This window comes from Phoca vitulina, unplaced genomic scaffold (assembly GCF_004348235.1).
Source record: "Phoca vitulina isolate PV1807 unplaced genomic scaffold, GSC_HSeal_1.0 scaffold71, whole genome shotgun sequence".
In the NCBI taxonomy this organism is placed as follows: domain Eukaryota; kingdom Metazoa; phylum Chordata; class Mammalia; order Carnivora; family Phocidae; genus Phoca; species Phoca vitulina.
The window spans coordinates 9,023,748-9,095,836 of record NW_022589774.1 but is presented as its reverse complement, the minus strand read 5'-3'; the positions used below and the strand labels follow the sequence as shown (position 1 = coordinate 9,095,836).

At 43.9% G+C, this 72,089-nt stretch overlaps 1 long non-coding RNA gene and 2 pseudogenes across 1 annotated transcript; all 3 read left to right on the top strand.

Moving 5' to 3' along the window:
* The first annotated feature begins 20,360 nt into the window (after positions 1-20,360).
* Positions 20,361-57,096, top strand: LOC116624835. Its single transcript, XR_004297959.1, has 3 exons — positions 20,361-20,424; positions 55,944-56,230; positions 56,907-57,096. It is a non-coding gene; the product is annotated as an uncharacterized LOC116624835 (long non-coding RNA).
* A 7,171-nt stretch (positions 57,097-64,267) lies between these two features.
* LOC116624949 lies at positions 64,268-65,672 on the top strand (annotated as a pseudogene).
* A 181-nt stretch (positions 65,673-65,853) lies between these two features.
* Positions 65,854-67,247, top strand: LOC116624857 (annotated as a pseudogene).
* The last annotated feature ends 4,842 nt before the right edge of the window (positions 67,248-72,089 follow it).

The following is a 72,089-nucleotide window of genomic DNA, read 5'->3' as shown; positions in this document are numbered from 1 at the left end:
GAGCTCCTGCATCACAGAGAGGCCACTCTATCCCCCATGCCCAGACCCCGAGCCACTCTAAAAAGCATGGCTTTGTCCTGTGGTTTTAATTTTGTTTGTTTTCAAAAGATTTTCTTCCTTCCTTCCTTTCTTCCTCCCTCCTTCCTTCCTTTTCTTTTTTTTTCAATGAAAAGGGAAAGGACAACAAAGTATCACTCCTTTGAGAGAGGTAACAATAGAAAGCCGTCAGAATCTGCACCTGGGAGTAAGGGGAGCACTCCCTTTCCCATGACACAGTGCACATCACAGAATGTCGAACAAGGAGCGACCTTAGGGATTGTTCCGACCCAACCCCTCAGAGAAGATGGAGACCCAAAGGGGAGGCTCCTGCTCAGGACTCTTAACCACAGCGCTGCCTCTTTCTACCCTTTCATGCTGCAAGTGAGCGGTATTTATTATGGGATTTCCTGAGTTCTGCTGGAGCTGTCTCTGAAGCATAGCATGATATGGCACTTTTTGGAACCTTTAGCAGGATCCATCCATCAGCATCCTGGTGAGGACTTGGCCACCTTGGTTGTATTCGTGGGTTGAGGTAGAGATGAGAAAGGCTGCTTATCCTAAAACTAAAGATACTGAAAACATGTTTGATGCTTTTCTGAACACTGAATCACAATTAGTTTGCCAAAATTAGACTGTATGAGACTTTTATGATGGAGAGAGAGGGAAACTGAGCAGGGTGTGGAATACCGCCGGCTGGGGAGACATATCAGGACTTGGACATCACTTGAAGCCCTGGGTAACTCCATCTCTCATGAGGTGATGGCCGGGTGTAAATTCTGGGCCCCTCAGCCATGCTGCAAAAAGTAGATTCCTACAAAGGATGGCCACCGTGTAATTCAGGGCCTGCCGCTGAAACAAATCCCATCTCGTTCCTCCTATAAGGGCGATCTCCCTGCTCATAGTTTTATGTCATTTGATGTTCTGGAGCCACTGATGGAGAGCATGATGATGTCTCTTCTAGATACTTTGTTCCTTATTCTTGTGACAGAGGGAAATTCTATTATACGGACATTTTTATGATTGGCAATATTATCAAGTATCAATTATTTATAAACCATGTTTTTAAAGGTAATATGTAATGACAGAAACTGTTAATTATACCTGTGCTATGCTAATAAAAATAATCTTTAATGTGGCATATAGGGATAGACACAGAAAGAGAGAAAGTATGGAGTATAGAGACAGTGAGGACAATAGCAAGGAAAGGGAAAGAGACATGGAGGGACACAGGGAGTTCTGCGGGTGATGGTGTATTGCTGTTGGGGTCTCTGAAATCTCTAAATCTTGGCCATGTCTTCATGGAATCACATATGTTGTGTTCTCTGGATCCAGAGTAATGACTTGAGCTATGAATAGGAATGAGAAAGCAAGGGAAATTGCATTTCCCAGAGTACGTGTGTGAATATATGGTTCACAGCCTCAGAGTATGTCCCCATGACTGGACCAACTCATGCTGGATAGAATCCGACTTGACCCATCCCTCACTTACAGTTATAAAGAAGGGTGGCCGTCAGGGACATGGGATTGCTAAGGACATAAAGACCACCAAATGCTAGTGTTGGGAGGACTTTGAAGGTCATCTGGTCTCTTCTCTTGCCTTTTAGCTCTCAGACAAGGAGTGAATTTTGGGGAGGAAGGGCAGGGGGATGGAGTGTTTACCTCTGATTTTGTCCTAAATATCCCAGAAATGAAGATGATGTCCTGGCCACCAAGATGCTATCCATCTATTCTAGTGTTTAGTTTTATTTTTTTTATTTATTTTTAGTTTTTTAACGATTTTATTTATTTATTTGACAGAGAAAGACACAACGAGAGAGGGAACACAAGCAGGGGGAGTGGGAGAGGGAGAAGTAGGCTTTCCCGCTGAGCAGGGAGCCTGATGCAGGACTCGATCCCAGGACCCTGGGATCATGACCTGAACCGAAGGCAGATGCTTAACAACTGAGCCACCCAGGCGCCCCTCCAGTGTTTAGTTTTAAAGGAACCCCAGTGAATGGATAAGAGCGATTCATATTATCGAGGGCACATCATGGTGTGAGCTGAGCACCTGCCATGCATCTTACCTCATGTAATACTCATAGAAGCCCGAATGAGGAATAACACATGGAAATGAGGGATAACTTACTCTAGACCACAGTTAGCAAGGGGCAGAGCTAGGGCTCAAGACCAGGTTTGCCTGATTTCATACTTCAAGCTCTTAACAGTACTATTTTATGCCCATTATGAAACTCCTACTATTATGAAATGGTTCTCTTTATATGTTGAATAATTGGCTCTGATTTATGGGTCAAAAGACATTGCCCTTACAAATAATAAGAGGTTCATTATTAGGGTTGCCAGATTTAGCCAATAAAAATAAAGAGTACCAAGTATTTTTGAATTTCAGATAGATAATTTTTTAGTTTAAATAATTTTAGTATAAGTGTGTCCCAAATGTTGCATGGAAACTACTTAACACCAAAAAAACTATTCTTTGTTTGATCTGAAATTCAAATTTCCTGGACATCCTGTATCTTATCTGGCCTCCATCGTCATAATGAATGAGACCAAGTTGGTGAGTTCAGTCCCTTTGGAGGCCACTTGTTACTCTGTTCCATGGTTGGCCCCTCCCTACTGGGAACCTCTTCCTCTAAGGCTGCTGTGAACCCCTTTAGGCCCATGGTCCCTCAACGTCTATGTCTATCATAGACTATATTCTAATTTGTTTATATTAAGATATTTTTACTATTAAATGGTTGATACATACAGACGAATATATGCAACAACTGCTGGGTCAAAGGTTATAGGAATGTTCAGAATTACAAGATAAAGCCCACTGTTTCCCAAAATGATGGTGCAAATATTATTCTCCTGTCGGTGTACACGAGTTCCCTGTGTTCAATATCCTCACTGCCATAGGGTATTGTCAGACTTTTTAATTTTTGCTTTTATAGTGGGTGTCAACTGCGCTCTCACTGTGATTTCAATTTGCAATTCCCTGATTTCTAAGCAGGTTGAGCATCTCTTCACAAACTCATTGTCTCTTTGTTTTTTCAGATGTCTGTTTGAATTCCAACTATGTACTGGGGTTTAAAAGTCCCTTGTTTTAAGGAAGGTACTCAGAGATAGTAACTTGGGAAAAGATTAAGCAGAGAAGGCCCCAGACACAGAGTGTACATTGCCCCTCGGCGAGCAGAGTAAGTAAACTATGCTTTGTCTAGAGCACTCCTGGAAGCCTGGAAACCCTTTGGTGCCCAACCAACACTTAGCTCCTCCCTCCTGGCAGCCAGGTGTTGTGGAAAGAATTTCCAAGCCAGATAGACCTGGACTTAAGTTCTATTTCTTAGCTGTGTGACTGCAAGTTAGTTTCTTTCTCTGAGTGTCTGTTTTCTTATCTGTAGAATTGGTAGGGGAAAAAAATGTGCCTTGCAGCGATGCTGTGGGATTCAACAAGACAGCAAGTGAAAAGACTGCCAGGTAGGGGCTCAATCAACGTTGCTTTCATTCAAGCTTGCTTTCTTTCTTTCTTTTTTTTTTTGTAGGCTCCACACCCAGCGTGGAGCCCAATGTGGGGCTCAAACTCATGACTGTGAGATCAAGACCTGAGCTGAGATCAAGAATCAGACACTTGAATGAGCCACCCAGGTGCCCCTCTTTCACGCTTTTTTTGTACTAAAGAACTGACTAGAAGAAAAACACCTCAAGGCAACCAGTATTCTGTTCCATTAGAATAAAATTGCCAGGAATTTTGCATTTAAGATCTTATTTGTGACAAAGAGAAGCCCAGGGTTTTTCCTAGAATCAAAAGAGTGGCTGGATTTTGGAGGCAATCTGACTGGAGGACTCCTTTCCCGGCCATACTGTGAAGAGATCATCGGAGAGCTGTCCACTGCAATCCCCACACACCTTCAGAAGGAGAGTCCACAACCACCCAGATAGCGACTCAGTGTCCTGACAATCCTTAGAGAGTTCAGAGTTCTTCCTGATACCTTGCTTGGAATCTCTCTTGCTTCAGCATAAACTGTGTGTTTTTTTTTTTTTAAGATGTACTTATTTTAGAGAGAGAGAGAGTGCATGAGCACAAGGGGGGGAGGGGTAGAGGGAGAGAATTTTCAAGCAGACTCCCTGATAAGCATGGAACCCAACTGTGGGGCTCAGTCCCACCACCCATGAGATCATGACCTGAGCGGAGACCAAGAGTTGGACCCTCAACCAGCTGAGCCACCCAGGCGCCCCTGTTCTTTTCTTTTTATAGTGAGGGAGTACGGCTGTGAGACAGACATTTGAACTACACAGCGGCATCCTGTTGCATTAAAGTCCTGCCATCATTGGCCTGGTTCACAAGTCATTATATTATAGGAGGTTGGGCCTAGGCCTGACCTCTGAATTCACAGGAGAGAAAACTAAGGCCCGAGAGGTCCAGCACCAGGCTAGGATATGACCACAGCTAGGAAGGGCAAGAGCTGGGTTTCAATTCAAGTCTTCCGAGCCGCAAATTTAGGATTTTTTTTTTTTTCCTGTTCCCTTTCACTCAGGATCTCCTTTTACTGGACATGTGTCCAAAGGTGACCCAGAATCCTTCAGGCATCTCCAAGGGCCAATTTCAGATGTCTTAGCCCGGAAGTTAGAAGACCCTAGCCTCAATCTTGGTCCTTTTCAGAAGAGCTCTTCGGGAGAATGTGTGACATTAGAGCTTTTGTTTATGTGCTTTTGAGGGATACTAAGTGTCACAGGTGAAGCAGGAATATCCTTTGGAAATTGGAGTCTTTGCATGGGAAGATTCAATTTATCTGTATCTGTATCTATACACACACACATATATATATGCACATTATATATGTATAAGGGAGAGAAGAGTTACATGTATATATAAATATATAAAATGTAAAATATAAATATTTTATAAATATTATAAATAAAATACAAATTTATAAATATTTATAAATAGCAACACAAAATAAAAATATATATGAATATATGTTTTATGGAGAGAGGAGTTATAACTTTTACCCAGTTCTTTTTTTTTTTTTTTTTAAGATTTTTATTTATTTATTTGACAGAGAAAGAGAGAAAGAGTTCACAAGCGGGGGAGAGGCAGAGGAAGAGGGAGAAGCAGATTTCCCGCTGAACAGGGAGCCCGATGTGGGGCTCGATCTTAGGACCCTGGGACCATGACCCGAGTGGAAGGCAGCCACTTAACCGACTGAGCCACCCAGGTGCCCCTTACCCAATTCTTTTTAAAGATTTAATTTATTTGAGAGAGAGGGAGAGCACGAGTGGGGGAGGGGCAGAAGGAGAGGGAGAAGTAGACTCCCTGCTGAGTGGGCAGTCTGACCGACCTGACCTAGGGCTCGATCCCAGAACCCTGGGATCATGACCTGAGCCGAAGGCAGATGCTTAACCGACTGAGCCACCCAGGTGTCCGAACTTTTACACAATTTTCAAAAAGAAGTCCAGGACCTAAAAAAAAAAAAAAAAAAGGCTAAGTAATTCATGATTCATTCAGTCAGCAAATATTTTCCAAGCGCTTACTCTATGTGAGGTACTCAACTGAGTCCAGAGAATATAATAGAAATAAAATAAATGTGATCCCTACCTTCATGGCATTTACATTATGGTGAGAGAGGCAAATAATAATCAATAAGCAAATAATAACAAATGAAATAACACCTTATGATAGACTGAAAGAAAAAAAAAAAAACAAGTTAAGAACTACTGATCTAACTAGACTGCATTTCTCTCCGGACTTTATTTTTGACCTTTCTTCTCCTAAGAAAGTCAAACCCCTCCAGAAACAGACTCAGTTTCAGAAATAGACGTTTAACTTCTCAGTTGTAATTTGAAGGCGTGTAGTTAAGTCCCTAAATCCTCTGACCCTCCTTCCCTTGAATATGGCTGCTTTGTGCAGTCAGGCTGATTAGATTAACCCTTCATTCCTCCCTGCCTCCCAGGCAGGCAGGATAATTCCAGGTCTCTAGACATGAAAGACAAGTCTGTTTGGCCAGGATCAGCAAAGTACTTCCCCTTGCAGAATCTCCCTCCTGATTACCACTGCTGCTTGAGCAAGAATAAATGATCTGAAAGCCCCAGAAAGACAAACGACCAAGAAGTGCTGGCAAATTTTAGAAGTCTGTGGATTCTCATAATGAGGATATTGTTCAGCATTTTCTCTCAGATCAGGTTTTTATTCATTGCTGAGTGGATTTTTATATGTGCACCTCTATTGTTTAAAAATGCAAGTGATTTATACCACCCCACCCCCACCCCATTTTCAATCCTTAATAAACTCCCAGAACAATGTAACATTGTGCAACTAGAATTGTTGCTATTTTTGAATTGGTGTTGTCCTAAATTCACCTAAGGAGGTGGGCAGTAGAAAGAAGGGGACCTGTTGAAAGACTTACAACTCAATGGCAAAGTTGAAATTTGAATCTAGGAAATCTGATTTCTGGGTCTCTGCTCTCCAGGCACTGATTAGATCCAACGGCCTTGCTCAAATTACACATGCATGCGCACACAATATTATCAGAATGCTGGGGGTCAATTGATTAGAATTTTCAGTCCTTACTAATTCTAGGGAAAGTGTCATACCACCGACTGAAGGGCCAGTTCTGATTTGGAGAAAAGACTCTGTCAATTAAACATGAGTGCGTGGTTGTAGTATCTTGAAGTGAAAACAAAACACAAGTAAATGGGAGGGGGAAAAAGCTATTGGGTAAGGTTGTGGATATCACTCGGAGTGTGAATAATGAAAGGTTAATCATGGCGTACAATTAAGGTTACCAGGTCAGGATCTAAAGTCCTGTTGGTTGTCCAAACGGGCCTGACTGATCTGGACTCAGTTAATGGCTTCTCTCTTCCATTACTTTTCTTCCTACCTTCATCTTCTACTCCATTTCTCCCTCCTATCCATTCATATCTTGGGTCTGGTGGGGAGGTGACATCCCTTTCCCCTGAGAGTCTCTTGGGGAAGGGCTTCAGGTCATGGTATTCTATCTTAGCAATGAATTAGCTTTTGGGGTCTCCTTTGCACAACATTGCCTTCTTCAGACCCCCAGTAAAGGCATGGACAAGTGTCAGAAAAGGAAACAGGTGGAGAGAAAGTCAGGCATCCTTCCCCGAGAACTACTGACTATTCCCGGAAAGCCAGCCCCAAGGTTTATGCCCATTGCCGAGAAGGTATCAAGGCACAGAGTGAAACACATTAGGGACAGTGTCCTCCCATCTCTTAAGTCTGTGCAGCATCGGTGCCTGGGCTGGGGAGCAGAGAGGGGGTGCTGTCTTGTGCTGGGAGAAGCTTACATGAACAGGAGATTCTTCCTTCACAGTTACTATGACTCAGTCAATTCCAGGATTTAAGCTCAGGCCCCCTTAGGCATAGTATTCAGTTCTCTTGGGAAATGCCATCCACTGGGGATACTTACTTCGAGGCAGCAAAGATGCTATTAGTTCTATTTTGTGTAATTGCTGTGCAGATGCCTCCTATTCCCCTTGGCCCAGGCAGCAGGGAGAAAGGGTAGGAGTCAGGCATTTGCCAACGTGGGTTCACCCTTGTATGTTCTGCCTGTTACCCCAGCTCACTGACACCCCGCCCCCACTCCCCTGACCCCACACATGCACACTCAAACCCTCTCTTAGTTTTCAAGCCATGACAAGGTTTAAATGCTTATGTGAATTTCATATACAGTCCGGTCTTTGTATCAAGTGTACTAAGCCTCAACATTTGCCTAGAGTAAATAAGGAAGTGCTGTTAGGAAATTCATGCCTTATGATCTTATTGGCATCTTAAACTAAACCAGTACCTTTTGTTATTATAGTTGTTTTTTACCGCAGTGCACAGAAAGCTTGCTTTTCTGACTCCTTCTTTTGAGTGTATTATTGGTTGACACTCACTCCTAGAATAAATTTCTACCCTTTTTGCAATCGGTGGGACAAATTCACATGCCAGTTTAGGCTGATTCACCTGCCCAATGCTGTGAGTGATTTAAATAGGACTGCCTTAACAGCACTTCTTGGGCCCAAGTACACAGGCACACTCTGAATGTGGCCCTGGCACAGGAGCTCGAAATCCACAGGAGCTCGAAATCCACACCATGAATGTGGTCCTGGCACAGGAGCTCGAAATTTCTTTACTGACTTGAGGAGGACATAAGCATAAGCGGACATAGAGGAGGGGTGCATCTGCTGGCTAGAAATCCTGGAGACAAATTCCTGTCCAATGCCTGGTAAAGCTGGTTTTCTGGCTGAAGTCTCAGGGAGACCAGACATTCTTGGGATGTGGGTTATAGAAGCTGGGGCTAAGGGTGAGGAAGGGGGGAGCAAGCCATGTGCTCAAGACAAAACTGTAGGTGACGTTCTTGATGTTTTCTCTCCTTCTCACCCCTCAAAGCCAGTCTGTGAGCAAGTCCATCAGTCCCACCTTCAACGTGTGTCCTGAAGTCCCTTACACCTGTTTACCTTTACTATCCTACCCCAGCCAAGCCTCTACCTTCTCTCACCTGGTCAACCAGATAACCTACTCCTCCTCCTCTGAGTTTTTGTGCATCTTCTCTTGCTGCTTTCTTATTCATTCTTCAGGCAGAAGAGGGAGAACTCTTTCACAGTTGCACACTGGATCACAGCACGTCCCTGCTTGAATCCCTTCATCAGCTCTCCATTGTTCCTGGCATTACATCAAGTTCTGTGCCAAGGCCTGCAAGCCCCACGCGCTTTGGTTCTGGCTCACCCCTTAAGCCTTCCCACAGCACCCTCTTCCGCGATCATTGTTCCCAGGCAACACTGGAGAACACTCCCAGCCAAGCATTCGGATGCCTTGGGGCCTCTGTTCTTACCGTTCTCTCTGCCTGGATCGCTCTCGCACACTTCTTCACCTGGCTGGTCCATTTTTAGGTTGCAGGTACACACTCGAAGGCTTCTTCTGTGAGAGGCCCCAGAAGACTTCCTTATCTAAGTAGCAACACTTCCCATCCCTACTCCTCAGTTGCTAGCTCAGCACCATTATTTTGCTGCTAGCATTTACCATAATCTAAAGTCACCGTCTTTATTAATCTCTTTCTTTATCTTCTAACCTTCCCACTCATAAAAGGACAAGAGACATTTCTATCTAGATCTGCGCTGTGCAGTATGGCAGCCAGGAGACCCACGTGTGGCTGTTGACAACTTGATATGCAGCTAGTCTGAATGGAGATGTGCTTCAAGTATAAAATACACACCAGATTTCGAAGATTTAGTATGAAAATATCATATTGATACATTCATACCGATTGCATGTTTGCTAGGATAATATTTTGGGTATATTAAGTTAAATAAAATATATTCTAAAATTAATCACATTTTTTTGTGTTTTTAGTTTTTAGTGTGGTTACTAAAATTTCTAAATTACATGCATGGCTCACATTATATTTCTATTGGCCAGTACTAATCTGGATCACCATTACTCTCCTCAGTGTGCATCAAATATTTCTTTGCCGGGTGGTTGGTTATTTGCTTCCACTTTCTCTTTGAAATTTATCAAAGATGAGTGGCTTATAGGATTGTCAACTGTTCTTCATTTCCTTGTTCTATTTGTTGTTCTACATTAGGAGAAAGACAAATAACACCGAATACCAGTAACATCAACAGAAGAAGCCCCCCGAGCCATCCAGCCCCTAGCAGCAAGCTGCGGAAGGCAAACCGCGGATAGAGAGGGAGTGGGTAAACCCGGATGGTGGCAAAATGGAGTGAGCAAGTTTCAGCAGCTAGAGATCTTCCCTTAGGCTGGGGCAGTGGTTCTCCCAGAACCGCCTTGACACAGGTAATAAATCAAGTAAACAAGGCAAAAGGTTGCTGGAACCCATCTCCATCAATCCGGGTGTGACTTTCCCATAACCTGTGAGCTGGTGCTGGTGAGGAAGTCTTCTCATTCACCAGTTCACATCTTTCTGCTTGTGTGGTGGGAGGAATTGCAGAATTTGGAGAGTCAAAGTGGGTAGGGGAGAGGATAGAACTCAGGGGTTTGGAAAAACCCTATTGATTTTTTTTTTTTTTTCCAGCTCTCCTTTTAGGGACTTCTGGAGACAGAAGGGGATTAAAATGTCAAATTAGGGAAGAGGTAAAAACTCATAGCTAACTCATTGGCTGGGTTTATCTGATTAATCCTGGGGAGCTTGGGTCACAATTCAATCCAACAAAATTTACTGGAGTATGGAGAGTTAAATAAAGATTTGAAGCCAGAGACTCTATCCCCATTCCATGGATAGTGGGAAGGAATGAAATAGGGCTAGAAGCTGCTTTGTTCTGGGAATATAAGAGCCCCCAGGGCAGGTGGAGTTGGCCCAAGACTTGCTCCCTTCACAGATCTGAGTCTTCTATTTTAGCTTCACTTTCTTCCGGCTCCACTCACTCATTCTTTTATTCCACAAATATTGGGGACCTACTACATGTTAGCCCTTTGCTAGCACTATGCATTGAGTACAACACTGAACAAGATATAGAAGATCTCCAACTTCTTGAAACTTACATTCTAGTTGAAGAGCAGACAGTTGAAAAGTAAACAATGCAGTACTGGAATTACTGGATTATATGGCATTTATCCAAAGAAAATGAAAGCACTGATTCGAAAAGATACATGCACCCCCATGTTTATTGCAGCATTTTTACAGGTGCCAAGATATGGGAAGTAGCCCAAGTGTCCATGGATAGATGAATGGATTAAAAAGATGTGATATATACACAATGGAATATCACTCAGCCATAGCAAAGGAGGCCTTGCCATTTGCAACAACACGGATGGATCTAGAGGGTATAATGCTAAGTGAAATAACTCAGTCAGAGAAAGACAAATACCATACGATTTCACTCATGCAGAATTTAAGAAACAAAGAAAAAAAAAGAGAAACAACTGAAAAAAACAGACTCTTAAGTATAGAGAAGAAACTGGTGGTTTCTAGAGGGGAGGTGGGTGGGGGGATGGGTGAAAGCGGTGAAGGGGATTAAGAGTACACTTATCATGATAAGCACTGAGAAATGCACAGAATTATAGAATCACTATATTGTGGACCTGAAACTAATATAACACTGTATGTTAATTATACTTGAATAATAATAAAAAAAGAGTAAACAAAGCAAATGTAAACTGAGAAGTTCTGTGAAGCAATCAATGAGTGCCAGTGAGCAAGAAAGTCCTCTTTGAGGAAGTGACATTTAATTCCAGATCTGGAGAGAAGGATTACTCACTGTCTCTTTCACATCTTGTGTGAGATTTTATGTGTGCATTTATTCATTTATCAAACATTTACTGAATGCCTTTAATGGTCAGGCTTAGTGTTGGGTAGTACACCTCCCCCCCCAAAAAAATGAATAAGTCAAGGACTCTGCCCCAGAGAAGTTCATACTCAAGTGGAGGAGACCGACAAGTCAACAAGAAAGTGATTGCAGGGTAATTTGATACAGTGGAGCTAGATGATCTCTAAGGGACATTCCTATGTCTAAACATTCTATTGTCTAGTAAGTTCTTACTGTATGTTTAGTACTTTGGGGATGCTCATTCTCTCCAAGGATCTTATAATCTAACCAATGGCATGCATATTGGAAAATTTCATATCTCAGAAACCAAGCTATAGCAAATTATTCATATGTTTTCAGTTCAGCCCCTATCTACTTGGCTTGTAAAAATCCATCAGGTCTAGCACCTCTCCCTTATCCATTTTTGGATCCCATCTAGTCAATGGAAGATGGGTGTGCACTCTTTCCGCCCGCCCCCCCCCCCCCCCGGGTCCTGTGAGGGGGTCTGGAATTAAGATTTGGGGACCATCCATCTATTAAGGCTTTGAGCAAGATGCCTCCTGAGAGGCTCAGCTACCGTGTCTGCATCTATATAAACTGAGGTCTACTCTGAGTTGTAGGGAAGCCGAGAGATATCACACTGGAAAATTAGTTGATCTTCCAGAAGCAAAGCCATAGTGAGGTTGCTCTTTCTATGGACTTCTAGAGCTGCTGACTGTCTTCTGAGAAATTACAGATATTGCCTTAATATCTTTAAGCAGGGAAGAAAGTGCTTCATTTGAATAATGGTGGGTGGTTCCCCCATTTCCTCCTTCTATCCCTTCTCTGTAACAATCTGCAATCCCAACCACTCCATCCCTCTGATTTTTTGCAGAAATCGCTTCCACTAAATTCCCCAGTGACCTCCATTTTGCCAAATCCATATCCACTTGCATCTGTGGAGGATCGACATCTCTTGAATTTCTGTCTTCCCTTGGCTTTTGGGGATACCTTTCTCCCTTGGTTCCCCTCCTGTGTTTCCAGCTGCTCATCTTTTAATCTTCACATCTTTTGGCTGGACTTTGAAATGGATATTCCTCAGCTTTCTCCTTTTCTCACTCTATTTACAAGTCTTGGGCATCAATAACCAAGATCATAGCTTCAGCTACCATATAGACGTGGACTGGGCTCTCAAAATCATATCAGGCTCTTATCTCTCATTTGACCTTTAGCTATATGTCTTAAACTGCCTGCTAGAACTCCATTGGACAAACTCAACCCCTAAACTAGTTCTATTATCCCTGTCTTGGGAACCAGCATTACCAAGAACCTATGGGCTATTTAAATTTTTTTTTTTTTAAGATTTTATTTATTTCTTTGACAGAGAGAGACACAGCGAGAGGGAACACAAGCAGGGGGAGTGGGAGAGGGAGAAGCAGGCTTCCCGCCAAGCAGGGAGCCCGATGCAGGGCTCGATCCCAGAACCCTGGGATCATGACCTGAGCCGAAGGCAGACGCTTAACGACTGAGCCACCCAGGTGCCCCTGGGCTATTTAGATTTATGTTCTCTGTCATAGTATTCATTCAATGGTGATATATTGATCCCTTACCAGATCTTAGGCCTTGGGCCATGTGCTGGGAGTACACAAGGGACTGGGCACTTAGAGACAGGTAAACAATCAGAAAAATACACTGTAGGACATCATCAGAGGAGTAAATGCAAGAGTAGAAGAGCATACAAGATGCACGACGTAGAGAAAGCACAGTAGAGGGACTGACTGGGAGACAGAATCTGAGGAAAGTCTTCCTTAATGCAGTGATATGACATGGCCTTCCAAGTGGCTTCAAAACTTATCCTTCTATTTAAATTTTCAGGTCAGTTATGTGCATGGACTAGCAAATTCACAAATAAACTTGTTTAAATTTACAAGTAAATTTGTTTATCCACCTGTGTGTCAAAAACCAAAAGTAAGTGTACAAAGCTTTAATACATGCATCATCTATGCTTTTTGTGTCCAGAAGTTTGAGTTTAGCTTATTTCCAGCTTTGCTTGGTAGACAAAGGAACAGATACCTTACAAATATGCTATGATGATTAAAGATATAAAAATATATTATAACATATGTTGAATATGTTATATATTAGAATATATTATTATATATTATATATTATTATATATCAAAACATATATATGTACAAAGATAATTAGAGGGAGCATATACAGCCTTTTGCTCTATAAAAATGCCATGATGGCCGTATTTGCCAGGTTTAGGTACCATCCCTTTTGAAAGACAAACGGGAATGGGATCTCCATGACAGGCAAGAAAGATATGGTATTTCGACATTGAGAATAGCATGAGTAGGTGAAACCAAATAGCCTATCTGAGAAAACAAAAGCAGAGTGATATTGATGGGGTGGGTGTAGAGTGCAATAAGGGGTCTGTATGATAATAAGAGCAGTAACAGCTACGATGAACGAAGTACACTTTACCTACAAGACCACTAGTGCTTCATGCGCCCTGTGTTACTATTCACATGCTACAGCAAGAAACCCAAGAGACTACGTATGTGGTACGGTTTAGCTAAAATTCACCCCCAGGATTCTTCGACTCCACAGCCTACATCCTACACAGGTCCTTTGCCATGCGCCCTGCTGCATGTGGGCGGTGCTAAAATATTCTTACCTCATGGAGCTCTTACTGTAGCGCAGGGTGGCGAAGCCTGGATGTGGTGGGTTGGGTGGGGGAGGGGAGATGGCCTCGGCACCTGTTTGCTGGGGCAGGAAGTAAGAGGAAGCCACCTTAGCCACAGCTGGTGGTGGGCTGGGTCTTGCCGAGTAGAGGAAGCTGCTACCTCTGGGTGGTGTACGGTTCTGAGGTTAAGTCAAAGGAGTTTTATTTCCCTAATAATTCTTTCCCTTGGCTTCTCACACCCTCCTAACCAGTTTCCTTGCCACCCTCCTTCTCTCTGCAAATCATCTTTAACACCATCTAAATTTGACCTCCCTCACTTCCCTACTTAATGAAATTCTCCTGCAGATCCTCATTGCCTTCAAGATAAAGCCCAATTCTTCACGGTCCTTTGCTGGCACACAAAATGCTTCCTGGAGAGGGTCCTGCCTACCCACTTTGGCTCTTGGCTCTGTCTCCCGCCTGTAACTAGGCTCCCACACTCCATGGTCTACTGTCCCACACCTCATGTCTTTCCAGGTCCTGAAATTCCTGCCTGAAATCCCTGCCCTAATCTACCTGGAACTGTCTCAGAAAACTGGCTTTTCCCCTAAGCTACATGCAAACTCCTCTACCCCCCATACCACCACAACTACAACCACATTCTTTGAAAATCTACCTACTCTTCAGACTGGTGCACATACCACCTCCTCCAGGAAGCCTTGCCTGACTTCCTCAGGCTAGACTAAAGGCCTCTCTTTTGTTCTCTCAGCATCCTTTATATACACTTTGCTATCTATGCACTTGTTATTACTCCCTTCTAATTGGGAGTTAGGGTCAACTCCTAGCCTGGCTCTGCCTACTTGACCTACTTGACTTTGGGATAAAGCCCTTACTACTTGACCTTAGGCAAGTTACTTAACCTCTGATACCTCAATTTATTCATCTATAAAAGGGGGTGAAAATAATCTCTACCTTTTAAATATACTATGAAGATTAAAGGTATTAAAATGTTAAGAATATATTATAACATATATTAAAATATATTACATATTAGAATATATTATTTCATATTATAATTATATATCAAAACACAGTTAAAATATAGGTTAAAGTGCTGTCTACAATGACTTGCATAGTGTAAACACTAAATAAATGTCACTGTTATTATTCTGCCTATTATTATTGCTCATCCATACTAGACTCTTAATGCCTTGAGGGCAGTGATTTATTCAATATTTAGCCTACTACCTGGCATTTGGTGGGCATTTAGTAAATATTTGGTTCTATATCTCTCTTCTTTTTTCATTGTTGGCTTTGCCACTTCTGGTCCTGAAGTCTGAATTTTTTTTTTCTTTTTAAAAATTAAGATGAGAAGAAAGGGAAACAAAGATATTTGCATTTACATCTAGAGATTTCTCAGCCTTGGGCCATCATCCAGGCCCCAAGTGACTGCAGGAAGATGTTATTTCTAAAGATAAGAGAGCATTGGCACCTACCCCAGTCTTTCCCACCGGTCCACCTCCCTTGCCCCTCGCAGAGATCCCTTCCTGCCTTTACTGCCTCTTCGGCCACTTCTGGGATCTTTGAAGATTTTCAAAGAATATGGTCATAGTGGTGGTGGTATGGGGAGAAGAGGAGTGTGTATGTAGCTTGGGGGGGTGGGGGAAACTGACTTTCTGAGACAGTCCCAGGAGAGATTAAGAAAGATGAGGTTGTATATTTTCCCTAAGGGCCTGGAGGCTTAGAAAACTTTATCTGAACAGGAGTATCCACCTGATCCTGTAAGGCAGAGGGAGTGATCACTCCTGTTTTTGTTGAGCATTTGAAGTCCTGAGAATAGGGAGTTCATTCATCAGATAAGGGCTCAGGGTGCGTGAGGAGCTGGACTAGATAAAGTATTTACTGTGACTCTATCTTCCAAATCAATCTAGTATTAACTACGGCACAAAAGAATTGTTTAAATCCTGATTTGTGATTTTATTTATGTAAAAGATCATGCAAAGATATAAAACAATGAAATCATTTTGAATGAACTGTCTTTATTAAAGACTCTAAGTACACAAAAGGAAAAAGTGCAGTTAAAAACATATTATTGTTTGTAATATTTCACAATAAAAAAGGTTTAGTTCAGGACTTTTGCTCACTTTTGCATTGAGTTATCTTTTTTTTTCTTGCTGATTTCCAAAGTTTCTTTAATAATTCTGGCTATGATTGTAATTATATTTTCTCACCTAGATTTTATCCTTTTTTATGGTGTCCTTTGATGAACAGAATATTTAAATTTTCAGGAAGCCTATGTTATCACTCTTTTCCTTAAAGGATCGTCTTTTTTTGTGTTCTCTTTAAAAAGTCTTTGCCTATTCCGAGGACATGGCAATATTTTATGGTCTTCTTCTATAAGCTGCATTATAAAAGAGAACGTCCAGATGGCTAATACACCATGAAAAAATGTTCAGTATCATTACTGAGGAAAAACAAATGAAAACTATAAGGAGGTACCTCTCTACTGGAAGAGCTACAGATAAATAAATCCAACAAAAATGTACAACACTGAATGTTAGAGAGGATGTGGGGCGTGTGGAATTCTCATACCCTGCTTGTGGGTGGGTACATTAACACAGTAATTTTGCACAATCACATGGGAAAACTTTTGGGCAATATCTACTAATGCCAACATATGCTTACCTTGTGACTTAACAATTTCATAAATTAACACACAACAGAGAGGTGTAGACATGAGCACCAAAACACAAAAGCGATCACTGCATTTTTTAGTTATCATAGCTCAAAATTGGAAAGAGTCCACGTGTCTTTCAATAGTAGAATGGATAAGTGCATGTAGCAGATATATTCTTTTTTTTTAAGATTTTACTTATTTATTTGAGAGAGAGAGAGCGCGAGAATGAGCAGGGGGGAGGGGCAGAGGGAGAAGCAGACTCCCCACTGAGAAAGAAGCCTGATGTGGGACTCAATCCCAGGACCCTGAGATCATGACCTGAACCGAAGGCAGACACTTAACCAACTGAGCCACCCAGGCATCCCTGTAGCATATATATTCAATGGAATACTATACAGTAATGAGAAAAGACCGAACTATTATTGCATGCAAAAGCATATCTGAATCTCACCCAATTAATATTGAGCAAAAATAGCCAGACAGAAAAGAGAACATATTGTATGATTGTATTTATATGAAGTTTAAGAACAGAAAAACCTGGCCCAGTGAAAGAAGTTGGGATACCAGTTATCTTTGGTGGGGTGGGGTTGACTAGAAAGGGGCAGAAGGAAACTTCTGGGGTGCAGATAACATTGGTATAGCTTGATCTGGGTAGTAGCTTTATGGTTGTGTATGCTTGTGAAGATTGATCCAGTGTCACTCAAAGTTTTGGACGTTACTTCAATAAAGAGTTAAGGGGAAAAAATGTTAGTTAATAAAATATTTGAGTTGTAATTTTTACTATTCATTGACAATAGAAGTTGAGCGAGTATTATTTTGCTTACATTTGTGTGTTTGAAGAATGCAGCTTATTCAGTCATTCCAATTTTCACCCATCTGATGCATTTTGATATTGTCTGCAAGAATATCAGAGGACCTCCAGATCCCTTCTGGTCCTAAGATATAATGAATTGTCTGAGATCATGTATAGTAATAATAATATTACCCTTTGATTATGAAGGCAATACGATATAAAGACTTGTTTGAGGTGTGTATAATAACGGTATTGTCCTTGATTATAAAGGCTATCCTATGTATATATTTTGAGATTTTGTTCAGGAGTGTTGATTTGATTTACATTGACTTTGCATTTTTCTGCAGAAAATATTCCAAATATTTGGATCTTGTGTTATACCTTTCAAAGAGCTTTTCCATGTATTATGGATCTGCTTTCTGAGGGCTTAATATTCTAGTAGGAGAGACTGACCTTAAGCAAGTATGGATACAGGAGTGCTAAGAAGGGGACATAGAGTCTGATCTAAGGGTTCTAACCTAGCTTAGGGGATGTCAAAGAGTTCCCTGGAGCATCTGACATCTAACTTAGGATGAGTTTAATGTTGCCAGATAAAGTGGGACAATGGAAGCCATTTGGACAGGGAGTTAACACATTCCAAAGCTACAAGAATAGAGAGCTACATGTTGCATTGGAAGGAAAAAACAATCCAGTGGGTCAGACAAGAGAATTTGAGGTGAGATCTAGGAGCTGTTAGATGTGCAAGGCTCTGTTTGCCCTATTAAGGATACTGGACTTTATCCTAGGGTAAGATGAAGCCATTGGATGTTTTATTCAGCAAATACATTGATCGTATTTATATTTTAAGCAAATCAAATCAGAACAGGAACAACTGTCTCCTTTCAGTAGGACCCGTGGATAAGAAGTGGAGCTGGAACTAGAATGCAGCTCTCCAGGGGGCTGGTCCCTTACTGTATCAGCGTTTTTTCTCCCCATTGCCCACGGTTCTTGGTCACGCCACTTCAAAGAATGAAGAGGCAGACCAGACAGATGGTGGGCAGCAAAGCAAGCTTTATTGAGCAATAGCAAGTGATAGTACAAAGCTCCTGAGGAGGGAGGGGACCCGCGAGGGTTGCCATTGGAGTTTCCAAGTCTAGGGGTTTTTAATGGGCTTATTTAGTGGGCCGTTTTAATCTGATTAACCCTCCCTACGTCTGTCATCCAATCAGGTTTTTGCCACCTATCTATCCATGGGAAAGGGTGGAGGTCTCCTTTCAGGGTGGTGTAAGATCCTTTTAAGGTTGGTTTCCTCTTAGGGTGGGAGCTCCTTGTCCCTGACTGCCTGCCTTCCAGCTATCCTTCATCATTACTACCCTAAGTTCTCTATTCTTTCTCGGTCTCAGCCTAGAGTGAAAAGGGAACTTGGTGTGAGACGTGAAGTTTTAGAGCATAGCTGGTCGCCTTTCCCTTCTTTCCTGGTTCCTGGTTTCTGTATCCTAGACAGAGAGGAGGGCTGACTTCTTATATGGATTCATGGCAGACACCTTAACAGAGGAATCCATCCTGCAGGGCTTACCTCCACAGCAAGACTTTTTGATCCTTTTGGTTGATTTTATCTAGAAATACTTTTTTTTAAAAAAGCAAGAATTCCTCAATAATGGGTTCCCAAAAGACCCACTTGAAATTCTGTGAAAGGGTAAATGTCACCTTGGCGAGTTATAAAAGCCCATTTGTCTATTTCCAGCACATAGTGCTCAGGTTAATGAATTGGAAAGCAGAGGTATTTTCCAGGACAGACAATTGGTTTTTGAGAGGGAGAAGAAGGACAAGGGGAAGGAGGAGGAGGAAGAGAGCAAGAGGGAGGTGGGGGGGAGAAGGAGAAGGAAGAGGAGGGGGAGGAAGAGTTATGGAAATGTCACTTCTTGAAAGTGCACTCTATGCTCCTTGCTCTTACTTCTTCAGATCCATTAACTCCTGAAACCAGGGGAATATGCTTGTGTTCCCACTATTCTCCCGAAACCGCTCATCTCATCAAGGACTCCCTTTTTGCAAACCCAGCAGCTTCTTTCTGGTGCTCATGAAAAACCAACCGAGCTCCCTAACCTAAGAGCTCAAGGTCATGAAGTCCTATTAACTCTATAGCCAAGATCTTTCTTCCTGCTACATCACCCTTGACTTGTTTTCAACCTAGGATTTCTCTATGCCAGTGTATCCTTCTTCGTAGTTAACAATGATCACTTTTAAAGCACACATCTGATGAGCTCCCTCCTTCCTTTGAAGTCTATGAAGTCCCTGAAGGCTCCTCGTCACCTCCAGAATAAAGTGTCACCCCCTGACTGTCATTCAAAGGGCCATCCACAGTCAAGTCCCAGCTTACTTGTCAAGGGTCTGCCCCTCATTCCCCCTCCACACGGATATGCCGGTGGTGACTACCTCTGCTTTGGCCGTTGCTGTTCTGTTCCTCATGGCTTCACCCTCTCTTCACACCTAACAAACTCTTCACTCTTCAAAGCTGCCCCCTCCCTGTGACTTTTCCTGATGCCTGTCTTCAGTACGCAAGTGGAATAAACCATTTTCTTTGCTCCCACCGTGCTTTATACCTGCCTCTATGTTAGCAGTTACTGCAGGGTTTTATAACTCTTTACCTCACTCTTTGTGTCTTCCTCTCCTTTCCCGATTCCTCATTGTAATCTGCAGAGTGCCTGGTGTATAGTAAGCACTCAATAATGTGTATGTTTTAATGCTTCCTCCCTCTTTTGTTTCTGACCCCTTTTCAGTAAACTGATTAAAGGGGTAGACAAAGCCCAACTCATATTTTTCCCAGCTGAGCAAGTGCAAATGGACACAGCAGGCCCTGAGAAATAGTAATGAGAGTGAAAGATCAAGGGCTGAGAGAACAAAGAACACATTGAGCCTTTTTCAGTAGGGGTGACTGGAATTGCACCACCCCCAAGTGCTAGCTCAGAAAATAACAGTAATGCTTTACAGCCAGTCCCTTCTTACACTTTCCAAAGTGTAGGCCAGCTGGTGTTAACAACATCATGGTGAGTGAGCCAAATGGTGTATGTGTGTGCTGGTGGGCATGTTTTTGGTGAAGAGGGGGAGGTGTTATCTCTGTTTGGGAGGTGGGAAGCATGGCTGGAATTGGACAACTGATCCTCTAATGCAGGGTTGACCAACTTTTTCTGCAGATGGTTAAGTATTTTAGGCCTTCTTGTTCATATGCCTAAGCAGCCATAGAAGATATATGAATGCATCTGAGCTCATGCAGCTCCATGCCTTCTTGTTCATAGGCATAACAGTGCATATGAACTGCACTGTGTTGCAGAAAAACATTTGGAGGCTGAAATGTGAATTTCATATACTTTTCACGTGCTGTAAAATATTCTTCTTCTTTTGATATTTTTGCCCAACCATTTAAAAATGTAAAAAACATGCTTAGCTCTCTGGCCATACAGAAGTAGTTGTCAGGCAGGGTTTGGTCCAGCCATCATAATTTGCTACCCCTGTTCTAGTGCTGAGTCCATCACTTTACTACCCAGAGTAGCTTTGCTGGGAGTGAAGCCATGTGGAGAGTGCTGACCTTATGATACCATCATGGCAGCCTAACTTCCTTAGGGCTTGCTGAGTGCCAGGCTCAGTACATGTACTCTCTCATTTATTTTTTACCACAACGCTGAGCGGAAGGAACTAGGAGCATCTCTATTTTATGGGTGATCAAACTGGTCACCAGCTTGTAATTGTGAGAGCCAGGCTTTTGAAGGCTATTTGGGTCTGAGGTGCATGCACTTACCACTACCCCATATGGCTTCCTATGGCAAAGTATCATTGCTATAGAAATCATATGTGTTGGGTTATGAATACAGACATTTTTATCTGAAAGCAGTCAATTTTTCAAAAGAAAAACTGGAGACAAAGAAGACTGAAGGACAGATGTTCTCATATCCTGCTGTGGGAAAATTGGCTTGGAATCCCCCAAGACTTAATAACTTTTCTGAACTTGTTATCCAATCTTTCCCCCAGGAGTTTGGAGGAATGCAGAGTTAATCTTCTCACTCTCTAGAAGGACCCTCCCCTCACTGCCTTCCACTACCTCACACTGCTTCCTACCACCAAAACACACACACACACACACCCCCCTTAGGTGTGCATGTGAAACTACTGTCAAGCAATCTATTTGGTATTAGTATCTAAAGAACAAATGTCAACCTATTTTCACTTCCAGAAAGGGCCCTCCCGGGTAAATGCAAATGTGAGCAATACCTTACCTCCTGTAGGAATGTCCCACCACACTTCTGTGCATATTTTTTCTTCCCCTCTGCTTCCATAGTTTCTCCTTCTTGGGCAGTCACCCACTCTGGACCCAACACTGAGGGCTGCTCAAGGATCAGACCACTGTAACAGTGTAATGGGGGTGGAGGGGTGGCATGGAGCTGCATGAGCTCAGATGCCTTCTCTACACTTCTGAGAGGTCCGCTTCAAGCTTTTCTTCTCTACCCCTACCAGCCCCACCCTCCACTTCCTCCCTGACCTCGCAAGCTAGTTCCTCTATAAGAACTGGTGTGTGACTGTCACCCCCTCCAGTAGGAGCTGTAGGCTCTGGAGAAAAAGCCCAGATTGTTAGTTCAGGATAGAATTAAGTTGGGGGTGGGGGTGGGAGCTAGAGTTTGGGTGAAGGAGATAAGAGAAACACAAAAGGGAATGTAGAAGACCTGACAATGAGTAGACTAGGTTGGGGCTGGAGGGGGTGGGCTCCTCCTCCCTGAGCTGACTTGAATCTTGCCTCCTCTTCCTGGTTTTCTCCCAGCTTTTCTCTTTCCAACCTTAGAGGTCCTTGGAAATGTGCCAGGCCTTGAACAGAGCAGTTTCTATTAGAAATCCCCTTCTTGGCTCCTTGGCCTCACTCCCCTCCTCTTCCTGACTTCCTCCCTTTCCCATTTTGCTAATGAATCTTTTTGGAGCAAGGTCAGGGCGTGCTAGGGTTTGGGGCTCAGCTGTGGAGCCACTGGTGGGCTCTAGGCTTATCACTGATCTTGGTTCCTGCAGAATCTACGTGCCTGAACTACCTCTCCTGGTGGCTTTCAACTCTGTCTCTGCCCTCAGATAAGGGTAATGTCGTCCAGTGGACACTGTGCTGAGCCACAGGAAGGAGGGTGGAGCCATGGGGTCAGAAGACCTGAAGGCCTTTGTACTCAGCTTTTGCCTGGGCTTCTTGATGAGAATGAATTGGGGCAAGGTGATCTACATTTGAAAATCAAATTTAAAAAATTATTCCTCTCATCCAACATTACTAGAGTCACATTTTCTCATGGTAAAAAACATAACAACCACAACAACAACAACAAAAAACAACAAAATTTGGGCAGCACAGAGACATACAGGGGAAGAAAAAAAAAGCTAAGATCACCCATAACTCTACAACCTGGAAAAAACTTCTGGCATTTTGATGTATTTCTGATGGAGGATAGTTGTAAGGCAGGCAGGCAGGGAGAAGGGGCCCCCACCCTAAGAGGAAACCACCCTTAAAAGGATCTTACCCCACCCTGGAAGGAGCCCTGCACCCTTTCCCACGGGATAGATAGATGACAACAAACTGATTGGATGACAGGTGCAGGGAGGGTTAATCAGATTAAAACAGCCAGCCAATAAAAACCCATGAAAAACCCCAGACTTAGAAATTCTGGTGGCAACCGTCTCGGGTCCCTTCCCTCTTTGGGGGTTTTGTACCATCACTTCGCTATTGCTCAATAAAACTTGCTTTGCTGCCCACCATCTGTCTGGTCTACCTCTTCATTCTTCGAAGCACGTGACCAAGAATTGCAGGTGCCGAAGGAAAAGAAATCTTGTAACATTTCCTTCTACTCTTTTTCAATGCCTATTTTTGTCTCTATCTCTGCTAAAATACATGGTATCTGCCATTTGATGGCCTGCTTTCTTTCCCCCATTGCCATTCTTTTTTTTTTTTTAAGATTTCATTTATTTATTTGTCAGAGAGAGAGAGAGAGAGCACAAGCAGGGGAAGCGGCAGGCAGAGGGAGAAGCAGGCTCCCCACGGAGCAAGGAGCCCAAAGCGGGGCTCGATCCCAGTACCCTGGGATCATGACCTGAGCTGAAGGCAGATGCTTAACTGATTGAACCACCCAGACGTCCTTCCCCATTGCCATTCTTTTTTGAGTATTTCCCTGATAAAAATTCACCCAAAGCAATGATTTAATGAATAGACATTTGCCTTCCAAGACTAAGACAGTGTTCTTATCCAGGAATTAGTTTTAAATTTGTATTGATGACATTAACATCCCCACTCAGCACTACACCCACATTCACACACATGCACACACTTCTCCCCTCTGAAAGTTTATCAGGAAGGCAGGTGGATTAAACACCCCTCACTATGAGGGGCAGGCTCTCCAGATGGGACTTGTGGGCTTGGGGTGGGGGGGGGAAGGCTGGGGGTACAGGGAATTGTGGGCACAGAGAGATTGTTTATAGCTGCTCATTTCCCTTTTTGAAGCCTCCACTCCTTGACCAGAGAACTTCCTTTGGGATAGACTGTGAACCACTTACCTGACAGCTCAGACCAGGGCTCAGAACTATGTGGGTGTATGTTTTGATGCTCGAGCAAAACAATTCAACATGAACTCTGCCAAAATAAAACTGGATTAGACAAGAAAGTTTATCTGTTTTCCTGGGACTGCTGACATTATCCTCCCACATCGTGGTTTATTTTCCTGGTTCCCTTTAATCAGGCACACACTCCAGAAGAAATGCACCCTTTCTGTGGAGACGGTGGCCAGTACAGCCCAAAAGGCCACTGGCACAGCCTGTGTGGCCCCCAACATGGGCACAGTTGCTGGCAATATTTTGGGTTCTTGGGGGTTAGCACAGGACAGGAGAATGGGGTGTAGGTGAGAAGGACAGCCACCAGCTGCTGTGAACCCACCTCAAAGAAACCTGACATAAGCTTCAATGGAGAGTTCCAACGGCTTGGCTCTGAGGGCCAAGTTTCTCAGCTTTGAGGGTCAGCAGCTGGACTCTGCAGGGACTGACACCACTGGAAGTAGGAGAAGAGTGAAAATGAGGGTAAACAAAGGAATAGAAGCAGGGCCTGATTGCCCAAGAGGCCCAAGAGGCTGACTATCAATGCTTGGCCATCCAGAAGACAAGGGAACCACCAATTCAAAAGAAGATAGAATTTAATATTTAGTATTTCATAAAGAACATTCATGTATTGCCTGGGGGATGAGGTGAGGTAGAAAGGGAAAGGCAATTAGGGCCTCAATGAGTTTTAGTTAATAGGGCCTCAGTAGGTTCTGAATGGGCAGGAAGGAGACTTGAGAAAGGAGAAAGTGGAGGATAAAATGAGAGAGAAGAGCAAGGATGGCATCCATGTACAAATAAGTATTAAGTATCTACTATGTCATAGGCTCTGTGCTACTGGAGACATAGAATATTGACACTTTTGGGGTGCCTGGGTGGCTCAGTCGGTTAGGTGTCTGACTCTTGATTTTGGCTCAGGTCATGATCTCAGAGTCATGAGGTCGAGCCCCATGTGGGGCTCTGCGCTCAGTGGGGAGTCTGCTTGGGATTCTCTCTCTCCCTCTTCCCCTCCCCCTGCTCTCTCTTTCTCTCTAGTAAATAAATAAATCTTTAAAAAAATAAAAGAATTGACACTTTCAAGCCCTGCCACAGATTTGTTCCCTAAACCCCTGCTGTAGTAATTGCTTTTAAGGACCTTTGTTGTTTGGATTACCCAGATGGTTGTGTGGAGTTGGAGGTTGTATACAGATTTCTGGGCTCCAGATACCATGCTGGCCATATCCACCAGCTGGCTTCCTAGCTACCATCTCTTTATGGCTGCTGGCTCTCCAGGAGGACACCCAGTCTCCATCTTTAGATGGAATGTGTTCAAGAACTTTGACGGGGGGGCTGCAACTCTATAAGGCAAATCAAACAAATGTCCTATATTCATTCAAATAGGGTCTAGAATGTTCATCCTTCATGTATTCATTTATTTGTTCATTCATGTTTTAAACCTAGCAGTTAGACCTTATTCCTAAAGGCATGGTTAAAAAGGATATATCTAGCCATTTCTTTTCCTTAGTACTTGAAACCAGAGGGAAAACTGTTATGACAGCCTGTCCCTGTGACATAATTATCTTGGAAACCATCTTAGACCAGATTAAGAAGGGAGGTCAAACCATTCTTGAATCACTTGAAACTGGGGACTTGCATCAACTCAAGGGTGAAATGTCTGGGTTGAGAGCTGGGGACAAACATGGGAAATTATGCTTGGAGTTTCTTTTTCTTGGCTTCAGTTGGTCTCCAATGGCTCATTCCCCCAGCAGAATCACTGAAGGTATTGGTGCCACTACTGAATCAATGGTCTTTGCTGGTCAAAGACTCTTGGGAGACCATGCAAGACCTGAATTATTGCCATGAAGAGGATGCATCCTCTGCCTCAGGTTGCTTATAGCCTAGGAGAGGAGGAAGAAGGAAAATGACTGGAATTTGAAGTAGAATAAAGTGAGTCCTAAATTGTGGAAGAGGCAGTGGGCTGTGGGGACTCAGAAGTGAGGGCAATTTTCTTCTAGGGTAGGATTCCAAAAACATCATGGAAGGGGTATTTAGTTCAGGGGGGGCCTTCAAGGGTAAGTAAGATTTCTCAGGTAGAAAAGACGGAAGGATGTTTTCCAGGATACAGGAATTATAAGGGAATCACAGGGAAATCTGAAAGCACCAATGCATTGCGGGAAAAGCAACTATTCGGGGGTGGCTTAAAGGGAGGGGGCATGCACGGAGTGATGAAGTGAAAGTCATGGTAAGGGCACCTGAGAGACCCACAGGAAGAAACTCAGCAACCTTCCCATGGATGTTGAGGTGGGAGGCAGTGTGGCACCATCAAAAGAGCGTGCTCTTCTGAGTCAGGCGTCCCAGAGTCTGCCTCTCAGCACTATCTCATTATTGCTGATGACCTTGAACAAATTATTTAACATCTTTGATCCTTATTTTCATCATATGCAAATTGAAGATAATATTCTTAGCTTTCAGACTGTGTGAAGTTTAAATGATGTGATATTCAGAAAGTGCACAACGAGTACACATGACAGACCCTCATGAAATGTAGCCTCTTCTCTTACCCCCAAAGTGGAATAAATCAGGAAAGGTAGTTGTACATCAAAAAGTTTTCTATTCTGTCATTCATTTTACAAATACTTATTGACCACCTACTATGTGTTAGATCCTGTGCTAGGTAATGCGGGATGTCCAAGATACAAGCTCTAAAAGACAGAATAATATACTTGGGCTAATGATATGCAAAGAGGTCAAAGGTTAGGCATAGTCAGAGATAACAAGCCTAGAGCCATCTTGAGGCTGTCTGCGACTGAAGAATGAATGAGCATCCAGACAATGAGTGCCGCACATGACTTGCTGGGGGGCATAGAGCAGGGTGAGGTCACTGAGGGCTGGTGGGGGATGGGAGGCTGCTGGAAAGGTGTCAAGGAACAGGAGAAATGTGAGCCAAACATCAAGCATGGCTAGCATTTGGCATGGCAGAGAGGGAAGGAAAAGTTGTTCTAAGTAGTAAAAAAAAACAGCCACGGAGCAAGGTGAGCTTAGGATACTGTCTAGTTTGATTATAGACGAGGGGTCCTGGGAGGTAAGGTTGAGTCCAGATTCTGGAAAGCACTGGAAGGCAAGCTAGGGACTTCAATTTCCATTACAGGCAATGTCTTTTTCATTGGGTGCTCTAGGCCACACTGCTCTGCCCCCTAACCCCCACACTGATTTATGCCACTTATTCTCTAGTAAATATATATATATATATTTAATATATTTATTATATATATTTTAAATATACTTTAAGATTATTTATTTATTTGAGAGAGACAGAGAGAGCACAAGCTGGGGGGAGGGACAGAGGGAGAAGCAGGCTCCCCACTGAACAGGGAGCCGGAAGCAGGGCTCGATCCCAGGACCTCGGGACCATGATCTGAGCTGAAGGCAGATGTTTAACTGACTGAGTCACCCAGGTGGCCCTCTAGCATTTATATATTGCCTTGTATTATTTTCTCTGTTGGATATATGTGTCACCTTATACTCTGAGCAAGATTGTAAATTCCATAGGATAGGTCACATAAAGATTTCCTTAACTTGATATGACTCAATGTGGTAGTATATTGTCAAAGCTGAGAGGTAAAGAAGGCTTGGGGATACCCATGGAGAAGCTGGGATCACACTGTTGTGACAGCTTGCAATGAGTCCCAGCCACTGCATAGGCACCATAATCAGCACCAATTTGGTCTCTCCAATGTTGATTTTAATGCTTTTGGTATTACCTTGATGGTTTGAACCTCTAGTTTGAACAGTATCTCTATAGACCATATTTGAAGCCCTTCCCATCCATTAATATAGACTCCTCAAATATAAGTGGAGGGGACATTTTTCTGTTGAAGGGTCTTAGACCTTCCAGATTCTTTTAGGTTTTGCCTTGCCCAGCTCCTTGACTTCCCTGAAAAAAGCAACAAAAGTCTCACCATTTAATAAGAGAACAGCTGTGTACTCCTAATTCCCTTACCCTTTAGAGACCCCGTCCTTTGATATTACCGCTGCTCTTTCTCAGCTTAATCCCGAGAAGGAAATCAACCAGGAACCATAGGAATCAGGTGACTGAGGGCAGAAAGCAAGTACTATGCAGAGCAAACACGGCCTGCCTGGATGTTTGCTTTGGTTTAAAGAGTTACTGGGGATAGTATACTAACCTTTTGTTTTGCAGGCAGCTTTACTTACCTGGTAAATAGCTGTTTTTGAGTAGCAATTTCTCCATGTGACCAGTCAAAAAGATTCTTAAAATAGATCTTTCTTCTCTGTGGATCAACTAGGATGGCAACAGTGACAACTGGACCATTGGTTCCACTCATATGTCAGGACAATGGCCAATCAGGAGCGCGTGGGTTTCTTGTCTATCCAGGGTCCAGCTGTTTGTTCATCTAGTGTCTCTTGAAGCCACAGCCTTTGGTGGCCCAAGTGGTAGAGTCCTCACATGAGTGTTTGCTGCCCCAGACACTGCTAGAGACCCGAACAATGGGGCAAGTGCATGGATGGTCTCACTCATCGGGGTAGATTACTTTCGTTCTACAGACGCTTTTAAACCTGGTTTCCCATGAAGTAAGAACAGATAAATGGGTGGGAGTGAATATGGGACTGGAAAGAAGCATTCTCTAGTGGTTTCTCTAAGGAACAAGGGCAAAATCTCCCCTCCTCTATAGGAGCCTGCTCACGCTATTAGGGGGTAGCGAGAGTCTGTAGCTGGTTGGTTGCTTGCGTCATAGCCTAGCTCTCAAGGCCCAGCAGATGGTGACTATCCTCAGATTATTTTTTCTTTTCTCTTCCCCTCATACATATTTTCACTGGAGTAAGACTAACTCTTCACATACAGCCCTCATAGCATATACATGTATGCCCCTTATGCCAGATCTCTTCTCTGGTCTATGTTCCCTGTCAGGGTTCATGCTGTTCTTTTTCTCCTGGTAAGTCCTTTCCTTTTCTCTGTATCTTTTCAAATCCTTATCATTCTTCAAGGTCCAACGGAACCTCCCTCTTCCATACAGCCTCCCCAGAATGTTCCCTTGTGTTTCCTCACAGTTTTGTCCTGGTTCTTGTCTCTTTATGTTATGTGAGTCAGTTTATGTTATGCTCCTGCAGTCTGTGAACTCCAGGAGGGCAGACACCATGCTGGATTCTTTTCATGCTTTGCCCACATTACCTAAGATAGCTCTCATTCCCATGATCACTTATCTCCCCTTTGTCATTCGCTTCTGAAATGCCCATGGCTACTTGCACAAAGTTGGTGATCCATACATGCTTGCTGATTGGTTGATTTATCTATAGTCTATATTAAAGAGAAGACAATAATCATTAAAATGATAAAAGGTTTAGTATGATCCAAGAGCCTTATTTTGGATCCTTGAAAAGTGAGCGTGTCTAAACACATAATGGCCTTTGTGTGCATTTCTCTTTCATTTAGTTGCTGACAAGGCAGTCTGACTTTAGCCTCTCTTATGCTTAGTTAGAAAACAATTCAAATTAGTAAACATTAAATGAGTATCTGCGGGGCGCCTGGGTGCCTCAGTTGGTTAAGCGACTGCCTTCGGCTCAGGTCATGATCTTGGAGTCCGGGGATCGAGTCCCTCATCGGGCTTCCTGCTCAGCGGGGAGTCTGCTTCTCCCTCTGACCCTCCTCCCTCTTATGTTCTCTCTCCCGTTCTCTCTCTCCCTCTCAAATAAATAAATAAAATCTTTAAAAAAATAAATAAATAAATGAGTATCTGCTAAGTTCACCTCACTCTCCTGGATCCTGGTAATGGGATCTATGGCCCTGTTCCTGGAAAAGAGGGTTGAGAAGCCTTAATTAATTGCCAGTCACTTATTTCCTTCTTAGCCCTGATGGGAAATGACCATGAGAGCTCAGAGCAGTAGCCACAGGTTGTTCAGGGCAAGGAAAAGACAGAGAAGGAGTTCTAAGGGGTCAGAGGCTGGAATGAAGAATTTCAGCTTCCAAGAGCACAAACTGGTTGATGCTCAAAGTAAATACTATGGTCTGAGGTGACTCAAATGACCAATTAAGCAAGTGTCACAGCAGTCACTAGAGCCAGATGAGACCTCCAATGAGGGGAATTAGTCTGAAACTCTTTCTGGGGGGCAACCAAACCTTCATCAGTCATGGAACAAAGTCAGCAAAGGTCCCTGAGCAAAGCTAAATATATCCAGGTTGCCTGAAGTGCTTGAGGGCATGAACTTCATGGAAAAAAAAAGTGCAAATGAGGAAACACTTATATGCCAGGGAGAGAGACCAGAAAGGACAGTACCCATGGCTGGTGAATCACAGTAGCAAAAGAGGGAAATCTCACCAGTGCTGACCAGCAGCAGCTGCTTAGCTATATCACAGTGTATTGGGGTGGGAGGGGGTGGGGGTGCGGGTGGGGGGTTTGTCTTTAACTGAGACACTTGAGCTATCCTGGGGATTTCGAGATGACAGAAGACCATGAACCACATCAAACTTCCACTACCTCCAATGACTTATAGAAATCATAATGTTTTTTTCAAAGAACCAAATAAATAGCTGAGAGTTACAAAAGCATGTCAGCTCATACCCAATGATCAGAGCATGCAGTGTCAAGGATGCCATAACTTGATGACATAATAGTAGAACCCTACCTACTGATGGTCCAGAGAAAATGCTGAGATCATTGTCAATGTGGATAATATGTCTAATTTGCAAGGAGTCGAAGGGAGCTAAGATCAAGTGTAATCTTGCTCACTCAATGGTGTCTCTCAAGGGTAAGATGAGCAGGAGTAGGTAGGCAGTGAGGGAACATTTCTTGAGTACCTATTCATACCTTTTGTGAATACTATCTCAATCAATACTTTGCAGTAAGTGTCACTCCGATTTTATAGGTGAAGAAACTAAGACTCATGAAATTTACATAATTCTGACAAGGTCACAATGATAATAATCATTAAAGTTGGGGTTCAAACTTAGGCCACCTAGCTCCAAAGCCTGGGCTCTATCTTCTCCACTGCAGTGTTTTCCAGCTCTCTCTACTCCCTTTGGGTATGAAATCCCAGCCAGGGAGAGCTTCCAGAGAAGGTCTAGTGTAATTAGGACATGGGGGAAGAGATCAGGAGATCCTTGCTCATAAAACCTCCTGGTCTTGGGCCAATCCCAAGCTAACAATCACCCAATACCCCTTCTAGGCCAACTCAACACTTTCCTACTTGGAATTTCTGTTTTTTCCAAAATGGCATTTCTCTAAGAAATACATTGAACTAGGTGAAAGGTGGATGTAATTGCCTTTTTCTCTTTGCTTTTCATATATGATAACCTTTATGGTCACATCCCAGTCTCATTGGTCTTTGCCCTCAGTGCAAAGAAAGTGCATGTTTACCCAACCTTTATACCACATGGCTCTGAGCAGCACATGTTCTGATCTGGACTAAGTCCACCTAGCAGAGGGTGGGTGGCCTTCTACTGACCCTTCCAGGAAACACCTGTCCTCTCCAGGTTCCCCTGGGTCCTGTGCTGGTGGCAACAGTGCTGGGATGAGGGACAGAGTGGGCAGCAGCCTACTTCTCTGCAGGAAGTCCAAAAACAGTCCCACCAGCTTCTCCAGGATGAACCTCAAATGCTTTTGCTCAGTGTAAATCCTCCCTCTTCCTTTCTTCTATTACTTCCTGCATTGGCTGCATATGCTTGTAACACGTTTTTAATACTTGAGAGGAAAACAAGCAATGAAGATCTCATACCTAACTTCAAGACATATAAGACAGCTATTTGGAGGCAGGTGTAGGTTCCAGGAGCAACTTGTCTTCTCCTTTACTCTTCTTGTCTTAAGATTAGGTGTTCCTTAGGATTTTGTGTGGAACATCTTCTCTTCCCAGTGGTCTCATTCTCCCCAGGCAATCTCATTCTTCAGTATGACAGCAATCACCACTTATATATGATGACTCTGAAATCTCTTCTCAGCCTCCAGCACTTACCTCTGCTTGGAAGTCCCTCAGAACACAGTGGCTGCTCCATAAGTCACTGTTGAATGCTTGGGCTATCTAAACCCTGAAGGTCGGCACCTCAGGCAGAGGTAGGCCTCTGCCTTTTTGGATTTTACAGCCCCCCTTTTGTTGTTGTTGCTGTGTAAGGCAGTTTGGAGGGGTGGACGGATCACAAGTCTCAGAACTACAACTGTGTTCAGACCCTGACCTTGCTCTAGCATCTACATCTATTCATCTATCTGAAGGCAACGGGTCAATCTCTGTGGTAGGCAGTAAGGGGTTCCAACCAGGTGCCAGATCTGGTTCTGATGCAAGTAAGCTGGGAGGTTTTGGGCATGTCCATCCCTTTGCCTCACTGGGTCTTATGAGATAGTTGACCTGGATGATTTCTAAAGTCCCTTCTAACTTTACCTTTCAGTGTGAAGCATTCTAGCACCTCTGGGTATAACCTTTTTTTCAGACTAAGCTGATAGCTTTTTGTTAGGAGGTGATACTATAAATCTCAGCAACTCAGCAAATTTCATTGTTTTTTCTGTAGCTTTGTTCAAATGTCTCCAAATGAGGTTGAGAATAGTTGTTGGTTTCAACACTGTTCAAAATTCAGACTTCTGTTATAGTAGATGTACACATAGCAGGCTTGAAGGGGAGGGTGAAAATAGCTCCATCCCACACAGACACTTATTTTTGTCTAACTCATCCACTTTTCCTTCTTCCTGAAACATGGACCCACAGAAGTAGCTGTTATCTGAGCACACCTGGCAAGTGTGGGTCTGCATGGGTGACTGTGCAGAAAGGAGCTGCAACTCCAGGTTGTAAGTGCTTGATAAAATGCCAGAAGCACAAACGATGGATCTAAGTGAGTTGTTATCTTTTGAGGTATTCACCTTGGTAGGGGCATAGTTCTTCTAAAACTGTTTGGGGACTACTACTTATTTCTGACAGTAAGTTAATTTAAATTTTAATCAAAGTGACATAAGCTTTGAGTTGAAACAAGTCAGCTGGACTATAAACACTTACCAACACAGTAGTCCAGTAGCCTGCTGACCACCTCCCCCATATCTTGTTCCCCCAGAGGCAACTGCATTCAGGTCTTTCAGTGCCTTCTTATCATATGTACTTCCATATTTTTAAATAATATGCTGATACTACTGTCCCTTGATTAATAATCTGACATTATTTTTAAAATTTTACCACAGATGAGGTTTTAGATCTCTTATACTCCCTTTTCTTCCTCTCATGCTTCCACTTCCTCCAACAGAGAATTAGAACTATATTCAGTGTTTAGATTATTATGATCTCTGAAAGATTGGTTGTGCTAAGCCAAGTAGTGGACTATAATTCCAACCTTTTATTTTTTTTCCAGTAATTCATGATTGCCTGCTTCCTCTTCCCCACCCCCTTCTTCCTCTTTCTTCTTCTTTTGTTCATTATCTTTGTATCTATGGCTAAATTTCCCTAACACCATTTAAAACCCTTTCTATACCAGTTTCTATGTGGTCAAAACTGGTGTCTGTGGGGGATGGAGATAATTTCTCATTTATCTTGAAGCCTGCTATGTGTACAGCTCCATTTTTTTTTTTTTTTCCCCTGCAGACCTTTCTCCAGGGGCCTCTGTCCTCCAGCTCCTCTTTGGCTTGTTCTCCTGACCCACTGCAAATGTGTCCACATGGGACCTCATTTCATAGTCATCTCTGGAATTTGTGTCATCTTTCTCTTTTGTTGCACCTCCTATTTCCTGGATCCCATGCCTTCCCCTTTATCAGTTTATACCTTGTTTCATTGGGGCACATTCTCTAACAGTTCTCTGAGAAAGTGCCTGTAGGTAGTATTTTGAAATCTTGCTTGTATAAAAATATCTGTATTCAATGCTCACATTATTTGGGACTTTTAGTTGGGAACAGATAAAAATAATTTTCCTTCAAAAAATTATGTTTAAGATTTTTATTTATTTATTTGACACAGAGAGAGAAAGTGCAAGCAGGGGGAGCAGCAGACAGAGGGAGAGGGAGAAGCAGACTCCCCACTGAGCAGGGAGCCCGATGCGGGACTCGATCCCAGGACCCTGGGATCATGACCTGAGCTGAAGGCAGACACTTAACCGACTGAGCCACCCAGGTGCCCCCCTCAAAATTTTTTTTGTCTACTAGCTTCTAGTGCTGATGTTGAGAAGTCTGCTGCTATTCTAATTTCATTTCTTTGTAAGATATTTTTCTCCTTAGAAGTTTCTGTTTTTTCATTGTATGTTAAAATTCCACGACTATATACTTTAGTGTGGGTCCTTTTTTATTTATTACATTGGGCATTTGCTGGGCCCTTTCAGTTTAGAACTTTGTGTTCTTCAATTTCTTGTATTTTTTTATAATGTTTTCTCTATAATTTTTCTCTGTTGCTTTTTTTTTTCTTTCTGTAATATCATTGGTCGGAAAATAACTTCCTGGATTGATTCTCTGATCTTTAATCTACTTATCCATCACTTTACACATTTTTATACCTTTTGGGAGATTCCTTCAACTTTTTTTACATCTTCCACTGGGTTTATTGTAGCTTTACAATATCAAAATTTATCTTTACAATAAACTTCTGCAATAAACCACTTATTCTTATGGTTCCTTTTGTTGTGGTTTTTGTAAATTATTCTTGTTTCATGGATATAACCTGTATTCTGCCTCTCTGAAGGTACTAATTACATATTCATGGCAGTTTGTTGCTTTCTGAATTGCTTCTGCTTCCTCGAGGTTGTTTTGTTACTGTTTGTTATTATCTCCATCTTTCATCTTGAAGGGTTTTCTTCAGGACTGATGTTCCCTACTTGTCAATTCTTATTTAAGAGTGAAGTTTGTCATTTTAGGGTCATCTAGTGGCAACTGGGCTTTTTCACACACAGCTGGTTGTATTTGGAAGACAGGAAATGCAGTGCAAAGGCCAGGTCCTTGAAACAGGGGGCAATGAATTAGTATGGTAAAAGTTCAATGCTTTCCCCTCTTTCATTTAGGGAGACTTTGTTTCATTCTTGAACTTTAGAAATCATCAAAGGGATTAATAAGTGATTACCCCTTTGAGATAATTCCAGATGCTTTCCAAAACTTAGAACTAGATGTGAGGTTGGAACTTTAGCTCATTGAGCCCAAAGAGCACCCTCTTTGGGGATGGGCACAAACAATCAGCTGGAAAAGATTAAAAGAAAGGTTACCTGGATATTATGACTACCCATGGGATTGGGATTGATGCAGTGGCACCAAGCAAGAGTGGGAGTCTTGTATAGATATAAAATCCGAGTGTTATATGATCTTTGTATTTGACTTTCAAGGGAGAAGCTTTTTGCAATATCACTATATGATTGCTGCTGTTGACTAGGAAGTTGTCTGCAATAGGACAGTCATGGGCGAATAGAGAAATTACAGATAACACTGCCTGCAAATAAGTTGAAATGTCTTTTCCCTGCTCTGAAAACAGGGAATTTTCAGATTTTAAATGAAAAGTGCTAGATCTGTGTTTCTTCAATTCCAGCCATCACCTGCCATACAAATGCCTTACATCCATCCCAGAAACCAAGGGAAGTGCTTTTCATCTATTTATTCATTTATCCACCCAACCATGTATCCTTATCCTACCTACTTGTCAAGGCCAAGTCTGAGAAACTATATTCAACTATTGAGTTCCACTGATTTCTCTTTTTCCTGAATACCTACAGCTGTCAGCATCACACATTCTAGCATGTAGTAATTCATGACTTAGATTGTTCTCAGGGGTGGTCACAAAAATACATGCCTCCCAAGCACTAGGCAACTAATGTAAATGCTGTCTTCTCCGTGAGTCCACTATAGAGAGCTCTGAGGACAGATTGAAGGGGAGAATGGGTGTTCTTAGGAATGGACAGCTGTACCTTTGTCCCAGTCAATTGCTGCCTGTCAGGAATGCAGGTCAAGGGTCATAGATCTTCCAGTTTTTCAGCCAGAGCCAGGTATCCAGATTTTTATGTGATTTAAAAAAAAAAAATGATGATTCAATTTTATAAAAACACTGTAGCACAAACACCATGGGTGTTTCACATTGTAGATCTGCAGCCTCTGATATAAGTTTTCTTTCCATGACATGAAGAGTTTCTTGAGCTTCTTGTTTCTGAATTCCCCACAGCAGCTCCTACATGAACCAGCATGCAGAGTAGGTGCCTGAAAAGTGCTTGTCCAACTTTCTAGAATACCACATCCAAGCCAAGCAAAATTATTGCCTCGGCTGACTCTCTGTAGTCTGTAGGTAATACAAAGGGAATTATTCCCCTAAAACTTATTTATGTATTAAAGCCCCCTCACCTCCCCCCAAATCTGGTATGTCTTGATGTTTTGCCTGGCAGGCATAAATGAGATATTAGTGTGTTCTCTACCATGTTTACATAAAACCATCCCTCAACCTTCCATTCCTTTATACTACCACTAATAGTGTAAACTCTCTACGTCTTGCTTATCTTCTCATTTGCTTCTCACTCAACCTTCCACATATACAACTCCCCAGAATTTGCTGTCAATAATAAGGCCACCTTTGGTGGCCTTTGATGGTGCATGCATTGGTGCTATTCGGCTCTGCCCATCTTCTTATCTGACTTGAATGGGTCTACAGCATTTGATGTTGTTGATTATTTTCTCTTTCTTGAAACTCCTTTGCTCCTTAGTCTTTGGGGCTCTACTTTCTCCTGAATTTTCTTCAATCTTCCTAGATACTCCTCAGCAGCCTCCTTTTCCTCCCTAGTCCCTAACATGCCAAATTTCTGCAGGTTTCATTGCAGGCTGTCTCCCCTCTCCTTCTACACATTCACCCTGGATGACCTTATCCTCTCCATGACTCTCGCCCCACCCCCTCCACCCATGAGTGCTGATGATACCCAGTTCTACCATCTCCGCTCCAGACCCATCTAATCAGCTGCCCTCTGGCAGTGTCTGTCTCCATTGATACTTCACACTCACACGTCCAAGGCTGAGCTCATCATTCCCACTCTGTCTCCCACTGCTCCTCTTCCTGCATCCCCCTTTTCTGTGAAAGGCATGTAATCCATCTAGTGGACCACACATGAATTCTGCAACTCCTTCCCAGTATTGGATTATCCAATAAGCATAAAAACATCCATGGTTGAAACACCAAGAAAACAAAACCAGGGTGCCAAAAAATTATTTTCAAAGAATTTAGTGCTTAGAAAGTATATCAAAGCAGCCATCCTAGAAAAAACAGAAGCTTTTTGGAATTCTTTATACCTATTTTATGGCTAGATATTACTTTATTTTGAAATGATGTATATAGAAGTTGGGCATAACTTTTTCAGGGCTTAGAACCAGTAAGTCCTTGCTAGAGCTCTGGCCATCCTTGGCTACTTCCCTTCCATGCCTGGTTGGTTCCTAAGCCCTGTTGATTTTGTCTCATTGACAACAATTGAGCCATCTCTGATGTTATCTTAGGGCTTTTGCTGTCTGCTACCTGGATTGCTATAGCAGCCTTTAACTAGCTCTCCCTTAAATACAAATCAAGACCAGTCAGAATGGCTAAAATTAACAACTCAGGAAACAACAAATGTTGGGGAGGATGTGGAGAGAGGGGAACCCTCCTACACTGCTGGTAGGAATGCAAGCTGGTACAGCCACTCTGGAAAATGGTATGGAGGTTCCTCAAAAAGTTAAAAATAGAGCTGCCCTATGACCCAGCAATTGCACTACTAGGTATTTACCCCAAAGATATAAATGTGATCCCAAGGTGCACCTGCACCCCAATGTTTATAACAGCAATATCCACAATAGCCAAACTATGGAAAGAGCCCAGATGTCTATCAACAGATGAATGGATAAAGAAGATGTGGTAGATATATACAATGGAATATTACTCAGTCATCAAAAAAATGAAATCTTGCCATTTGCAATGACATGGATGAAACCAGAGGGTATTATGCTAAGTGAAGTAAGTCAGTCAGAGAAAGACAATTATCATATGATTTCACTCATATGTGGAATTTAAGAAACAAAACAGAGGATCATAGGAGAAGGGAGGGAAAAATAAAACAAGATGAAATCAGAGAGGGAGACAAACCATAAGAGACCATAGGAAACAAACTGCGGGTTGCTGGAGGGGAGGGGGGTAGGGGATGGGGTAACTGGGTGATGGGCGTTAAGGAGGGCATGTGATGTGATAAGCACTGGGTGTTATATACAACTGATGAATCACTGAACTCTACCTCTGAAACTAATAATACACTGTATGTTAATTAATTGAATTTCAATAAAAAAATATTAACAACAACAAAAAAACCCCAACTATCTCTCCCTTCCCATCCATCCTTCACAGAGCTGTATATCTGCTTCCTATATGTCACTCTCCTTGCTAAAATCTTTCTATTGCCACTGAATAACTTCAAGGGAAGTTCCAAGTACTTAGGCTAGCTGACAAGGCCCTGCACACTCTGCTTCTCACTTGGCCTCCTCATCTCCATGTATAGCTTCACTTCTAACCTTCATATTAGACTTCCAGTGCTCACTCCACCCCCTGCAACCCCCCACACCCCCCATCTGAGGAAAGGGTCTGCATAAGAAGTGAAAGAAAAGGCAGAAGAGTCTAAACCTGTGGTCTCCAGAAAAGAAATTACCACTCCTCCCCCATCTCTGAAAAGCTTTCAAAGGAGAAATAATCAAACATACAAAGATAGACCCCAGCCAAAACATCATTTCCTTCTGTCCCTAGGATTGTCCTGATATCTTTTGGTCATAGCTCTTGCTCATAAAATGCAGGTAGATTCATTCCTGGGGCCACATACAGAAGAGGGCCATTGTCTTCCTTCTTTCAATGCTCCTCTCAGTGAGAGCATCCTCACGTCACCAGCCACGAGCCAGCCCTCTCAGCTGACTGAACCCGTGTCTGCTGTAAACAGGGCCGGGGAGAACGCTCTGTGCACCTCCGGTTAGGGCTCAACCTTGGCTGGGGAGGATGGCATTACTCACTGGAGCCCCATCCTCTCTTCTCCCCAACACTGTCTGCCCATTTTCACCGGGGGGCTAAAATGGGGATGGAGGGGAGAGGCAGGAGGACACAGAGGAGTGGGGCTGTTTGTTTTCTTCTTTGTGTTAACAATACAACATCTGTTCCCCAGCCTGGCAGCTGGACCAAACTGAAATGATGTGAGCATTCACTGCCCTCTGATCAGGGGGTGGCGAGTGGGAGAAGGAAGGAGGGAGGGGTGCGGCGAGGGCCAACGGCTTCCTGAACAATAACAATAACAACAGCAACAGTATAGAGAATATCTCCAACACCACTCGGCAGGCAGCCCACAGAACCCACAGAGCTGAGTAACTGGATGTTCCTGCTGATCCACATATTGTAACAACACACTGCACAGCGATCTATGTGCCTTTTAAAAAGAACCACACAACTAGAAGGCTAGTGTTTACCTGGTAAATACCTATCTTGGCTCATGCACTTTGATAGAAAGCTTCTTTGCTTACCTAAGAATAAGGCTGAGAAAGGTGGAGTGAGAGTAGAAAAGAAAAATGAGAGTTGGAGAGAGAACAGGACGGGCAAGGAAGGAGCCACATTCTCCCAGCTTTCCTGTGACCTTACCCTTGGGTCCTCTTACCCTGATGTCCAGTGCCGGTGGCCTCCCCTCAGTCAGTGAGCTGCATCTCTCTGCTGTCCCCACTCCCCTCACTGTTTTCATCTAGTCGAATGCCTATTTTTGTTATCTAGATACCGACCATTCCCAATATACAGCTTGAGCACAGACCTACTCCCTGCATCTACCCTCATATACCCAACTGCCCGCTTGTCATCTCCAGCTGAATGTCAAAAGGCATATCCAGCGAAACACCCCCCAAATGAGAGACTGATGTCTTCTGTCCTCCAAACTTGCTCTCCCATGGTCTTCCTCATCTCAGTTAATGGCAGCTTCATCCTTCCTTCACTCTTCTTCCACTCTCACATCCCAAAACAGAGCTGTTGGCAAGTCCTGTTGACCGCATCTTCAGTCAAGAAAGTTTCCCAGAACCCAATCACTTCTCCCCACCTCAACTAGTTATCACCCTGCTGCAAGCCATCATTAGTTCTCACCTAAATTATTACAACAGTTCCTGACCGCTCTGCTTGCACCTGTGCGCTCCCCGCCACACCATCTACTCAATTCTTGACACAGCAGTCAGAGGGATCCTATAAAGCTAATTTATTTTTTTCCTTTATTTAATTTATTTATTTATTATTTATTTATTTATCAATCAGAGAAAGAGCACAAGCAGAGGGGAGCGACAGGCAGAGGGAGAAGCAGGCTCCCTGTTGAGCAAGGAGCCCGATGCGGGACTCGATCCCAGGACCCTGGGATCACGACCCACGCCGAAGGCAGATGCTCAGCCGACTGAGCCACCCAGGCGTCCCCATAAAACTAATTTAATCAGGTCGCTCCTCTGTTCAAAACTCCCAAATGACTCTCCTTCTCACTCAGAGTAGAAGCCAAAGTTCTTACAGTGGCCTACAGAGTTCTCTATAATATGGTCTCCTATTAGCTCTGTGACTGGTCACACTGTTGACTCTGCCTCAGCTTTGCCGGCCTCTGTTTGTTTCTACAATATTCCAGTTACACTCCCGGGCCTCTCCCTGAACTGTTTTTCTCTCTGGTTCTTGCTTATCTTACACTCTCATCTTTAGGACTTTATCTCAGCATTTCCTAATCTCCTTTCTTAGTTTATTTTTCTCCATAACACATCTTACCTAACAAGTTTTATCTTATACTTACTTGTTTTGCATATTGCCTCCGGTCCGCGGTGATGCAAGCTGCATGAGGGCAGGGTTTTTGTCTCTGCTATAGCCCTAGCACCTGCAACAGTGCTTGGCACAAGGAAGGCACTCAATAAATATTTGATGAATGGATGAATTGGTGAATAAACAAATAAGTAGATGCGCGACTCTGCTATTGTTTATGGCAGAATGGTTAGACTGCTAGCAGCTCATCCCACACCCTCTGAATCAGTGGGAAAATGTCTGGCGAGTGTTTATTCTGGGTGTAACATTTCTCCTCCTCTGGTAAAACGGCAGGCCAGGAAGGCAAGATAGACTCTACTCCTAGCGACCCATTATAGCTCTTGGGAAAGGGACTTGGGGTGGCCTCCAGTAAAGGACATGAACAAAGGCTTCCATTCAAGTTTATAGAGCTCCCTCCTGCTCCTTTGTACAGATTGGCTGATCTGAAGGACTCCAGGCAAAGCACTAGATTATAGATGAAGGTGACATGGAAACAGCTATGTCTCAGATACAGAGGAGGAGAAAGTGATGGATTCAATCTATCACGTCAGGGCCTACATCTTATTCCTTAGAAGCAGACTGCAGTTCTCTCTTCTGTCATCTTCCTAAGAGCTACCTGGAGCCTTGGCTTTTCTTCTTGACTCATCAGCTTTCCCTCCTTTAAGGTTACCAGGGCTTGAAAAAAAAATAAATTGTGATACAGGGATGTTCCCTTGTATTAACCAGGGTGTTTTATGTTTGTACGGTATGCTGAGAGCTTCCATCTTCATTCCTTGTGCATTTTTTGAGGGCCAAGCATATGCAAGGAAACTGTGCTAAGTCTTAGTGATATTCAAGAGAGCTCTACTGCAGCAGTGTGAGCATGCAATGTTAAGGTAATTAAAGCAACACCAAAAAGCAATAAGCAGGTATTACTCCTTTTTCAGAGATTAGAACACAGATTTAGAGACTAAGTTGCTCAAGAATATCTGAGTATCGGAAAAGCCCTGGGGACTGGATTTGACCTCAGGTGTTCTAGCACCCAGTCCAGCACTTTGACCTTTTACACTGTGTGTTATTCAAAGGTGATTTCCTCAACATTTCATAAGCCCACACAAATTGTCACATTAGTTTGTGGCCTCCATCTACGTGGTCCAGAAGCACCAAGCAGAATGGTGCATGAGATGTGTCTTTCTTGAAGTCGAACTGCTAAGGTTGGAGGCAGGACCCTGACTTCTCTGATAATCCACTAGGGTTCTGTGACTCACAAATGGATCCCAGCTCTGCTACTTACTAGTGAGTGACACGGATGAGATTATTTAAACTCTCTAAGCCTCAGGTTCTTCATTTGTATTATGGGGATAATAATAGTTTCTACTATTATTAGTAGGCTGTTGCAGGGATTAGCCAAAGTATATTTGAAAAACATTATGTTAGCTTGCTAGGGCTGCCAACACAAAGTACCACAGACCACGTGTCTTAAACAACAGAAATTTATTTCTCACAGTTCTTGAGAGTGGAAGTCCAGGATCAAGGTGTTGGTATGGTTCTTTCCTGCTGAGGTCTCTCTTCTTGTCTTGCAGATGGCCGCCATCTTGCTTTGTCCTCACAAGGTCTTTCCTCTGGGCACACATGCCCTTGGTGTTTTTGTGTGTGTCCTAATCTCTCTTTATAAGGACACCAGTCAGGCTGGATTAGGGCTCACCCTAACGGTCTCCTTTGAACTTAATCACCCCTCTAAAGGCCCTATCTCCAAATGCAGTCACATTCTGAGATCATGGGGGTTAGGACTTGAACATGTAAAGTTTGGGGTGGGGATGGGGGACACAATTAAGCCCATAAAAGGCACCTAGGACAGAGGGTGTTAAATAAACTAATTCAACTAAAGCCTAATGTCTTATTTGGATGCCTGTTCTCAGCCTTTATTGCTTGCTAAGACCAATGAGTTCTGTAAGTTCATTGCTGCAAGGATACAGTAGCATTTCCTCCCCTTGTTTTAAATGTGTCTTTCTCAAGCTTCCAGAATGGTTCCTTGTCCTAGTGTTTTTATACTATTGGGTTTTAGAAGATTTTATTTACTCTCTTCATATCCTTTGTGATTTTCAAAATTTGATGATATCCCTGCTCAGCTCTTAGCCTTCCAGACAGAGTGGTCCCGTGGCACGGCAGGAAGATCCTGGCTGGGAGTCAGGAGACCTTGGTTCAAGCCTCAGTTCTGCCACAAGTCAGCTTTGGGCAAGTCTCCTCAGCTTTCTGAACCCTTAATTCTTCTGGAGGAAAACGGGGAGAATGGACTCAACACTAAGGCTTCATGTTCGGTGGTCACTGGATGGATCACTGTGGTTGAATCCCACCCCTGTCACTTTCTAGTTGGGTGTCCTTGGGCAAGTTACTTAACCTCTCCAAGCCCTTGTTTCTTCATCTGTAAAATGGGAATAGTAGTATGACCTCGCTTCATAGGGTGTCTGAGAACCTCACAGGAAATAGTGCAAATAACAACCCCTTAGCACAGTCCCCTTCAGTAACAAGCCAGGCACATCCTGAGTGTGCAAAGCCTCTTCTGTCTTCATTCTTTTTTCCAGCCATCTTCCCTGTGTGTGTCTTTCCAGACAGCTAGCAGCCAGAACCCCGTGCCCTCTCTATTCCAGGCATACCAAGAGTTTGGTGTTATTTGAAAAAAAGAATAGTATTTTCTGTTTTGTTTTTGATTCATAATAATGTTCAGCATTTTGTTTGCCCCTTTTGGCCAAAGCAGTACATTCATCTCTTCTGGGTCATAAACAGAAAAATTCCTCAGCAGACTGAATAGGCACAGCAGTGAGACTGTTCAAGGAAGGACTCCATCATAATCAGGATACGAAAGTCAGTGTCTACAAGATTCTTTTCACTGGGTTTTATTCTCGTCCTTTTCATAGCCTTTTATTATAGCAAAGTGCCAAGTAATTTCTTTGTTTTTAAATTTTTGTCTAACCTTCACTGCAGTGTTATAATATTAAGAGGCAGCAATTAACATTGGTTTAATATTAAGAATAGCAACATTAACCTTGCAGTATTGCAATCATCTCCCTTTCCATCCATAGAGCAAGGGGAAAAATAGGAAAGGTGCTGTGACCTCTCCTTACTAGTCAAGGCAAATATTTAAAACTTCTTGGTCCAGGGACACCTGGGTGGCTCAGTCAGTTAAGCATCTGCCTTCGGCTCAGTTCATGATCCCAGGGTCCTGGGATCAAGTACCGCACCGGGCTCCTTGCTCAGCAGGGAGTATGCTTCTTCTTCTGCCTACTCTGCCTGCCCCTTCCTGTTTGTGAGCTCTCTCTCTGACAAATAAATAAATAAAATCTTTAAAAAAAAAAACAAAACTTCTTGGTCCTATCTGAAAGGTTGACAGATTTCTGATCCCTAAGTCCAAATGACAGATCTTATATCTTCATAGACAAAAATTTAAAAACAAAGAAAGTACTTGGCACTTTGCTATAATAAAAGGCTATGAAAAGGACAAGAATAAAACCCAGTGAAAAGAATCTTGCAGACACTGACTTTCATATCCTGATTTTGATGTTCCAGGTTTATTTTGCTACAGTTGTTTTAAAAATCAGAAATTTGTTTACCCAAAGAATATGAAAACATTAGTTTGAAGGGATATGTGTACCCCTATGTTTATTGCAGCATTATTTACAATAGCCAAGATATGGAAGCAGCCCAAGGCTCCATCCGTAGATGAATGGATAAAGAAGGTGCGGTACACACACATGTGTGTGCGTGCACATACGCGCACACATACGCGCACACTGTGGAATATTATTCAGCCATAAAAAAGAATGAAATCCCGCCATTTGCAACAACATGGATGGAGCTAGAGAGTATAATGCTAAGTGAAATAAGCCAGTCAGAGAAAGACAAATACCATATGATTTCACTCATGTGTGGAATTCAAGAAACAAAACAAACAAAAGGGAAAAAAGAGACAACCCCCCAAACACCAGACTCTTAACTATAGAGAACAAAACAGATGGTTACCAGAGGGGAGGTGGGTGGGAGGATGTGTGAAGTGGGTAAAGAGGATTAAGACTACACCTATCATGATAAGCACTGAGTAATACATGGAATTGCTGAATCACTGTATTGTACCCCTAAAACTAATATAACACAATTTATTAAAAATAGATAAATAAATATCAGAGGTTTTAATGCTGCTAAAGTGGCTTCTCTAAGCACTCTTTAAAAATACTTCTGGCATTTTGTGAAAAGCAAGTGTAAGTTTATTGCCTCTAAAGGGATGTCAAAGACTCAACTAAATTTGATTACCAACTGACGATCTGTCATGTATTTGAAGACAGCGGTTATGTCTCATGGAAGTCTGCAATTTTCTTGGCTAAATATCTTTGCCTCCTTCAGCTATTTTTTATAGGACAGGGCCGCCTGGTTCTGGGTGTTTTGTCTAGTTGTCATTAAGTGTGCTCGTTAATCTAGAAGTGTGGCATCCAGAGTTGACTTTATCACCTCAGATGTGGACTGACCTGAACAAAACAAAGTGGTGTTTCTACAGTCCCTCTTTGGAATGTTACACTTCCATTAATCCTGGCCACATCAACATTAGTTTGTCAACCACATCACAGTATTGACTCACAATAGCTCGTGGTTACCTACAAACTCTAGAATATGTACTGTTATTTCCTTCTCCTGAATGAGAGTAATTATTTAAGCTTTTAATTTTGAAATAATGATAGATTCTTAGGAAGTTGCAAAGATAGTACTGAAAAGTCCTAAGTGCCCTTCTTCCAGTTTCCCCCAACGGTTACACTTTTCTTAACTGTAATATAATATCAAAACCAGGAAATTGACATTGGTACCATGTGTGGATGTAGTACTATGACATTCCAACCCCCCCTTTTTTTTAGAGGGGAAGGAGGGGCAGACAGAGAGGGAGAGAGAATCTTAAGCAGGCTCCCCGCCAGCACAGAGCCTCACTCGGAGCTTGATCTCACAACCCTGAGACCATGATCTGAGCCAAAATCAAGAGTCCCATGCTTACCCAACTGAGCCATCCAGACACACACTTTTTGAATTTTTTTGAATTAAAAACTCTGAGTTCATTAGGTAACAAACCCTATCACTACCTAAGTGTTTTCAGATGGTCTCCTCTTTCACCCTTATTGGTATCATTTGTAATTATTTTTTTTTTTAAAGATTTTATTTATTTATTTATTTATTTATTTATTTATTTATTTATTTGAGAGAGAGAGAGAGAAACAGCATGGAGGGGAGAGGGTCAGAGGGAGAAGCAGGTTCCCTGCTGAGCCGGAAGCCTGATGTGGGGCTCTATCCCAGGACTCTGGGATCATGACCTGAGCCAAAGGCAGTCGCTTAACCAACTGAGCCACCCAGGGGCCCCAGTACCATTTGTAATTATTTTGTCAGTGTTGAATTTTTGAGACCTTCTCATTTCACCAGAACATTCATCTCAACGTTTCCTTTTTTTTTTTTTTAAAGATTATTTATTTGAGAGAGAGAGAGAGAGCAGAGCGAGCGAGAACATGAGTGAGGGGGGAGCAGCAAAGGGAGAAGGAGAAGCAGGCGATCCAGGACCCTGGGACCATGACCTGAGCCAAAGGCACACACTCAACTAACTGAGCCACCCAGGCGCCCCCTCTCAACGTTTCTTAATACTTCTGACAAAAAAACACCCAAACCAACACACCTCTCTCAGGGTTCCCCATATCAGTACATGGCATGACCACTCACTCAATTACTCCAAGTTCTTGGAGACATGGTTCCCCCTCCCCTTCACCCACACCTTATTTCCAATTTATTAGTAAATCGTGTCAATTTTACTTTCAAAAATTTACCCTGAAACTATTTCTTATCACTCCCACTATGACCACCTTGGTCTAAGCTACCATCATTCTGCCCTCTACCCCTGACCTCTGGCCTCCCAACTGACCTCTCAGACCTACTCTTGCTATCCTCAAATCTATTCTCTCCAGAGAGCGTAGAGAGATCCCTTAAAGAAGTAATATGAGCCATTTGCACCCTTCTGCTTAGCACCTCCAGTGACTTCCCATATAATAACTAAATTCTTATTTATACAGCACTTATTATAAGCCAAGGAATCTTAGTGCTTCACATACATTAACTCATTTAACCCTTACAACAACCACCTGAGGTGGGTTCTCCTAGGATTTGCACCTTATAGATGAGGAATTTCCATGAGAGAGAGGGTAAGTGACTTTCCCAAGGTCTTACAGCTACTGTATGGAAGTACCAGGAGGAGACCTCAGGCAGGTCAGCCCCAGTGTGCACAGTACCCGGTTCTACCTTGTGCCTTTTGAAGGAAATCACTAAGCACAACGCACACTTAAGGGAGAGCATTATGTTCCATCTCCTCGAGGGAGAATCATTTACATCAGCGATTTGGAATTCTTCTGCATGGTAGAGCTGTCTCTCCTCCATTTATTTATTCAGTCATTTACTTATATCTCTATGGACTCAAAGATAGGTATTTTACACCTTGGGTTATAATTCAATACTACTTTATCTGATTACTAAACTTATTCCAGCTTGGGACATTGAAAGTGCTTTCGTTCTACTCCCATGTCCCTTTGGCATACTCCCATTAGTGTGGGTTTTTTTGTTTTTGTTTTTATTTTTGAGCACTTCCTTACTTTCTGGCACTACAAGATTGTTTCAAGCTTATCCTGTGTATTTCCTGCCCCAGTCCTGAAATCAGCCATTTGTCCGAAGAGCTTGCTCTAGTTATTAATAACACTTATCACTACTTGACATTTTATTATATATTTATTTGTATATTTGCTTTTTGTTCCTCTCTCCTCTGTCTCTCCTGTAAGTATCACATGGACAGGAGCTTGCTTTATTCAATGCTGTATTCTAGCCATAGAACATGCTTAGCATATGGCATGTGTTCAATTTTGTTGAATCAATTTCTGACCATGGGACCAGTTATCTTTTTGTGGCTCTGAACTTTAATTTGCCCCCCTCCAGAAGCTGGGAATATGAAACTCACCATTTACTTGTTTGGCTGTTCATGGTTATGTTTCCTAAATTTTTCTCGTCTTTATGACCCTGATGACTCCTTACTTGTTGATCAAAAGTAAGTCTAGAATAGCACTTCTTTTATTGCCTCCTCAATTTTGTATGCAAGAAAAGAATTTAGAGAAATTCTGTTTTTAGAAAAAAAATGAGACTTGCAATTTTTCATCATGTCCATATTTTCATTTTCTTTTTTTAATCAGACAAACTAGACTTTACTTTTTTATGTTATTTTTTAAATTTAAATTCAATTAACTAACATATAATGTATTATTGGTTTCAGAGGTAGAGGTCAGTGATTCATCAGTCTTATGTAATACCCAGTGCTCATTACATCACATGTCCTCCTTAATATCCATCCCCCCACTCCAGCAACCCTGTTTTTTTCCTATGATTAAGAGTCTCTTATGGTTTGTCTCCCTCTCTGATTTCATCTGTTTTATTTTTCCTCTCCTCCCCTATGATCCTCTGTTTTGTTTCTTAAATTTCATGTCCATATTTTCTATGCTGTGTTAAGATAGCAGCACCATTCTGAGTCCAGCCGTGTTGCTGCTGCTGATTTACCTTGTCTTTAAACTTCCCCTAAATGGTCTCATACCCTATGCTTGAGTTCATGGCTATCCAAGACTTGCTGCGTCTGCTAGGTCCGGCAAATCTGCAAAGCACCGGCTTCCATGGCCATGTTGCAGTTGCCAGACACTGTCTACTAAGTCCCTAGAAAATCTTTGAAATTGTGTTTGCATTCTTACATGGAAATTTCCAGGTAATTTTGTTACTTAAACTCTGGCTTTACTACTGAACTCCATTATGTATGTCCTCTTCTTAGTGATTTTCTTCTGTGGTCTTTCTTTGCTACGCCTAGCAGCCTTCATAGAAGGCATTTTATCTAGGGATGTCTCCTCATTCTAGTAGAAAACGCCTTGGTTCGTAAAAATGAGTATCCTTTTTGTCACCTTCTTCCTGGTTCTTATTACACTTACTCTAACTTTGTCCAGGATTTCATCCTCTCTTGTTAGTAATAGGTCAGAATGCTAAACCCTATGAGGTGTTTTGTCTTGTTTTTTGTTTTTTGTTTTTTTTAGTGCATTTTCTTAGGCATCTTTTCTCTTTCTACCTTCTGAAATAAACCTGGAACATTGATAGCAATAAGGGCTACTGAAAAAAGATAAAGCAGGCAAGAAATGTGTGAAATGCTGGGGTAGGGGTTGACATTTTAGATAATACAGCTAGGGAAGGCCCTCTAGAAGGGGACTTGGAGTAAAGTGTTGAGGGAGTGACAACCCTGTGGTTGTCTGGGGAAGAGCATTACTGACACAGAGAACTATAAGTGCAAAGGTCCTGAGGTAGGAGCAAGCCTGGAATGATCTAGAAAGAGCAAAGCAACCAATGTGGCTGGTGCCAAGTGAGGGAGAAGGAAATTAGCAGGAGATGAGATCAGGGAGCTATGGGAGGAGGAGTGGGTCATTGAGGTCACAGTATGGACTTTCTGTCTATATACTGAATGAATTATGGGACTCCATTGGAAGTTGTGGATGTGAATGTTTGTGAGTGTGTGTGTGTAGGGGGGGGTGGGTGCACATGTCTAGGAGCTTGCAACTGGGATAAGGTTGAAAAGGCAGACTAGGGCTCAATTTTGCCAGGCATATCCGTAGATGCAGGTATATGTATTTACCAGACTCCTCCTTTTTAGTGGAGAGCCGGGTCATTAAGCAGAAGAGAGAATGCAGGTGTGCAGTAGTGGCCAGACTACAGTTCAGTTTTGAGCATACTGTGGGAACTGTGGGAATATATTGAACCATTGTCAATAGGTTTATTGATAATTTTTAAATTTTGCAGGTAGAGAAACAGATGCAGTCAAAGGTCACGAGTCAGCCAGGTCTTTTGACGGCTAGCTCTGCACCATCTCTAGGCACCACTTTCTTTAGAGATTTAGCTCTGATGGAAATTACCACCAGATCTCTTAACCTGGAACTGGCATCAGAATTATCCAGAACAGAGATTTTTGAAATATGTGTGTCTCAGCCTAACCCTAGGCATTTCGAGTCAATAGTTTGGGGAGGGACCCAGGCACATGTATTTGAAAAAGTTTCCAGGTGATTCTGATGTGCATCCCTGATCAAGGAACCTCTGAACCCATGGAAGAATTAGCCCATTTTAATTTTACAAAACACAAATTAGTGGAATGCCTTAAAAATCCCTACCTTAGCTATTTATGAGCAATAGAAAGATGAGAGATTCTTAGCTGCCATTAAACACAGTTTCCTCTCACTTGGGGAGAATATTACCATTAAGGAATTTTCATCTTCAGTGAAGCTGGGGCTAAAAATGGCATTTGCACTATCTGTGAATGATGGGCAAATTGGTCCTGGGCCTCACTGGGTCCATTTCTCTCAATGTATTGCTCTAATAATCAGTGCCACAGCTCAGAGTAGTTTCTAGAATGCCTCTGCTGGGATGAATATATTTTTATGTTCTTAATTTTAAAAAAACACACTTGTTTAGGGCTTTATAAATTTCAATCTTAGAGGAGAAGAAACTAAATCAGTTTGTTTTTTATTTGTAGGTATTGTTAGACTGACTGATTGACTCTTTGGGTGGACAAATAGCCTCCTTAGGAGGTTCCACATCCCTGATCTAAGAAATAAGACCACAGAAGGTATTTTAATGTAGCAGCTAGGAGCTCAGGTTCCAGGTCAGACAATTCTGAGCTTACTCTGGCTCTCAGCTATGTATCAGCTTTGTGGGTTGGTGTAACTAGTCTTGGCTTCATCATCTGTAGAAGGGAATCATAAAGGCATCTATCCTCTTGTATTTTGCAGAGAATAAAAGAGAGTTTATGTAAAATGCTTAGCACAGTGCCTAAATCATAATCTTTAACAAATATTAGCTCTTACCATGTTTCACAGATTCTGAGCCACGTCCTGAAATTGAGTCTTACAATGATAATTTATGGACTTTTTTTTTTTTTAAGGATATGTGAGCTTAAAATCGGTGCTATCTTGGATTTGATGAAATAGGTGTTAATGCTTACTAGAGTATACCATAGTCATCACTTTAGAAAACACAAATTTACACATAACAGTTTATGAGTTAATCCCTAATGTTTTGTTTGAATAACTTGAATAGGTCCAGAAGATATTTATTTGTATTAGCAACTATGTCAATGTATCTATGCAGTAATAATGAATACTTTCTTTCAAAAATGTTGCAATATGTCACCTCTTTATTAATTCCTTCCAAAAAGGCAAATTGATGGCATTTTCCACACCTGTAAAAATGATCTCTTTCTTAGGCGGACAATGGCAGTTAAATATTATCTGAATCTACTGAGGATGGCATAATGGTCTTTGGTTGCTGCAGGAGAGATTGCAGTCAGAGATGAAGGAGAACCGGGTGGAAGTGTAGACAGAACTATTCATGGTGGGTTCCCCTTGTCCCCTGCTCTGAGCTGACCTGACCCTAATGAAGAGTCCTTGGAGACTTGCAGTGTCTATTGTAGGAATACTGCTAAGGATATATCCATCACATTGCTCAGGGTTCCCCTTTTTGTTTAGTTTATTCCGCGAATATTCACTGAGGCTCCTCCTAAGTGCCAGACTCTATCCTAGGATATACAAACCAGGTCCTTGTGCTCACAGACCCTAAATAATGGGAGAAATACACAATAGGCAAATTATCAAATAAATTGAAAATTTTCATGTAGTGATTAGGTGTTTTAAAAAAAAGGGTGAAGCAATACCACCTTGGGGATGGGGGGAGGAGGAAGACAGCTTTCAACTGGGCAGTCAGAAGCAGCTTCTCTCTAGGATGAGACTCTGAGCTGAGGCCTGAATGACAAGAATTAGTTGGACATGCAGTGATTTGAGCAAAGGGCATGCTGGGAAACACACACACACACACGTTGCACAAAGGTCTTGAGTCAGGAATGACCCTGGTGTGTTCAAGGAGCAAAGTGGAAACCAGTGTGCTAGTTGTTGAGATTGAAGGTCTGGGAAGGACTTGTGCATCAGGCTTTCCAGGGGAGGGGGAAGATGCTAGAGCTTAGAAACACACTGGAGTTGCTCAGCCGTATTCATCTTATGGACCCCATGAACTGGATATCTGAACTCATTTAAATCCCTTTCTCATCCACTGCTCAAAAGCTTAGGGCCAGATCTGTGACCTTTGGTAAGTGCCTAGGAGCCTGCGTTTTGTATTAACTACTTTCCTGGCGCCATCTTGCACCCAACCCTGTATGTCCTTTTTCTTTCTCTCTAACACTTCTTTATTGTACCTAGTTCTGGTTTGTGTTATCTTTTAGGTAAGTCACTTCAAATCCATTTGTGGATGAAGGTGGGTGTACAGTACATACATTCATAGACACAAGTGGAGGGATGGGGGTAGTGACGTCTCCTTCATGGAGTCTTCAGAACAGTATAGATTTTTCTTATCCGGCTGAACTCAGAGGCTGGCTTCTCTGTCTATGACTTCTGTCTCCTTGGATTTTCACATGTGGGTATGAGTTTGCAGTATTTATGTTCTGTTAAGTCACGAACACTGAATTGAGGAATATGGAACCATTGCTCCAGGGGAGATACAGGGTGAAGTTGTAGGAACCACTGGTCACAACTTTTTTAATCAACCAATCAATGCATACTCATGTTTTATGTGAATTTCTATTTTAAAACACCTTATTTAGCATATATTGTTGATTCATTAATGTGGAATTCATGGCTAACAGCACTAGAACTCGTGCCTGAGCAAAGCTTATCTAACACATGTATTTTCTTTGGAGGGCACATCACAGCCTTCTTGTGCTTAAGAATACCAGACAGCACTTTGGCATTATGCTTGGAGACCATTTAAACAGTGAAATCATTGACAAAAAGCACAAAAATGTGAAAAATTTTGCACTTAATAGACTGCAAAAAGGACACTTGCTTGCGGTATAGGAGTTGAAACATGAAGTCAGAGTATTGCCTAGTTCAACCTTAGCTGGGAACATGTAAGTCCTGCGGCTCCAGTTTTCCTCCATTGTGCATGAGTTTGGGAATGTGTGGAATAGCGCTGCTAGTATTGGTTTTGGGGTTATAAATAAATTTTAGCAAGTAGGCAATTTTGCAAATACAGAAGCCATGAATAATGATTGACTGTATTTAGAAAAAAATCTTGTTACCTTTGATGTAGACCAGGGTAATCCCAGTATTGTGATGCATGTTAGCAAGCCTAAGAGCTCTTTATTCAAGTCCTGGTATGGAGATTATTTTCATTGCTTGGAACAAGGAGCCTACACTATTGGGAACATTTGGCAGTTGACTTAGAAAACCTGTTTCTCAGTGGTTTTTCCTAAGGAAGTTAAGGAACCAGAAGGTATGATCCAAGTGGTCTGTTGGATAAAAAATTCCTTGAAGTACTGTGGTCAAGAGGAGAGTAAAAAATTCCAGCCTTTTACATAGAGAAGCTCTTACTCTCCTGCAAGTCTGGATCTTCCAGGCAGCTGGCCTCAAGACGACTGCCAAGATGGGGTGAAGCAGAGGAACAGGAAGCAAGAATGGGGCTCTTCGGACTGTTTTCTCTTTTTGATCTTCCCATGGCCCATGTTTGTGGTTTCTACCACCTTCCTAGGTATTGGTCTCAGTTCTTCAATCATTCTTGGTGCCCCTTTCCTTCAACCCCACTGATAGCTAAGTTCTATCTGTTATGTGCCTTGAATCTGGGTCCTGCTTTCCATGAACACAGACACTGTCTTACTCCATGCTTCATTAATGTTCTCTAAGCCTGTTGGCATCGATGCTTAATGTTTTTCTCCACCTCAGGCCTCAATTCCCTCTAAGCCAAATTCTTCCTAGAAGAACCCCTTACTCAAAAACCTTCTGTGACTCCCTATATCTACTGATTTGAACTCAAGCACCTTGACTTCAAACTCATCTTTTTTTTAAAGATTTATTTATTTATTTATTTGAGAGAGGAAGAGAGAGAGAGGGAGAGCACACAAGCAGGGGGAGGGGCAGAGGGAGAGGGAGAGACTCTCAAGCAGGCTCCAACCCCCACTGAGCATGGAGCTTGATATAGGGCTCGATCTCACCCCCCTGAGATCATGACCTGACCCGAAACCAAGAGCCACCCAGGCTCAACCAACTGAGCCATCCAGGTGCCCCAACTTCAAACTCATCTACCCCCATTCATAGTTCTTCTCAAAGTTATTCCAGATGCTTTTTCTAGTCATGTCTCTGCTCCTTTACATGTGTTCATATACACTGTCTTCTTGCTATTTTCAAAACATAACTAAAATTTCCATCCCCAAACCATTATTCGTGTTGTACTTTTTTTTTAACAGATATACTTTCTTTCTATATCTACTATTTAAAATTATACACAGGATTAATGACATGTTTCCTAATTTTCCCCAAATGGATGCAATTTTCTACTCCCCAAACTTCTGTCTCATTTTACTTTTGTCTCCAGTGAAGCTTTACATGTTTGCTTCATAGCAATTATTTTTCTCTATATTTTTCTTACTGTTAGTCCTTTTATAAGGACATAAAACTACCTGTTCCCCATAATCCTTAAAGGAGACTTGCACAGAATAGGTGCTCAATAAATATTTATGGAACCTGAATACTGTTCTTAATTATGCTATGGTGATAAGGTAGCCACCTCTCTAGGAAGGAAAGGAGAAAGAGGGGGAGGAATACCACCAGGTGTTTGTACCTGGGCCACCTTGAAAAGTACAAGATGGGTTCAGATAAAAATGGGGAATGTGCTCCAAATCCCAGATATCTAGGAAGCCATGACCAGTCTTAAAATTCCAGAGAGGGCACCTGGGTGGCTCAGATGGTTAAGCGTCTGCCTTCGGCTCAGGTCATGATCCCAGGGTCCTGGGATCGAGTCCCACATCAGGCTCCCTGCTAGGCGGGGAGCCTGCTTCTCCCTCTTCCTCTGCCTCTGCCTCTCTCTCTCTCTCTCTCTCTGACTCTCATGAATTAAAAAAAAAAAAAAATTATAAAAAAAAAAATTCCAGAGAAATGTAAGTTAATTCCACAAATGCACTAGAGGCAAGTATCAAAAAACCCTGGAAGTCTCAAGAATCTCCTCCAAAGGTTATGTAGGACAGCTGTGAGCATCTCTTGAGTGCTGTGGCCTAGATAGGCCCCTGGCTCAGTGCTGAGTCTAGGTGTGGCAAAGCCACCTCAGACTGACCACAGTCCCCTGAGCATCTCTAGCCCTTGGCTGAACAAGAACTTGAGGTTTCAGGAAGATACATGGGCCAGAGACCTTGCCATATGGTGGTAACCAACGTGTTCTTCCCTGTCCAAACTGTCATCTAAAAAAAAAAAAAGTAAGTACTTAGAGTGGGGGTGTGATTGGGGTGGAGCACAGGAGATTCACCTGTGGGTTCTTTCAAGGATAGTGAACAAAGAGGAAGGCCAGAGATTATTCTACAGGCAGTAAAATAGCATACCTGTTTTATTTTAAAATAACAGTCTTTCTCTAAGTTAACCTGAGCCAAAATTGTCTCCATTCACTTACTCCATGCATATTTACTGAGTGCCCATTAGGTTCCAGGCACTTTCCCGGGCACTGGGATATACCATTGTACATTAACAGTCTTACCCCTCTCGGACGATCGGGGCCATCTGCCTGTGGTGATCACAGCCTGTCCTTGTTGCCTAGTGCCCTGAACTTGGTGAGTCCCTTTTGAATATAAGACTGGCATACTCAACAAACTGCCCAGGACTTCATGAAGGAGGTGCTGGCTGAAAGCGGGGAAAGAACTCGGATGTGAGCTCTTGACTGGTGCAGTAGTACTCTACCAGTTAAATGTCTGATCAAGGAGCTACACACCCAGGTGGCTAACTCCAAATGGCAGGGGCCATGCCAGCATCCTGTGAGCCTTCTTTGCAGACTTTCCTTAAGCCTACATGTACTTTTTTTTTTTTTTGAGAGAGAGAGAGAGAATGTGCTTTTGAGCCAGGGGGGAGGGGGAAAGGAGGAGGGAGAGAGAATCTTAAGTGGACTCCACACCCAGCTCAGAGCCCAAGGCAGGGCTTGATCTCACGACCCTGAAATCATGAGTTGGATGCTTAACTGACGGAGCCCCCCAGGCGTCCCACACATGTACATTTTTCAAGTTATCACCTCTTTCCCCTACGCGCTCCCCTCAAAAAAAAAAAAAAAAAAAGTAGAGGGTATATTTCTTCTTCACTCTTTTGTTTTTTATGCTTCTCCTCACTCTGGCTTCTGCCACAACTGACAGCGGAAATGCTGACCTGTCATGAGAAGGGCTTTCTGGGGGACACGTGGCCCCGGGCCGGAGCGGCGACAGCAGCAGGAAGTACAGGAAATCTCATGAGACGGTCTGTTCTTGAGCGTTTGCCAGCCTCCTTCTGCAGTCTCATGAGGGAAAGAGAAGCCTCCAAGTTACTGAGGACGTCACCGGAACACAGTACCAATTCTCAACTGTTTGAGGTTCACCCGTAACTGACTAAAATGACCGCAGGACACAACTGTGAGACTCCAGCCACAGCCGGTGGCCATGGAGCTGTATGTTGAGATACTTTTTACTCTAACGGCTCCACGCTCTCAGGGAGCCCAGGGATGTTGCTGTGGAGTCCTGGGGAGGTCGCGTGAGAGGGGAGGGGTAGTGGTCTGTTTTTGTGAGGCAACAGGGTGGCTGCTAGTTCTAAGGGGAAAAGGGAAAAGTCTGGGTCACAGACCGGAGCCGACCTCTCTGGAAGACTCAGGATGGGGCCCCGTGGCGGCTCGTGTACAATTTGACAATGTAGCTAACGAATACACACACTGTGAGCTCTGGGGTGAAGACATTCGCTCCAAGTCAGCGGCCTTCCCAAAGTTTCATCACTTTGAGAAAGGGAGAGAGAGAGAGGAAGGGAGGAAAGAAGGAAGGAAGAAAGGAAGGAAGGAAGGAAGGAAGGAAGGAAGGAAGGAAGGAAGGAAGGAAGGAAGGGAGGAAAAGAAGAGAGAGAAAGAAAAAGAGAAAGAAAGAGAAAGAAGCTTTCTCTGCCATATCATTGGCAAGTGTTGTTTCCTGATACAGCGAGCCCCGTTCTTAGAAATGGCTGGGCTTCACTGCCAAGGTTTGCTGAAAGCACTGTGTTAAAGCCAACACAGAAAGACTGGCCCCAGGCCGAATGCTCTGACCTATCTAAATCGACCCAGGCACATGTCCAATGACAGCACCCTTTCTTTTTGTTTTCAGCTGCCTCTGATCCTCTGGTACACACCTTGAGAGCTGGGAATTCTGGGGATGCTCTGGGTCTGTCTTACATAACACCAAAAGCACTGGGCCAGGCACATCCCTTACCTTAGAAAAGGCATCTAATGAACCCTGCGGATGACTTCTTCAAGCAAGACTGGCAGCTCAATCTAATTTGGAGGGAAAATGAGAAGCAGCCTAAAATAAGGCCAGAGACCAGATATGGGCCCTGGACCAACCATCACTCATCGGAGCCTGGGATTCCAAAAACCCTCTGCCACTTCTCTTGCCCGAAGGGGACCTCCTCTCTAGGCTGAAAACGTGAAGAGCAGAGCTGGGTATTGCCAGAAGCTTGGTGGAAGACAGCCTGGAATGGGACCTGCCAGTCAGAAGACTAGGACTGGGGCCCCAACATTGTGATCAGTTGAGGATTATCATCTGACTTGTCTCCTGGTGTGCTAATAAGGTCCTCCTTAGGTAGGTAGCAGGGGTGAGAGCATTCCTGGGCAGCTGATAATTTGCATGGAAGGTAATAAATAATGGAATTATAAAATGCAATTGCAATATGTATGCTCAAAACAATGTGTCTTTCTAAAGGAAGCTCAGATATTACTTTAGATGGATTTCCTCCTCCCTTCTCCCCACTGCATACAGCTTCCTGGGTGATTTGAACCTCCCTGCCCACTCTTTTTCAACCTACAATCAAATTCTAACAGTGAGAATTTCTTGAAGAGATGACTAATGCTGATAAGAAACTTAAAGATGTATTTAAAAAAAAAAACATTTCCAAAGCTTGGGAGTGACCCACACACTTAAGATAAGAGGGCTGTTCCACTTCTGCTGGGCAGGGGTGGGGGATGCGGGGTTTTTGTCACTGCTTCTCCTGGGCAGATGCTAAATATCCACTCTCCCCACTGCCACCACCACTGAAAACAGAAACACGCACTCAAGAAGCCTTGCCACGCAGACTGCTGAACAGACAGGCTGAACAGACAGATGTTTTCTAATTAGCATCTATTAACCCTAGGGCTATTATTAAAAGTTGCTTTTTTTGGTTTTATGGTGCAAGTCTCTTATACGTAATACCATAATCATAAAGACGTCCGAATAAAATAAACATTTCAAGTCCCTGCCCATGGCCAATACATCTCTGAATAACAAACGAAGTAGCCGTATTTCCACCTTCATGATGTTGGCATTGAACAATTCTTCCACCTGCCTTATTTTATAGCTGATCCTTTGCAGTAGGTGAGGTAAGTTGGCCGGATTTTACCATTCTCACTTCACAGCAGGGAGGAGTGACAGACATGGAGGTGCATCCCCCTAACCCCTGGCGAGGACGGGACCGCTTCTTTAGGGTTACCTCGGTGGCCAAGAGCTGCCTCACCCGAGTCATGCCCTTCTCAAGGGCAACTGAATCCTGAGGAGGGGTAGGAAGGCCCAGCATTTCAGCCCACCGCAGATCACCGTGATGGGCAACACTCACTCCAGAGCGCCCCACCAGGTGAGCCCAGGCTCTGTCGCACCTGCGTCGCTGTGGAAGCCGAATGACTGAGCGTGACACCAGGTGACCATGAGTCCAGAACTGCTCATCTTGAGCTGACCCCTGTCATATCCACCAAGTAATAAGCTCAGGTGGGCCTTCGATTATAGGATCGAAGGGGTCCATCTGGGATTGAGTAAAGCAGGAATAGAGAGCACATACAGGCTGCGTAACAGAGAGCTCACACCCACGTGGCACCTACCACCCTTGGGTCGGTGACCGTCCCTCCGCTCACACTCCTGGTCCTGTGGGTGGGTCTTCACAACATGCTGAAGGAGGGTCAAAAAGCACAAGCCTGCTTTATGGATGGATTGGCGTAGTGTTTGTGTGAGCGTGAATGTTGGTGACAGCTGGACTATAATCTCACTCAGGCCTGACACTGAAGAAGAAGGGCCAAGAGAAAACTCTGCTGATGAGCAGAGCTTTGAGCCATGCACAAGGTCATCCACATGGTGTGAGAAGAGGAGGGGGCTGAGGTTAGAATACAGATACACTCACCTATTGGAGTCTGATTTTCACAGGCATGATCTCTGATGCCTCACCCAGCCTTATGAGTGAGGGAGTGAGATTTTTGAGATTTTATTTTCCTTCCGTTAGAGGGGCCTCCTTTTTTTTTTCTTTAAGATTTTATTTATTTATTTGAGAGAAGAGAGAGAGAGCAAGCAGAGGGAAAGCGAGAAGCAGGGTCCCTGCTGAGCAGGGAACCTGATGTGGGGCTTGATCCCTGGACCCCGGCATCAGGACCTGAGCGGAAGTCAGATGCTTAACCGACTGAGCCACCCAGGTGCCCCAAGGAAGGCTCCTTTTGTCTCAGGATTGACCTGGCTTCTCTCTGGGGTCCCTCCCTCAGCTCAGAGGGTCCCTCATTGCTTTAGGGGGCCACTCTGTCCTTTCGGGAAGTTGACCGTTCAGGATGACAGAGAGCACACGGCACGCACGGAGAACATATCAAAACCTAATAGCTTCTGAAACTCTATCTCCAGCTCTGGGTTATGGTCCCTCCTGGCACAGACTTCTGAGAAAACTGAACAAGGCCATGTGATTTTCTGTACCGGGCATAGCTAATAATAATACAGATCTAAAGTAAACATACCTAGGCATATATGGAAAGTACACTTAAATTCGCATTTACAGCAATATGGTCAAGTTTTGGAGGAGAAGAGGAGAGTCCTCAATTTGCCACTTAATTGGTGGTATAAGTTAAGCATTTCAGTTTATTGAATTTATTAATATTGCAGTTTATCCACAGTCAGATAGGGGAAAATGAAAAACTATGCTGATATCTTTCAAGAAACTTATTTAAACAACAAGGGTCATTTCTTTATCATGGAAAGAAAGATTGGCCTAAAGAAGTCTGCCACTTTTGTTCCTCTATTCCTCAAAATCCTCAGGGCCTCAGGAAAACAGAGTCAAAAATGGCTGAGAGACCCAGAGGATAATGCCCTTGTTGCCAAAAATCTGAACAAAATTAAATGCAAGAATCCACATCCACATGCAAGAATAATGATGACAATCAGAGTAATCCCATTTAAAATAATCAGGTGAAACTGTTATCTGTGGTTTTAAACCTTTCCTTTTGATAAGAAACACTTGGGGAGTTTTAAAAATATGTAAACACCTGGGCTCTGTTTCCTGAGACTGAGATTCAGTTGTTCTGGGGAGGGAGCTAGGCATCTGCCTTTTTAAAAAGGCTCTCAGGAGGTTTAATGCGCAGCCTTGGTAGGGAACCATAGAACTAGACCTTGACTTAGTACCAGGTAATTTCTATCCCCACAGAAGAACATGCATCTGGCAGGAGGCGGGGGTGCCTAAAGAGGCCTAAAGCAATGATCGAAAAGAGCTCTACAGAAATCAGGTAAACCAAAGCCTACTGTTAGTGACAACCCATGAGTCTCCATATTCAACAAAGATCTTATGAACCTTTCAAAACACAGTATTATTTCAGGTATTTATGCTGAATTGATTATGAATAATTAGACTATAAAATGCAAGGTTAATGTTTTACCATGTTTCTGATTTGAGTTCTGTAAATGGGAGGGCAAATTCCCTATCGGGTGTGCCAATTATTACCAAAAAAAAAAAAAAAATCTGTCCTGTTGCTACTGTCCCAGAGGGTTCCTAAGCCAGCCCAGGCTGCTGATGGATACACTGCAATAGGGGCAGCCCAGTATGGGGAGAAGCATTAGTCTGGAAGCGAGGCGGCTTGGACCTTTGTCCTATTTCTGACACCGAGTTAGTGAGCTATTGAACTGAGATTCTTTTTCATCTGTGAAATGGAGATAATAATGATATTTAAATAACTGGAAAGGTAGTTGTGAGGCTAAATCAGATAAAAGCACTTTATAAAGAGCTGAACATTTATATATAGTACCATTGCTATTCACTATGAGTTTTGTTATTACATTATCATCCTTTCACACGCGACTTGACCCAGTTGAGTCTTAGTCTTGTTGTACAAAAGGCCAATTTGGAAAATTACTCTTTTTTATTATAATCCTCATTACTAAAGTCTTTGTTTTTATTTTGGTTATCATCCTATCTCAGTAGCAAAAAAAAAAAAAAAAAAGAAAAGAAAGAAAAGAAAAAAACAAAGAAGTGTCAACTAGGTGACCCCAGCAAAATGTCCCTGAAAGACAAAATTATTGTAAAGGGTTCTTCTCACCTACGTTATCCAACAGTACTTTTTCTGACTCACTTCAAGGCCCAAGGCAAAGCCAGTGACTTCAGGACTCATGATCCTAACAGCAGAACTGTCCTTGGAGGCCTGTTGTCAGCAGGCAACGAGAGAGTGAGTATGACACCGCTCTGTGAACTATGACGCACTAGGCACGTGTGGGTGATGATGATTTTAGTGGTCGTCATAGAGATGATAGTGTTAATGACAGTGATACAGATCAAGTGGTTAACCTTGAATACATAGGTAAGGACATGAAACACTGGGCGCCACTCGAGTAGGAGATGACTGAAGGAGACAGGGCAGTCTCTGGAAAAAGAGTATAAGTTAGGAAGTATGAAACCGAGGACTGATTGGTTGGGGAGTCTTAGGGTTCTAGGCCTCTACCCCAGCCCTCTCAAATCTGAGAAATGCTGAACAACTTCCTGGTAGTCTTCATTGGGTTTTCTTCCCCACATGCACCTTTCTAGATAGTTCACTTGAAGCTTTGTCACACATGTCTCTTGTTCATCTCAGTCCCTTTTCCCATACAACCTCAGTGGGTTCCACTCTCTAGACCATAGGATCGGTGTCAACTCTGGTCAAAAGTTGGAGTGCAGAAAGGAAGGGGCATGGTGGCAAGGAAGGCCCTCTACTTGTCCCCAGGGATGTTTCATAAATTATGTGTTCTCACAGTCTCCTGACTGCTCACCTTCTAATGGCTCAGCTCTGTTGAGACGGCAAATAGAAGTTTCCACTTGGGTGGGGAAGGCAGACATAAGAACGCATTATCAAACTACCCCAGGTTCTCAGAGCAGGTAGCTACAATTTCATTTTGGTTGGAAAATAAAAAAGACTTCATGGAGGAAGAGAAGTGAGGGCACACTGAAAAAATTCAATAAAAAAACTATACAACTGTGAGAGATGTATAAACCTTCCAAAGATGTTAACTTTTTTTTTTCCCCCCAGATGGGAGAAGAAAAGTATCATTATCCTGTCACAGTACTTCTTCCACATTTTTTGGGTCTCTTATTCTGGTACTTGAAAATTTCTTCCTCTAACAGCTGGGGACTTTTTCCTCCCGAGAGCCATCTGCCCATTCCTGGTTGATACATCTTGGATCAAAACAACTGTGTATAGGACAAACCCTCAGTTCTTCTGGATTGGGGTGGGAAGTCAGAGGTCAAAGACCATCAATCCCTCTCCCAAGCCATGAGCTGTCTCGTTGGGTTAGCACAGAGCAGCAAATGGCCATGAAGTCATGTCCACTGAGACATGTCAGCCTTGTGGAACTTGATCAGGGACATAACTGTGCCAGGCCTGATGTTAATGGCCCCTCTCTCTTAAGGACATGTGGTAGTTGTGAGGATGCTTACAGCGTGCAGTGGGGAATAACACCCCATCTACCTTCATCACAGTACTTGAAACCCAGTCCTTTTGTGATAGGTTTTATCCAAGTGTTTTTTGTTTTTTGTTTTTTAATCTCTGGAAACTTTCCCAAACTCTATTGAGTTTTGTCTCGCTGGCTTCATCTTGCCCCGTGTATTCTAGCAGTTAGTGTCTGGGACTTCTCTTAGAGCAAACTTTCTCATGAGAGGTTTGGGGTGAAGTAGACATTCTTCATATTGACTCTTTTTATAGGAAGATTAGGCAAGAGTCCAGGAATGTAAATAGACAGGCTCAAGAGAATGTTTTGTGTGTGAGCAGATCCCAGAGCATCCCCGGCTGCACTGGGTGGGCGATGGAGCTCAACCAGGAACCCAGTGAAGGCTTATTCTCTTTGTAAACCCCCTGGCTCACTGCAGAAAGAAACGGTGGCTCCAAAGAGTCTCTCCCACAGGGTCAATAAAGCCTATTGCAGCAGACTGCTTTGGCTTTGTGGATGCAGGCCTTCCTATTAGGCCATGATGGAGAGAGAGCCACTGGAAATTAGCCAAAGATAAGCTCTCCTTTTCTTATGGGCACTTGTGAGGGCAAACTGGGAAGAGAGGTGAGGGGGAAGGGTACATGGGTGGGGTCAGGGAAGTCGACAGAAAGAGAGAGAATGTAAAAGGTATCTAGGGGTCTTTGGGCCCATTCACAAGAATGCTGCAAGGTACAGAGAGATAGGGGTGTCTGCATGATCCTGAAATGGGCTCAGGTGGCCATTTGTTTATTCTACATAAAAATTTTGAAATCCACACAGTAAGCTTCCATAGGAGAGAACTATACTTTTATTGTATGTATTTTTTTTAAGATTTTATTTATTTATTTGAGAGAGAGAGTAAGAAGAACAAGCAGGGGGAGGGGCAGAGGGAGAGGAAAAAGCAGACTCCCCGCTGAGCAGGGAGCCTGATGAGGGACTCAATCCCAGGACCCCGGGATCATGACCTGAGCTGAAAGCAGATGCTTAACCGACTGAGCCACCCAGGCACCCCTGTGTGTATATTTTTTAATGTATGTGTGTTTTTAAGTTAAAAGTGTATGTGTACATTTTTAAAATTAAGTTTTAAATTACCCAGCATAGTAATATGCACCTTTGCTAGGTCAGAAGATATCTCCTGAGTGCTCTAGGGTACTAAATTTAGCAGGCTTTAGTAATACTATAATAAAAGTGAATAACTGAAAATGAATGCTATGACATATGGAAAGTTGGGTTATCTTGTGAGCATCTGGAACATTCCATAACAAAAGACTACCTTGGTCCTAGCTTCCTAAACAGTAGATAAAGAAGTTGGGCTGTTTCACTTTAAATAGACTAAGAGGTGACCAGATTTCATGAAGAAATATAAAACAAAATATAAAAAAGTTTGCCTTACATTTGCTTAGGACAAATTAAGGGTACGTGAGCTGAAACAGCAGCAGAGAGAATTTTGGTTAAAACAACAACAACAACAAAAACACAACAACTCACTGATGCAAAAAAAAATTGCGTCCTATTGCCCTGGTGGCTGGATCTAGACTCTGTGGGTCAACTAGTGTTGAATAGGAAAAGCGTCTGACCACAAAGGCATGGGTATGGTTAGGTAAATAGACTGAACACCATGAGATCCAGCTAATGTTCTGTCTCTATGAGGCCACCCTTCCTCCTGTCCACGGTTGAGGCATCACCTTTTTGTAGTAGATGCTGCATTGTGACTACCACCTCTTTGTCCTGAGCACAGTGGTCTGGACACATCAAGCAAGGTCATGTTTTCTGAGCAGGCTGTCCAAAGGGCCCACACTCTCATCTCCCCATCGTCAGCCAACAATGCCACCTTTGCCCGTGTGCCTGTGTCGACTTATACCAAATCCTCCCAGCCCTTCCTGCTGGGGGAGCACAGCTTTAGCCAGCAGTATGCCCCCACTGATGCCACCCGTCTCCTCCAAATGAGGCCCTTCCTGGTGAGCTGGGCTCAACAGCACTGGGCTGATGGAGTCCAAATAAAGAAGCTGTGTGAGCTGCGGCCTGGGGAGAAGTGTTGTGTGTTGGGGACCCTCTTCTTACCACTCCATGCCGCTCCAGGCATCATCCTCTGGGAGATCAATGAAGAGCACAACCTGCTCCCTCGGCCTCCTCGGAGCAAATATATCCACCCGGAGGATGAACTGGTCTTGGAAGATGAATTGCAGTGCCTCAGACTGGAAGGCACCATTGATGTGTCAAAGCTGGTCACAGGGACAGTCCTGGCCATGCTCGCCTCTGTGAGAGACAGTGAGAAGTTTCTGGTGGAGGACCTCTGCTTTGCAAAGCTTGCTCCTGAGAAGCCTGCATCCCACCTTGGCACAGACAGGTTTGTGCTGCTGGTGTCTGGTTTGGGCCTGAGTGGAGGTGCGGTCGGGAGCCTGCTGGACTCCCAGCTGCTGGTGGACGTGGTGACAGGGCAGCTGGGGGATGAGGGGAACGGTGCAGTGCTGCCCACATGTTCTGGGTCATCCTTGAAGGGAACCTCCTAGCCACAATACCCAGAACAGAGATTCCATCAATAAGGCCATGTACTTAACCAAGAAAACCCAGGCAGCCAGCGTGGAGGCTGTCAAAATGCTGGAGGAGATCCTCCTGCAGCTGAGCTCCTCGGTACCCGCGGATGTGATGCCAGGCAAATTTGACCCACCCAACTACATGTCCCCCCAGCAGCCCCTGCACCCCTGCGTGATCCCACTGGCCACTGCCTACTGCAACCTCCAGCTGGTCCCCCATTCCTGCCAAGCCACCCTCGATGGAGTCAGACTCCTAGGGACATCAGGACAGAATGTGAGTGACATTTTCCAGTATAGCAGCAAGGAGGATCACGTGGAGATCCTGGATTGGACCCTACATAAGGGTCACGTCAGCCCCACCGCCCCGACACTAGGTTGCTACCCTTCCTACAAGACCAACCCATTCATCTTTCCTGAGGGCCCTCACAGCTACCTTCTGGGAACACCCCCAGCTTTGGCTCTAAAATCTTCAGAGGCCCAGAGGACCAGAGGGTGCTGCTGGTGGCCGTCCCAGACTTCAGCACCGCGGAGACCACCTGCCTGGTATCTCCGCAGGGCCTGGCCTGCCAGCCCGTCAGCTTCTCAGGCTTCCGCGGCAGAGAAGGACCTGGGGGGCCTGGGTCTGGGCCCCTGACTCACAGCGACCCGAGCCATCTGTTCCCGCAACGTTGGCACTGCAGCAGCATTTGCTTTACAATAAACAAGGTGGAGAGGAGGCAGGCGTGGCGCCCGGCCCGGTGGCAGCTGAGGCGGAGGCCGAGGAGGAGGCGCACTGCCAACACCCCAGGTCGGAGAGCGGAGGGACCCGCGCTTGGTCAAATGCGGCTGCTGCAGGGGAGCCGCTGCCGCTGTCATACGCCCCGCAGGAGCTGCTGGCCAGGGACACGGAGCAGCTGGAGCTCATTCCCGAGAAGAAGGGCCTCTTCCTGAAGCATGTGGAATATGAGGTTTCCAGGCAGCGCTTCAAGTCCTCCGGGAACAGATGGTACGAGGACTTTGCGGTTTTCCACGAGATGCTGCTGCAGAAGCTCTCCCAGCGCGGGGTGCCGGCCCTTCGGCCCAAGAGCAGGCTGGGAGCCCCCCCACCCCCCGCCCCGGGAGTTCCTCGAGGCCAGCGCCCCGCCCTGAGGCGCTTCATTGAGCTGGTGGCCCGGCACCCCTGTTCTCCGAGGATGTGGCCCTCGGGCTGTTCCTGTCCTTCAGTGGCCCTACGGTGCAGAACAAGTTAAGGAATCAGCTCAGTGTGCTGGAGATGAACTCATGAACTGTACCAAGGACTTCCTCCCAGCCGACATCCAGACGCAGTTTGCCGCGAGCGGGGAGCTCATTCGGAACAGCTACAACAGCTTCCACCAGCTTCGCGATCTGGCCGAGCAGGTTGCTTCCAGTGCCATCGGCAGTGCTGCTGACCTTCTCATGTTCGGGAAGGAGCTGAGTGCTTTGGGGTCTGACCCGACCCCGCTCCCCTCCTGGGCCACGCTGAACAGCAGCGCGTGGGGTCCCTTCAACAGGCGCTGAAAGGCCTGTCGTTGAACTTGTACTGCTTGCTGACAAGGCTGCCCAGCAGGGCAAACAGGAAGAGAATGAGGTGGTGGCGAAACTGAAGCCCTTCTTGGATTCGCTCCAGTCCTCTGAAGACCTGTGAGAGCGGCCCGGGAAGGGTGTGCTGCCCAAAGCACCAGCGCGCCGGACACAGGGCCAGCCTGATGAAGAGCAGGTGACGAACGCCGAGCGCCGAGCCCCGAGCCCGACTCCCGAGCAGCCGGAGCCCCGCATCGTGGAGCGGGAGAGTGCCGCCCACACGATGCAGCTTGGAGCGTCTTCTCCCCGTAGTGCCTGCACCAGGAGATGCAGCTGGTCCGCGCCCCCTGCCCCTCACCCCCACCCCCATTCTCCTGTCTTTGTCGCCTCTCAGATCCAAGGGCAATAGGAGATGAGCAAGGTAGGGAATGACCGGAAGCCCAAGCTCCACTGCCTCTTCGTTGGACCCAACAGCTCCCTGATCCCGCCGAGGTCCTGCAGGTTGGCGTGTCTCCTCACTAGTGCCCAAGGGGGGGAGCTCCAGGCGGCCTCACTAAAACCTCTTTACAAAAAAACAAAACAAAGCAAAACAAAACAAAAGCGCCTTCCCAAGGTGTCCTCCTACACAGAACCCCCACCACACGTTCCATTTGACTCAAAGCATCGGAGACCTTCCTCAAAGTCATAGGCACCAAGAAGACTCTTCCTTCCCAGAGGCAGCAGAAGCCCTTAATGCCCTCCACATGTGGGAAGAATGTCAGGAGTCCATCACCGGTCGTGGGCTGGGACTTGGGAAAAGTGGGTCCATCCCAACTATGTTGTTCACTGGCTGTGAAACCAGGGCAGATAGTCTGACGTCTCTGGACCCCATGTCAACACCTGTGTCATGAGGGACCTTGACAAGGTCATCTCTTAGCTCCTTCCCAGCCCGGCTTGCGTCATTCCATCGGAACGTGTGCTTTCCCGGGGCTGAGGTGACATCCACGAGTCAGTGCCATTTCGCTGGCTCCTCCCCGCTTCCCCTCTGGGAGATCTCTTCTCCCGAATTTATTTCTGGGAGTCCCCAGGGATCTCTTGCCCATGCTCACGTCTGTCATGTGCTTCCTTTTCGGCCACATTCTCTTCCGGACGTTCACTGCCTGGGGAGCCACCCGGGGACCCCTCGGCCCCACAGCTGCCGGCGCCCTCCCGGCAGCGCTAATGTCCGTGTCGGTGCTGCACGTTGTCCCCAGAGCTGCACAGACCGCCGAACAGCTACCGTCTCCAAAGACTTGGGTGTGGCAGCCTGCAATGCCCCAGTGTGAGCACAGAAGCAGACACCGTGGTCCCCCTTCCGACTTTCAGTTACCATTCATTTCTCTGACATCAGAATTATGCTTTTTACATCTCTTCCAGCTTTGACAACTGTGGTGGTAGCTTGAGCTTGCAGTTTTTCTTTCCCTAGGGCCAAGTGAGGGAGCTGCTGGTGTCCGAGATGGCCACTCCCGCCCCTGCCACCTAAATCCCTTCCGAAGTGACTCTTGCCCACCTTTCTATCACACACACCCAGACAGGTCCGAATCCCTGACATGGGGACTCGAGGCTGAAAAGGAGGACCCTGATATGCTATTTAAAGAAAAGAAAAAAAAAGAAAAGAAAAGAAACAAATCCCAGGAATCTTGAAGCTATTCATCGTGAAGACTATTCATGGAAATTAAACACAGCATCCTTGAATATATACCCTCCACACCTAAGCTTGGGCTATTGTTCCCTTCATAATGACAATTTACCTCTGGGAGTTGGAGAACGGGCATTCACTGCTGCTCAGTACAATCACGTAGCGCTGGATCAGGTATCAGGAGGAAATGAGAACAAAGCTATATTGTCAGGAAGCCTGAAGGCTGACCCACACAAAGCAGAGCTCCAGAAAACTATTGTGGAAAATATTTCCTCCATAGCTGCCTGTGGTTGTTCAACCCAATCCTTAGTCAGACTGGACTGGGAGAGGAAAACTACCTATCATTTAGCAGAGAAGCCTACATGCTGCTATCCCATTAAAGAGAAAAACATAAAAGAGAAAAATAAGGAGAGTAGTGTGAGCCACAACTCAGGAGAAACCCACTCTTCTGCCCCCACTCTCTGTTCTCTCCTCAAGGTCGCTTTCCAGGAGAAAACATCCATTCTATATAAACACACACCTTGCTTTTAAGGAGCTCCTACCTGCTCACCTGCTCATGTGATTACCTGGGGGGGCCAATGAGGGTAGGAAATCCCAGAGGCGAAAGGGGGGTCCAAGATAGCGAACCGAGAATCTTTAGTAGTGAATGGTTGGGCTGGAAAAATTGGAAGTCAAAGTGGAATGTAAAATGGGTCCTGTCATCAATAAGATCACTTAGCCATTCTGCTTCTCTTGATCATCACCTGGGTATCCCAAAGTAGACTTAAATGCCCTACTAGGGGACATGGAGTGTATTGCGGATGTGTGTTTAAGCCACAGTTTGAGCAAGATTAAATTTCTCTAGAATCTACCAGTGACTTCCTGGTTGGATTTTTTTGTGCTATTAGTAAATCAATTCCTTTTCTGAAAGTAGGAGAAGCCGTAGAGAAACCCTGCAAAGGGAAGTGAAGATGAATCTCAACATGGAATGAGAAAAGGGACAGGATAGTTCTACTAATGAGCTGCTTAGTTCATACATTTATCCATCCATTTATTCAACACATCTTCACGGAACCCCTACTATGTGCTAAGCACTCTAGCATTAGGGAGATATCTGGGAACAAAATAGAAAAGGCTGCTGCTGTTTTGGAGCTTGTAGCCTGGTAAGGGAGACAGACTAATAGGACAAAAATAAATTATGTAACTGTAATTGTGGTAAGTGTTAGGAAGGACAGGGTGCTATGAAAGCAAATAGCACGGGTGGTGATGGGTCAGAAAAATTTCCATGAGGAAAGCTGAGCCCTGAAGGATTAGCCAGATGAAGGGGAGGGGAGGTTGGGAAATGATCTAAGCAGGAAATAATAGCACGAGTGAAGGGAGAGGCAGGTGAAAAAAGAATCTCAAAAAAACTGAAGCCATCCATAAAGAGCAAATGAGCACAACTCAACGAAGAGAAGGCAAAACAAAATGGAGCCAAACCACAGTGGGGCAAAAATCTGCTCCAAAAAGGTGCCAACTGTGGTGGGGGAGTTGGGACAGGGCCCCTTCCACCCATCCTGGCTTCTATCCCTCTTACATTGATAGCAAAGGCCTTGTGTGGAAGTCCATGGTCAAATCCTTCTCTACTGCATCCCCAGGACATTATCTTGAGCCATATGGGGGCCATAAATTCTTTATAAAATTAATATGGCTATCCAATGACAGAATGGGATACAACGAAAATTACTGAGCACCTCTGATGTGGCAGGTAATGTCTAGGCGCTTGGTGTGCATTAGCTCATTTAACATTCAAATGGCCCCACATGGCGAAAGATAGTGCACATTTTCTACTCCACGGAGGAGCTGTAGCCCAGAGAAGCTCCGTGGCTAGCTCAGAAAGTTGAAGATGGAGCAAACCAGCTCTAGTTGGTCTGACTCTTTTGTCTGAGCATGCTTGCACTCTGCTCTGTAACCTTAGGAGAACCCCTGGAGGTCATCTGGTCCCAGCCTGTTATTTTGTAGAGGGGACTTGGAGCTCACAAAGGTTAAGAGACTCAGTAAGGCCTTGGGGTTAGTGGCAAATGCTGGACTAAACCTCTGGCTCCCATTGCTAATCCGTATATCTTCCCTGTTTCTTACTGTTCTATAAACAAAGTAAAAACACACACTAGTGAATTATCAGGATGCCAAAACTATACATAATTCATCATCATTTTTCTTGACTTATATATGCCCTTTTCTTCCCTGAAAACTTCAGTGTTGAAATATGTAGTGGGACCTTCCTCCTGGGTTGGGGGGGAAAGAAAAAGACTACTGAATGGTACATTTTGCAATGAAGCAATCATACTGTATTTTTGAATTTGGCTGTTTGGATTTTCAACTCTATTAAAATAGGACATGCTTGTATTAAACACCTGATTTGTGCTTTTTATATTCTTCTACATTCATCTAATAAAATGGAAAGTCTTAAAGTATGTTTAATTGATTAGCCGCTCTAATAAAATCTCATATGCAGAATAATATTTCAGTTCATACACAGTCAGTGAAACAAAACTGTGGAACGGAAAGTGGAAAATGGCAGCCATTGCTCCACCAGAGAGTTCTCCGTGGGTTATGACAGAGTTGCTTCTAATTAGTTCTGACTTCATTCTTCTGGCCTTGGATTCTGCATCCGGGAAATGAAGGGATTCTACCTGATTGACCCTATGATTCCTTTTAGATTTGAACTTCAGTGCAACAATGGGTGTTGGATGTATATTCACAACTGACCCAAACTCTCCTTCTCCTCAACTATCCCCAACCATCATTTTCACCTGCCTGTCCCTTAACTTTGATTTCCTGTCCTTCCAGGAGTTTCACAAATATCCAGGGGGAATCTTCTGACATTTTCAATTCCTGGACCTGAGCGCCCCCTAGACACACAGAGGTAAACTGTCAGCGCTGGAAGAAATCAGGGCTCTGGGAAGCTGGCATCTCACTGAGGTCAGCACCAAATCCCTGCACTTCCCTGTAATCCTCCAGGCAAGAACGGCGGGGTTTTCCTGACTTGGGCAGGGAGGGAGGTTGGAAGACAAGAGGGAGCAATGGCAAGTTTTGTCATCAGTCGGACGCTGCAATGCAGGGGCTCTGCAGTCCTGTTGCCCCAGGGGGTGCATTCAGAATGGAAGGGGGTGAGCCAGAGGCCTAGCAGATGCCACCCTGTGGAAATAAGTCAGTGGCCACACGGTGAGTGTGTCAGGGCTAAAGAGCAGGCACTGGAAAAATGGACTGTTCAACTAAATACATTCACAGAAAATGACCCAAAGGTTATTAATCATCCATTTTTTGTGTTGCTTACATTATCTTCCTGTCTCTATAAATATCGTGCATGTGTTTCAACAGATTTTATCCTTTTGTATACACCATTTTTGCTGCTTTTTCCATTTTTGATACTGTTTTGTATACATACCTCCTATGCTCATAGCCCACGTAATATTTATTTTAAGCCTTTTATAAGACAGCTAATACCAGGAGGGAGGGGGGAAAGATGGCGGAGGAGTAGGGGACCCTATTTCAACTGGTCCCTGGAATTGAGCTGGATATCTACCAGACCACTCTGAGCACCCACGAAACCAGCCTGAGATGTAAGAAGATCTGGATCTCTACAAACAGAATATCGCAGGCGGTTGGTTTTGAGGTACAAAGCGGAGAGCCGTGATCCTGCGGGCAGATATCGGAGGATAAACGGCGGCGGGAGGGTGCCTGGCCGTGGGGATCCTACACCGCGGGTGAGTGACAGCCTCGCGCGCTGCGGACAGGCACAGACTCGCAGACCGGTAGCGTCGGGAAAGGACTTTAGGGCAGCCCCCGGGGTGGAAAACCAGACCGGCGGGGTTGCGCGCACGCGAACTGCAGCCTCCGAGACGGAAACCCGGT